The 72,089-nt window shown below is 44.1% G+C and overlaps 1 protein-coding gene across 4 annotated transcripts; it reads left to right on the forward strand.

Annotated features, from left to right (window-relative positions):
• The first annotated feature begins 8,265 nt into the window (after window positions 1–8,265).
• LOC103649701 (protein RST1) lies at window positions 8,266–46,182 on the forward strand. 4 transcript variants are annotated; one of them, XM_008675433.2, is made up of 24 exons: window positions 8,266–9,044; window positions 9,731–9,814; window positions 10,603–10,879; window positions 11,558–11,808; window positions 16,699–16,870; window positions 16,962–17,152; window positions 25,292–25,392; window positions 26,312–26,387; window positions 28,733–28,864; window positions 28,943–29,024; window positions 29,229–29,301; window positions 29,426–29,594; window positions 29,698–29,828; window positions 29,907–29,995; window positions 30,223–30,311; window positions 30,431–30,643; window positions 35,978–36,055; window positions 36,281–36,463; window positions 42,306–43,157; window positions 43,230–43,529; window positions 44,347–44,982; window positions 45,092–45,236; window positions 45,374–45,495; window positions 45,606–46,182. In XM_008675433.2, the coding sequence occupies exons 1-24, from the start codon at window positions 8,376–8,378 to the stop codon at window positions 45,966–45,968; spliced, it is 5,478 nt and encodes a 1,825-aa protein (XP_008673655.1). In that variant the 5' UTR covers window positions 8,266–8,375; the 3' UTR covers window positions 45,969–46,182. The 4 variants fall into 4 exon arrangements, with proteins under 4 accessions (XP_008673655.1, XP_008673653.1, XP_008673656.1 ...); XM_008675431.4 differs by having other exon boundaries at window positions 8,269–9,044; window positions 16,699–16,876; XM_008675434.4 differs by having other exon boundaries at window positions 8,269–9,044; window positions 16,965–17,152.
• The last annotated feature ends 25,907 nt before the right edge of the window (window positions 46,183–72,089 follow it).

Genomic DNA, 72,089 nt, shown 5'->3' on the forward strand with positions numbered 1-72,089 from the left:
GCACAAAAGCATTGTATCCAATACCACTCTTGTTATTTTTCATAACAGTGTTCATAAGCAGCTCATTTTGGAGGTATTGACCCTTGTTGAACTTTTGCACACTTGTTGCAAGATGTTCATTTTCACTTTTTAGTTTCTTGACCTCATTCTTAAGCCTTTGATTATCCACTGCCAACTCATTGTTGAAATCATTGTTCTCAATAGCAACTTTTCCTCTAGTAGTTGCATCAGTCAAATAATTCTTCAATTTTTGGTTGTCTAAAGTCAGGACTTCAACTTTTTCAGTCAATTCAGCATGTAGACTAGTTTGCTCTTCTTGAATCAAATCATCACATGAGGTTGCTACATCAAGCTTAACAACAGGGTTAATAGCCTCATGTGTTTTGCAAGATAAAAGTTCATTTTCAACAAGAAGATTGTCATGATCAAATTTAATTTGAGTATAGTCTTCCTTGATCTTAACTAGTCTATTTTGCAACTCCCTATTAGCTTCATTTAATTTGTCATATTTCTCCTTAGCATCTTTTAGGGAGTTTGTGAGCTCATTTACAGTTGATGACATAGTTTTATTTTCTTCTTTTATTTCATCACTAGCCTTTATAACTATGTCATACTTGGCATTTAAAGATTCATTTTCATTTTTCAACCTATCACATTTAGCTTTTGACTTTCTAATGATTTGAGTATATTCTTTAAGTAAGTCAGCTAACTCATCATATGAAGGTGAAGCAAATTCTTCATCACTATCACTATCACTATCATCATCAATATTAATATCATTTTGTACCTTTCGTTCACCCTTAGCCATAAGGCACAGGTGAGAAGTGGATGATGGCGATGGTGGTGGTGAAGAGAAGTCCCCGGCGATGGCCGCAACTTTTTCATCATCCTCTTCTTCACTTGAAGAAGATCCACTTGATGATTCGACGTCGGTGAGCCAGTCGCCAACAATATAGGCCTTTCCATTCTTCTTCTTGTGGAACCTCTTTTGCTTCCCATCCTTCCTCTTGAAGAATTTCTTTTCCTTCTTTTCATCATCGCTGTCATCTTCCTTCTTGCCCTTGAACTTGTTTTTCTTGGGCTTGTTGCATTGATGAGCAAGATGACCAAGCTCACCACAGTTGTAGCAGTCCATCTCAGAAATGGGCTTTCTTTTGTTGGAAAAGAACTTCTTCTTTCTTGAATCAAATTTGATGCCTTCTCTATTTAGCTTCTTCAACATCTTGGTGGTCTTCCTTACCATCAAGGCAATGTTTGCATCAAGGTCATCATCACTTGAGGATTCTTCCTCAACTTGCATTTTCGCTTTTCCCTTTCTTTCATGATTTGCTTTGAGAGCCAAATCCTTTCTTTTGGAAGATGATTCTTCTTTGTTGATGTGCATGTACATCTCATGGGCATTGATCTTTCCCAAAATTTGTGTAGGTGTGGTAACTGAAAGATCCATTTGATGTAGCACAGTGACAATGTGTCCATATTTGTCTATTGGGAGGACACTGAGAATCTTCCTCACAACATCCGGTTGTGAGATTTGAGTAAGCCCCAATCCATTGACTTCCTCTACAAGAATATTAAGTCGTGAGTACATAGCGTTTGCATTTTCATTAGTAAGCATTTCAAAAGAATTTAACTTTCGCATAGCTATGTGATATCTTTCCTCACGTTCACTTCTAGTTCCTTCGTGTAGAGCACAAATGTCCATCCACAAATCATGAGCATTTTTATGATTCCGAACTCTATTGAACACATCTTTGCAAAGGCCTCTAAAAAGGGTGTTTTTGGTCTTCGCATTCCATTTCTCATAATTGAACTCATCACCTACAAGATTTGTGGGATCTCTAGGTTGGGGAAACCCTTGAGTGGCGGCTTTATAGACACCAATGTCTATAGCCTCTAAGTATGCTTCCATACGAATTTTCCAATAAGGAAAATCGTCACCATCAAAAACGGGAGGAGGTCCATCCCCACCGGACATCGTAACTCTAGCGGTTAAGCTAATCTATGAGCAACAAGGCTCCGATACCAATTGAAAGGATCACGATGCCCAAGAGGGGGGGGGGTGAATTGGGATTTTCTAAAAATCAACACTAATTAAAACCTAAGCAAGAGCTAAACAAGAGCCCAACTTCATCCCAACAACTAGCACTAAGAATATAATACTAGAAATATAACAAAGCTAAGATAATACTTCAAATACTTGCTAAACAAATACACAATGTAAAGTGCTTGAATTAAGTGCGGAATGTAAAGCAAAGTTTAGAAGACTCCTCCAATTTTTCCCGAGGTATCGAAGAGTCGGCACTCTCCACTAGTCCTCGTTGGAGCACCCGCGCAAGGGTATCGCTCCCCCTTGGTCCTCGCAAGAACCAAGTGCTCACTATGAGATGATCCTTTGCCACTCCGGCGCGGTGGATCCCTCGAGACCGCTTACAAACTTGAGTCGGGTCACCAACAAGATCTTCACGGTGATCACCGAGCTCCCAACGCCACCAAGCCGTCTAGGTGATGCCGATCACCAAGAGTAACAAGCCATAGACTTTCGCTTGACCAAGAGAAGCCTAATGCAAGTGGTGTGTGCTCTAGGTGGCTCTCACTAGCGCTAATGAGGAACAAGCGCGGATTATGATTCTCTAATCTCCTCACTAGGCTTTTGGTGCTTGCAATACTCTACCAAGGTGCTGGAATAAATGTGGAGTGCAAGACATTGAATATGGTGGGTGGAGGGGGTATAAATAGCCCTCACCCACCAACTAGCCGTTACAGGCAATGTGCTGTGCGATGGCGCACCGGACAGTCCGGTGCGCCACCGGTGCGCCAACGGTGCGCCACCGGTGCGCCAACGGTCACTTCCAACGGCTAGTTCTGACAGCTAGCCGTTGGACTCATGGCGCACCGGACAGTGAACAGTTCACTGTCCGGTGCACACCGGACAGTCCGGTGCGGTGTCCGGTGTGCCACTAAAATTCAACTTCAAACTCTGCGCTCTCGGGTTTCTGGGAAGGTAAAGACACTGCCGAGGACCAGCCTGGCCCCACCTGGCAGAGGGTGCACCGGACAGTCCGGTGCACACCGGACAGTCCGGTGCCCCTAAGCCAGAAACACTAAATCTTGTTTTTCAGCTGATTTTCAAATCGGTTTTCGTTCTAACTTTTGTGTGAGTTCTAGAGTGACACCTAGCACTGTAGATGAGTGTGATTGTGCACCAACACTACACTAGAACTCTCTTGGTCAAACTACTCATCGACAACCCCTCTTTATAGTACGGCTAAAAGAGAATAAAAGGCCTAACTAAATCGCGAGTGTCCACATCTCCTTGACACTCGGACTCCGTAGACCTTCACCTTTTGTTTCGTCGTTTTAGCCGTCGCTTCGAGTTCTTATCTCCGGGATTGTTTTCACCGTTGTAGTACTTCTTCCTGTCATGCGACCTAACTTACCATTTGTCTCTGCAAAACACACGTTAGTCACATATAATAATATGTTGTCATTAATCACTAAAACCAACCAGGGGCCTAGATGCTTTCAGGTTGCTTCTCGGCGAAGACAGGGCCTCGGGTGAGCCGGAAATATGTTCGCCGCTGGAGGGGGGCCTCGGGCGAGACGGAGATCCTCCGGGGTCGACTGCCCTTGTCCGAGGCTAGGCTCGGGCGAGGCGTGATCGAGTCCCTCGAATGGACTGATCCCTGACTTAATCGTACCCATCAGGCCTTTGCAGCTTTATGCTGATGGGGGTTACCAGCTGAGAATTAGGAGCCTTGAGGGTACCCTAATTATGGTCCCCGACAAAAGAATTCAAAACAATAGGTCACCTTTTAAACCACAAATAGTGTTTTTATGATATTAAGGGCATTGTATTGACATGAGACGGTACAAGAGTACAACTAGTGGAATAAAACGTTATTGTGCTTGCTAATGACCTTCTGTGATACCAATTTTCCTATAACCCCCTCTATTCAAGCCATACCTAGACGGTGTTTATGTCCACTCAACTAAAACACCACACAACATTATGCTACATCGTTTCTCAAGATAAAATAAAGACCATGGAATATTTAGTCTAATTTCATGAGAGAGTTGTTCAAACATAGGTTAAGGTTGTAAGGCACCTTTTTTCCCATACAATTGCTAAAAACTTGGAATATAGAGAATTCAAAACAATAAAACACGTTTGAAACATAAAATGGTGTTTCTATGATATTGAGGGCATTGTATTCACACGAGAGGGTATTAGAGTATATCTACTAGATGAAAACGTTATTGGGCTAGGTAATGACCTTTTGTGATACCAAGTTTTCCATAATTCCCTCTATTCAAACCATACCTCGACAATGTTTATGTCCACTCAAGTAAAACACTACACATCATTATACCACATCGTTTCTGAAAATAAAATAAAGACCGTGGAATATTTAGCCAAATTTCATGATAGAACTGTCCAAACATATGTTACCGTTGTAAGACACCTTTTTCCAACATACAATTGCTAAAAAGTTGGAATATAAAGAATTCAAAACAATAGGTCACTTTTTAAATAACAAATGTTGTTTCTCTGATGTCGAGGGCATTCTATTTGCACGAGAGGGTATTAGAGTACAACTAGTGGATGAAAATGTTATTGGGCTTGCAAATGACCTTTTGTGATACCAAGTTTCTCATAATCCCCTCTATTCAAGCCATACGTAGATGTGTCATAATGACAGTGTTTATTTCCACTCAAGTAAAACACCAAACATCATTATGCTACATCGTTTCTCAAAATAAAATAAAGACGATGGAGTATTTAACCAAATTTCATGAGAGAGTTGTTCGAACATAGGTTATGGTTGTAAGACACATTTTCCACCATATAGTTGTTAAAAAGTTGGAATATAAAGAATTCAAAACAATAGATCACCTTTTAGACCAGGAATTGTGTTTCTCTGGTATTAAGGGCGTTGTATTCGCACGAGAGGATATTAGAGAACAACTAGTGGAGGCTAGCTAATAACCTTTTTGTGATACCGAGTTTTTCGTAATTCTCTCTATTCGAGGCATACCTAGACGATGTTTATGTCCACTCAAGTAAAACACCGCACATCATTATGCCACATAATTTCTCAAACTAAAATTAAGACCATGGAAAAAATAGCCAAATTTAATGAGAGAACTGTTCAAACATATGTTACCATTGTAAGGCACCTTTTTTCACCATACAGTACCTAAAAAGTTGGAATACAAAGAATTCAAAACAATAGATCACCATTTAAACCACAAATGATGTTTCTTTGATGTCGAGGGCATTCTATTCGCACGTGAGGTTATTAGAGTACAACTAGTGGATGAAAACTTTATTGGGCTATATAATGACCTTTTGTGATACCAAGTTTGCCATAATCCTCACTATTCAAGGCATACCTAGACGGTGTTTATGTCCACTCAAGTAAAACATCAAACATCATTATGCCACATCGTTTCTCAAAATAAAATAAAGGCCATGAAAAATTTAGCCAAATTACGTGAGAGAACTGTCCAAACACATGTTAAGATTGTAAGACACCCTTTTCCACCATACAATTGCTAAAAGTTGGAATATAAAGAATTCAAAACAATAGATCACCTTTTTAACCATAAATGATGTTTCTTTGATATTAAGGGCATTCTATTCGCACGAGAGGGTATTAGAGTACAACTAGTGGATGAAAACTTTATTGGGCTAGCTAATGACCCTTTGTGATACCAAGTTTCCCATAATCCCCTCTATTCAAGCCATACCTAGACAATGTTTATGTCTTCTCAAGTAAAACACCACACATCATTCTGTTACATCGTTTCTCAAAATAAAATAAAGACGTTGGAATATTTAGCCAAATTTCGTGAGAGAGCTATCCAAACATAGGTTACTGTTGGAAGGCACATTTTTTCACCATAGAGTTGCTAAAAAGTTGGAATATAAAGAATTCAAAACAATAGATCACCTTTTAGACCAGAAAATGTATTTTTATGTAATTAAGGGCATTGTATTCACACGAGAGGGTATTAAAGTACAACTAGTGGATGAAAACGTTATTGGGCTAGGTAATGACCTTTTGTGATACTAAGTTTCTCATAATCCCCTCTATTCAAGCCATACCTAGACAATGTTTATGTCCTCTCAAGTAAAACATCACATCATTATGCGACATCGTTTCTCAAACTAAAATAAAGACAATGTAATATTTAGCCAAAATTCATGAGAGAGCTGTCCAAACACAGGTTACGGTTGTAAGGCACCTTTTTCCACCATATTGTTGCTAAAAAGTTGGAATATAAAGAATTCAAAAACAATAGATCACCTTTTAAAGCACAAATGATGTTTCTTTGATGTCGAGGGCATCCAGGAGAGCTTTTTGGAGAAATCACCTGTGCGTGGACCGTTAGGTCCCTTCCGACGGACCATCCGCGACACCTCGATACATCATGGATAGGAACTATGTTGAAACCACATTTCTACTATGGACTGTCCGAATGAGAGAAGAGCACCGTCCGAGACCAAGCACGGACCGTCTGGCCCTCAGACGTGGATGGTACGCCGATTGAAAACCTGAAAAACCCAAAGATGCCGGGTTCAGTAAAATTCATTTTTAGCGTCGTCGCGGGCCGTCCGAGGTGCACGTCCGCGACTGCTTTATCTGATATCTCACGACACATTTAATGCACCTATAGCCGTTGTTATGGTCGTTATTGCTAACCGTTGCAATTTCTACCATTGATGTGCAGGGGCAGTCCGTCCAGGCCAGGAGCGTAGACCGTCCGCGGTTGGTAGAAAGTGGGCAACGACTGGGAAGTGCTTGGTGGTTATAAATTTAATCCCACCCCCTCCATTCAATCCATCCAAGCATTCCATTCATTCACATTCAATACAAGAGCAAGCACATCACTCCAAGACACATTCAAAGCTCCCAAGCTCCTCCAAGTGCCATAATCATGACTAGTGATCATTATTGATTAGTGCCTTGGAAAGTTTAGAGAGAGTGTGATATTGTGTTTTTCTTGTTGTTCTTGTTGCTTGACTTTGTTGATCATGCTTTCTTCCTCTCCTTCTAAACTCTTAGTGACTTGTAAAGCTAGCAAGGGACACCTAATTGTGTGTTGATCCTTATGGGGTCTTAGTGACCCTCGAGATTAAGGAGAAACAATCAACCGGTCTAAGACTCTAAGTTATCGCTTGAGAGAGTTAAAGGGTTAAAAAAGACCCGACCTATGTGGCCTCCTCAACGAGAGTAGGTTCTTTAGAACCGAACCTCGAGAAACAAATCACCCGTGTCTTTGTGTTAATCTTGCATTACGATTTGATTCTTCCTCTCCCCTTTTTCTCTCTACGTTCTCTTACTTATCGTTTCGAGTTAGCTCCCAAACGTTATCCGCATTAATTGAGCAACTCATGGTAAGAAGAACTATCTTTCGCACACCGATTTCATTATTACTTGTTCTAACGCTAACTTCGGTTAAAGTTCGTGTTCAAAAATGATAATATTCAGGTTTCGCTTATTCACCCTCCTCTAGACGAACATAAAGAAATTAATAATGCACAAATTGCCTCAGAAATTTATATTTTTTTACGGAGACGCAAGATATGTACACATATAATCTTAAAAAAAATGTTTGGACTCAAGGTGTGGTTAAATGATTACAACAACTGTGTGGCTAGGTGATCACAACAACCGTGATATGTGTGGAATGATGTCCTACACGGTATCCGACAAAAAAATTCGTTACCGATGGTATCCGTCCGACACGCGACTATCCATATTTGCAGTTGAGAACATTTGTATTTGTATTCGTATTCGAAGCTATTCGTATTTGATTTTGAATCCGAATAAAAAATGAAAATAAATATGATTTCAATAATACCTGTCTATATTAAATCCATTTACATCCAAACCTGATGCATTACTCTTAGGGGTGTTTGATTCCCTACACTAAAGTTTAATACATATCACATCAGATATTTTAATGGCTACTACGAGTATTAAACATAGTCTAAATATAAAATTAATTACACAGTTGAAGACTTAATGACAAGACAAATTTATTAAACATAATTACTGTATAATTAACAAATATTTACTATAGCATGATTCTTCTTATTGTTTAGTCTTCATTTATAAAATAGTTTTATAATAATTAAACTATATTTAATATTTTTAACTGGGCTTTAAACATCTTATGTCATAGAGACTATAATAAAGAGAAGCCATCTTATGTCATAGAGACTATAATAAAGAGAAGCCAACGGAGCCTTAGGCTAGAGGTGTTGGGCTGGGATGAAACGGACTCCCAAACAGGCCCAACGCTAAAAAAACCACCCCCAGCTCCGTTCTCTTCCAAGTGGCCAGTGCCGTCTCCGGCCACCGCCCATGGCTATGCCTTCCTCCACCACGGCGGCGCTCTCCCGCCTCGTCGACCGCACCCGGGTTCCGGACCCCACACTGCAACGCCATGCGGTTGGGGCCGTCTTCCGCCACCTCCTCTCCCTCCCCGCGCCCCTCCCAGCGGCCGCCCACGACGCCACCTCAGCCCTCCTCGCTTCGCCCCACCCTGCAGTCGCCGCGCACGCTGCGGCCTCCATCGCCCGTCTCACCGCCACCCGCCCCGATCTCCTCCCCTCGGATGTCGCCCTCCCGCTCCTCATCGCGCCCCTCGCGGCCTCACCGTCCCCCCTGCTCGCCTCCTGCCTCGTCAAGGCAGTCTCCGCGCTCGCAACCTGCGCCCTCCGCTCCGGCTCTCGCTTCCCGGCCCACGACCACCCCTTCATCCAGGCGCTCGCGTCGGGGGCTGACGGCGCTCGAGCGGAGCTGATGCGGCAGGCAGCCGGGATGGTTGCCGACCGGGTGGATTGGGTGGTCAAGTTTCTGAGGCCGTTCGTGATGTTCTCCGTGGTGAGGAAGGGGGACGCCGCATTTGCCAGGGATTTGATCGGTGCATTGGCCGCAGCAGCCGTGGCAGCAGGGAAGGCTAGTGTCGCGATCCCGGTTCTGAAGATGCTCCAAGACAGCATGCTGCATTTCGGCCGCGGGGACGATCAGGTATTTGTGTGGTCTCGAGGATTATATACTTTCTTACTCCCAGTGATGCTGTAGTTAGCAATTCTGCGAGCTGTTGTGCAAATAGGAGCTCACCAATGTGTACTGTGATGTTTTGGTCTAATGTGAAAGGGCCTCTAGTCGAGTTGGTTAGGTGGTCTGACTAGTGATCCTCAAGTCTTGGGTTTGACTCCCATATGAGCGAATTTCAGGCCGTGGTTAAAAAAAATCCCCTCCTCTGTCTCATACCAAAGCACAGATCTAAGACCTGGATCCGGTCGCATTCATTTTAATATGGGCTACGGTGCCGCTGTGTATGGGTGAGACAAAGGTTCGAGGGTTTTCTCGACCTGCGTGAGAAAAGTCTTCTTTTTAATATAATGCTATGGGGGCGGTCTTATCCGCAGGTCGAGTTTTTTTTGTTGTTGATGTTTTGGACTAATTCTGATAGCAGTTTTGGTGTGCATTCCATCATGGAAGTGATGACTTCATCAGTGATTCCACTGTTATTGTCTAGTCCGGATTGGTTCATAGATCACATTGTAACAAAAAAGGTAGGGAAAAATTGTAGGTTTGAGATGCTCGTACTATATATGTCATATCTGGAGATGTGCTACATTGCAGTATGCTGTTCGCAATAATTATCTTCATATGAGTTTTTTTAATTACTTATTCTTTCTTTTCTTCAGGAAGTGCGGCTATGGCTTAGTTCCGCAGAGTGTTTGGTTGATGCTTATGTCGTGCTACTGAGGAAGTTAGCTCATGGTCAAATGGTACCAGTCTTCCTTTTGCTTAATTTGTGCAATGAAATATTAGAGTTACTAATGGCTGCAAATTAACCAATGAGATGTTCGGATGGCCTCTACACTAGGTTATTCTACTTATTAAGATAAGACTAGAAAATTTGTTTATGCTCTTAATAGAGATGATATCTGCTGGTCTCTAGAACATTTTAAATGGATTGAGGATGGTCATTAGTGGAATCTTTATCACTTGATGAAAATTTGATAATGTCGTGGAATCCAGTTAATGGACTTATCCATTTGGGCAGAGTTTGTTACTTAGTTTATACTGGATGCATTCTGTCGACATATATACCTAATACCTATCAGTATACTTCCCCACTTGATTTATCATGATCCATGAAACAAAAGGGTACAATTTTTAAAAATTACATGCAATATTTTCTGAAATTTTGTAGATTTGCAGTGGTATACTCCTGCATGGTGTGATATTATGGTGTTATTACATCATTTCTTTGGTGCGTGGACTATTCAGTAATTGTTATGAGCAGATTCTTTGCTTTAGAAGTACCCCATCGTATAAGTGTTCCTGTGATGCATTAACTGTATACGTAGCTTTGTTTTACATATGAACTTCTATGTTTTATTACTTAATTAGGTTGACTTAACATTGAACTTCTCCCTTGTTTTATTACTCATTGATGAGGTGCAATTAATCGATGTTTGTTTTCGTGCAATTACTTGAATTCAAGTTCTTATATGATTGTTGTGCCTCATATCATATATATAACATCCTGGTGACTTTTTTTGTTTAACAGCCTACATATGATGCTCAAGCAAGTAGTGCGACATTGATGGAAACACTCCTATCACAATATTCATTTCATCAAAAATTTCTGGGAATTGATTCAACAATTTTTGGGTTATCAAAACATTTATTCTTGGTGCAAAAGGATCTTGGATTATGCTATATACCTGAGATTTCTGTTGTCCTTAGCTCTCTTTCTTACTCTCTCACTGGGCTAGAGTTTGAACATGAACAGCTAGCTGCCTTGAAACTTCTGAGCTTTTTGATTGATTGGAAATATGAAAATGGTACATTCCCAAATATTCATAATCACAAGCGCTCTGTAAATTTCCAAATCCAACTGCTGGAGGGGCTAGGAACTTGGTTCTCTTATTTTTCTAATCTTAAGCTACTGTGTTTTGTTTCATACCAATAATCTTAAGCATGGAATGGGTATCATCTTTCTCTTCACTAAATTTGATGAGAGTTTTGGTTTGCTTTGCATGTAATAGTCCACCTGGAGAAGGTTTGCAGCATACAAATCATTTGGGCTGAATAAAATCATAATTTTTAGAGGGATATCTATCTATATTTTCAATGCAAACCCTGACCATATCATTCATATATTTGTCACTTCATGTCTTCATGTATGTGTTTCTTGTGGGCTGGACAAAAATCAATGAAACTCAAATTAAACTGGGTGCACACTGATATGATAGATATGCTAGACAAAAATCTCTTCAGAGATTAAATAGCATACTTGTTAGCAGTAAATTTTTAGATTTTTATGACAAACGTTGAAACATACCATGACCATTAACATTTGGAACCAAAAGGCATATTTGAATACAGAGGAAGTGATGTTTAGTTCAATCCTTTTATAGGATGTGCAGTCAATCTAACCTTACTTTTGTTACCATTGACATGGCATACAATGCCTGTCAATTATTATCATTGTAAAGTTTCATATATGTGTATGGCTGCAGTGCTTGACAGTAAAGAACAAACACATCACGTCAGTGTGGAGCTTCTCTGTGTTCTGGCAGTTATCAACCTTACCATTTCACCATCCAAATCTGTGAAAGCAGTGGCATATCATGTTCTGTCAAGGTTCAGCTTGTTTGTTTTAGACTTGCCAGCTTCTCATTCATCAGAGGAACAAGATATTTCAACGAGTTACCACATAAGCAAACCTGCACTTCTTCTTCCTAAACTTTTGCATCATCTATGGTCCAAGGTGATTGTTTTGTCCTTAGTCCATTGTGTCTGTTTTCTCTTGCATTTGTTGTGGGTTGAGTTTTTTTGGCACCACATCAGATGATAGTGATTACATGCATGTTGACAGTCCAATACTTTGCAGCCATACTAATAATTGCAGATGGTGATGTTGTATGAATACCGTATATGGATGTGGTTAACCCTGTTATACTTGTGTTCCTTTGACTTCTAGTCCACCTCCTGAAATCCTGTTTTGGATTTCTTGTGTAGTATGAGTTGGAGAATGAAACCCTAACCCTAATCAGGGTTGGGACTGTATATATATAGAAGAGTGTTGTGGGCCAAGGCCCATTACAATAGAGGTATACACAGTAACATAAACAACACTCTAACACCCCTCGCAGTCGCAACTCTATCCTTTATAGATGTTAAGACTAGATCGAAATTCGGCGAAAACACTCGACGACAGCCCCTTGCTGAAGATGTCGGCGAACTGCAGCGTGGTGGGGACACTGAGAACCCGAACGTCACCGGTGGCGACACGCTCACGGACGAAGTGCAGGTCGATCTCCACGTGCTTCGTGTGTCGATGCTGCACGAGATTGGAGAGGTAGACCACGCTGGTGTTGTCGTAGTAGATGAGGACGACACACTAGAGGGGGTTGTGGAGCTCCTGGAGAAGTTGGCGCAACCAGGAGGCCTCTGCCACACCGTTGGCCACAGCGCGGTACTCGGCCTCCGCGCTGGAGCAGGAGACGACGAGTTGCCGCTTGGCGGCCCAGGAGACGAGTTTGGTGCTTAAGAACACGACATAACTGGAAGTGGACCAGTGTGTGTTGGGACAGCCAGCCCAGTCAGCGTCGGTGTAGACCATGAGCTCTGACGTTGGGGAGGGTCGGAGTAGAAGGCTGTAGTCGAGGGAGCCGCGGAGGTAGCGTAGGATCCGCTTGAGAGCGGTGAGATGGGGCTCCGCGGGGTGTGCATATGCAGGCACACTTGCTGGACGACGTAGGCGATGTCGGGCCTGGAGAAGGTCAGGTACTGGAGGGCTCCGGTCAGGCTCCGGTAGGACGTCGCGTCGGCGATCGAGGGCCCGTCGTCCTCAGAGAGCTTCGCCTAAGTGTCGACAGGCGTGGAGCAGGGCTTGCAGTCGGACATGCCAGCCCACTCTAGGATGTCGATGGTGTACTGACGCTGGTGGAGGAAGAGACCCTTAGGCCGGCACTCGGCGGTGATGCCAAGGAAGTGGTGAATGGGCCCTAGGTCCTTCTTCGCGAACTCCCGCTGAAGGGCGACGATCGTGCACTGTAAAAGGTCGGTAGTGGATGCCGTGAGCACAATGTCATCGACGTAGACCAGGAGGTAGACGGTGTCGTCGCCGTGCCGGTAGGTGAAGAGGGACATGTTCGACTTGGCCTCAACGAAGCCGATGGAGGCCAAGTAGGAGGCGAAGCGACTGTACCAGCCCCGCGGCGCCTGCTTGAGGCCGTACAGGGAGCGGTTCAACCGACAAACCAGATCCGGACGAGCGGCGTCAACGAAGTTGGTGGGCTGGCTGCAGTAGACAGTCTCCGTGAGAGTGCCGTGGAGGAAGGCATTCTTGACGTCGAACTGATGGATCGTCAAGTCCCTAGAGCGGGCGAGGGAGAGGACGACTCGAACGGTGACGAACTTGATGACGAGGCTGAAGGTCTCGTTGTAGTCCACTCCGGGCCGTTGGGTGAAACCCCGAAGGACCCAACGGGCTTTGTAGCAGTCGAGGGAGACGTCCGAGGTCAGCTTGTGGCAAAAGAGCCACTTGCCGGTGACCAGGTCCCAGGCGTGGTTAGTCATCAGGGCCGCGTACTCCTCCTCCATAGCGCGATGCCAGTGGGGGTCGGCAAGGGTAGCGCGAACGGAGGAGGGGACCGAGGAGGCGTCCGGAGGAGTGGCAGCCGTGTCAGCCGCCAGGATCAGTCGGTCGATGGGGCGGAGAACACTGACTGCGTGACGGGTCACCATCGGGTGGACGTGCCCGGGGGCGCGGTGGATGGCGACCGGGTGGTACACGGGAGGCTCGGTGCGGGCCGACGGTACGTTAGGAGCCAAGGGAGTGGCCCGCTCGCGTTGGTGGTAGATGGGGGCGGGGTCGGTGAAGCGAACCACGCTTGTCGACGGGGTCGGGTCAGCAGGAGCCGAGGGAGTGGCCCGCTCGCGGCGGTGGTAGACGAGGGCGGGGTCGGCGAAGCGGGCCACGCATGGCGCGGGAGGGGTCGACAAAGTCACGCGTGGTCGCGGGCGACCCAGGCGGGGTCGACGGGGCCGCGTATGGTGGGGTGCCTGGATCGCGCGCGGTGTGGGGAGAGGCGCGAGCGGAGGAATCATTGGTGGAGGATCAAGATCATACTCAAGGAGTGAGTCGAGATCAGGAGGCAGGGTGGAACCAGCAAGAGGAAAAACGTCTTTGTCGAGAATGACATGACGAGAGACGATGACACGATGAGAGAGGAGGTCAAGGCAGTGGTACCCCTTGTGGTCAGGAGAGTAACCAAGGAAAAGGCAACGAGTCGAGCGAGGAGATAGCTTGTGGGGAGCAGTGGTGGAGGTGTTGGGGTAGCAGGCACAACTGAAAACACGGAAGTGGTCGTAGGAGGGGGCTGTGCTATACAGGGCGAAGTGGGGAGTGTGGTGGCTCACCGCCTTCGAGGGGGGGGGGGGTTGAGGAGATGGGTAGTGGTGTTCAGGGCCTTTGCCCAATAGCTAGCAGGGAGAGACGCCTGAAAGAGGAGGCAGGCAACAAATCATGTTGGTAGTGGTGCGAATGATGCGTTTGGCCTGACCGTTCTGGGGAGAGGTGTAAGGGCACGAGAGACGCAACTAAACGCCGTGGGAGAGAAAGGAGCAAGAGTCGGAGTTGTCGAACTCGCGACCATTGTCACACTGAAGGGCACGAATTGGGCGACAGAACTGGGTGGAGACCCAGGCGAAGAAGTGTGTGAGGGTGGACAAGGTATCAGACTTCAACCGAAGCGGGAAAGTCCAAAGAAAGTGAGAGAAATAATCCAGAATGATAAGGTAGTATTTGTAACCAGAGAGGTTGATGACGAGAGAGGTCCAGAGATCATAGTGGACAAGGTCAAAGGCCTGAGCAGCCCTGGACGTGGAAGTGGAAAAAGGAAAATGAGAGCGACGGTCGAGCTGACAAGCATGATAGAGGCGCTTAGCGGAGCCCCAGCTACAGGAGATAACTGAGAGGCTGGAGAGGTGGGACATCACGTTAGGTCCAGGGTGCCCGAGACGACGATGTTAGACGACAGAGGTGGTGGTAGTAGCAAGAGCATGAGAGGAGGCTACGCTGGTGGGGTGAGTGGATGGCAAACAAATAGAGTAGAGGGGGCCAGAGCTGTCACAACGAGCGAGCTCGACACGATTGGTAAGGTGGCGAATGGTGAGCCCCCAGGGGTCGAACTCAATAGAGCAGTGGTTGTCACTAGTGAAGCGACGAACATAGAGGAGGGGATGAATCAGATGGGGTGCAACAAGGACGTCGTTAAGATAGAACGGTCCCGGAAGAACTGAGGCACCTATGGAGGTGACCGGGAGGTTGGAACCGTTTCCCACGACGATAGAGGAAGGAGGGGTGGGGTGAGGAGGGTGGAAGTGAGATAACGAGCTGGTGGTAGGAGTGGTGTGGAATGAGGCTCCGGAGTCGACCACCCAATCGGTGGAGATGGAGGACTGGGGGCGGGAGTGGCGAGCATAGTGACAGCGGGCCTGGGTGGAGGAGGCGACGAGGCCTCAATAAGCAGGAAGGTGATCGCAACACTAGGGAGAACAAGCGGTCCAGCAGCGTGGCGTCCCGCCTGGGGATGAAGCTCGACGCAGTCACAGAGAACTAGGTTCAGGACTGGATCAAAGGCCACGAGAGGGCCATGGAGAAGCGGGCCAATGTGAAGGAAGATGCACACATGACAGGGAAAAGGAGGCACAAGAGCCGAGGGGGTGGCGGGAACGACGAGGTGGGAGCGCCGTGTGTGCTGCTGCTGCGCAGTGAGGGCAGCGGGGAAGATTCCCGCGGCCGCGACGACGCGTGTAGCGGAGCCCGAGGAGAGCTGGCCGATGGCTTGGTTCATGTCCGGCATCGCATGGAGGAAGGGGCGCAGACTAGGGCGAGCGGAGGCGAGGTCCAGCAGTGCCTAGCTCCTGCACAGGCTAGAACGAGGAGGGAGTAGAGGCCGACAGCCTGGGGCCTTGGCGTGGCCGAGCAGAGAGGCCGCGACGAGGCGCAGACCACCGACGAGGTGGCTGGGCGCGGGTCACCGACGACAGCGAGGGAACGGGGAGGCCGGATCCGGTAGCTGGTCGCTGCTGCTGCTCCGGCGAGGCCACGTCAGTCGGCGACGAGGGCGTCGCGACTGGGGTGACTGGAGGTGCCGATTCCGGCGGGTGGCGTGCGGTCGTCGAGGGGCGCGGCTGTCCGGCGGGAAGCACACGCCGTCGGAGGGGGCGCACGGCCTATGGGGGGGGCGTTCGGCGGGAAGCACGCGCCATCGGACGGGGCATGACCGTCGGGGGGGGGGGTGGGGTCTGGCGGGAAGGGGACGCGTCCGACGAGGGGCGCGGCCAGCAGGGAGGCATCGTCGACGAGGAGGGGAGGGCGCGGCCGGTGGTGGACAGTACCGGTTGCGGGACTGTAGCAGCAGCTACAGTAGAGGCTGTGGGGTGGGAGGAAGGGGAGAAGAGAGAAAACTGGCTCTGGTACCAAGTTGGAGAATGAAACCCTAACCCTAATCAGGGTTGGGAGTGTATATATATAGAAGAGTGTTGTGGGCCAAGGCCCATTACAATAGAGGTATACACAGTAACATAAACAACACTCTAACAGTATGTACTCATATAAGTCTATCCAATTTCTGCTTCCTGTGCACAGCCATCTTCATCATGCTTCAGTTTTATGAAGTACATAGCTACCAAGGCCTCACCTGATTCTGGCCAGAGTGACTTGGAAGCAAATTATTGGACTCATCAAATAAATGCCTATCTGACAGCCCTTCACAGAGAAAAGCATACATTAGATGTCAGGTCTTCAAAAACGACTTCAGGTCGAGGTCTTTACTTGTGCTTTCTGCAAGCTGCCTATCCATTTATCTTTATATGACCCTCAAACTTATTGCTCCATCTAATTTCCTGCAGTAGCCATATCATCTCTGATAAGCTCTGTAGCATCTGTTTTGGTAATGCATCCAAAACTTGGTACTTCTGCAGCAGAATCTTTGGCCATGCTTGGCACATCGGACCCAAGATTGGGTATGCCACTTTTTGTAGTTATCCTCTTCTACAGCAAGATTCTATGCAGCAGCGGTAAATTTTCAGCGGAAATCTCGGTGAGCAAGTTCATGTTCCTTTCATATTTGAATGCAAATAATGAGGAACCAAAGCACACTAGGATGGGCTTCTAATAATCAAATCTAAACTGAAGGACACTGTTAAAAATTGATTTTTAATATCAATACTGTGGCCTTGCAAATTGAGAATCCATGTTTGTAAAGGAAATAGGATCTGGATGTAAGTTTGTAGAAGGGGTCATAAACTCATAATAACTTATTTCTATGAACGAGAAGTAGAAAAATTGAGGACTACTAGTGCATACATACTTGTGATGGAGGAGGCTCTGGTGACATGAAAGGGTACCTAGGTTCAGTCCCTTACCGCTGCTGGGTGGCACCACATTGTTGGCAGCCCTTACCTCCATTAGGCCCAGCCTCTTCCCCACAAGGCCATAACCACCTCCTCACATTGTATATTCTACCAGCCATTGTCTTTAAGATGCGCAATAGTTGTTCTTGCTTTCATTAACCACCAGTGGTACAAGTGGTTGAGCATGCTGAATTGTGGTTCCAGTTATCTGATATGTACCTAACTGCAAGTGCTAATGCTGTTTTGAATTTTGGAACATGCTACATTTAACTGCAAGTGCTAATGCTGTTTTGTTTTTTTGGAACATGCTACATTTCTGTTTTGCCTCAACTGCAAAAGCAACACAAACATCGTCATATATTGCAAAAAGATTAGAGTATATGTCATGTCTTTTGGAAGAAAACACGGCACCAGGTTTAAGCTGTTCTTCTTTGTTAGCGTATTTTGTATTCTATCACTGTAATGGGCCTTGGCCCATGTACTTGGATATATATTAATATATCTCCTACCCAATTACGGTTAGAGTTTCTGTTGTTATATCTCTAACATGGTATCAAAGCCAAAGGTCTCGAGTTCGAATCATGGCAGAAGCTTCATTTGTGCCTCCGCCCTTTATTTTCCACATTTACGCCTTCCTCTTTGGCTGCATGTGAGTGGGGGTGTTAAAGTGTATAAGTGGATTGCCTACCTTTTCCCAACAGCCTAAGCTTTTGGATTAAATTGGTTAGTGAGTCCACTCTAACACAGTATCAAAGCAAAGATCATGTCCAGTCGCTAGCACCATGGATTCAGCTGCCGGCGACCTGGATCTCTCTCCCGTCATCTGCCACCACCCAATCGGCGCCCTGGCCCCCCATGATGACCCCTCCCTCACTCGTAGCCCCTGCTCCCCGCCGTTCTTCCCTAGACACGGTCGTTGACAACTTCCCCCGTCTTCATTTGCCTTGATCTCTGCGGATCCCTCTCACCGTCGGCTTGATCGTCAACTAGGGCCTCACCGCGGTCAACGACAATCCGTGCCTGTGCGACTTTTCGCTCAAGGTCCAGTGTGCGGGTGCAACCAGGGAGGACGAGCCGAGGATCCCAAAATCCAACGATGGCCTCCCTCCCAGCGCCGACACCTCCTACGCGCCAGCACTTGTCCCCACCCCTGCGCCTCTTCCCGCGCAGCGACGACCATCCCCGCGGCCGTGGGCCTCCCTCCCTGCGCCGACGACTACCTCTGCGTGCTAGCTCTCGTCCTCGTGCCCTATAGCCGACCTCCAATCCTTCCTATCGTGGTTTTGCAAACCGGGGGACAATAAGATTTGTGTTCGACAGGGGATGCTAGCGTGGACTCACTTTGAATGGTGAATCACTGGGACTCAACGAGGAATCTGAGACAAGGGGTTATACTGGTTCGGGCTCGCACCCTACTCCAGTGTAGTGCTGATTGTAGTATTGCTTGTAGCGTGTTATAACAGGTGTGCTTGTGTCTCTAGAAAGAAAGTGGACTTGCCCTTTTATAGCTCAAGAGTCGGACTTTACAATGGTAACTTGTATTCTACTGGAGGGAGCTCGACTGGTTGCCCTTGGATGGCGTAGTCCTGACGACGTTGTCTGTAGGGTCGTACGCTGCCGTACTCTTGGTATGGCATACCGCCTTGCCCGCTTGTCATACGGATCCCTGTAGCAAGTTCGATGTTGATGTAGCGGCGTCTGACGGGTACAATAGGGTAGACTTATGGCAGAGCTTAGGGTCGTGCTTGCTGTGGCATTGTCTTCTATCATGAACCTCGCGTCACCTCCAGCATGCGTAGGCGTACACCCGGTATGGTGTATCGTCCTGTCCTTTCCTGTATGTGGGTCACTGTAGAGACTCCGATGCTGAGGTCCCTACGACCAGGGTTGACTGGCCCCACACGACAGTGGGGGTTCGCTTGAGACTGTATGCGGTGGCATACCATTGCCTTTGACAGGGACTTTTCGACATCGTACTCTTGGCCCGGACGTGGTTTGGTGGTGACGTGTCTTGTCCTGCTGACGTGGGTCAGCAGCGTTGGATCAGCCCTTCTCCTTTGTCGGATTGCTTGGCACGAGACCTAGTCGTTTGCTCCGCCTCGCGGTACTGCTCGGCAGAAGGTTGGTCGTTCGTTCCGCCTCGCGGGGTTGCTCGGCGGAGGACCTGGTTGTTCGCTCCGCCTCGCAGGGTTGCTCGACAGAGACTTGGTTGTCTGCTCTGCCTTGCGGGGTTGTTCGATAGAGGCTTGGTTGTCCGCTCCGCCTCGCGGGGTTGCTCGGCAGAGACTTAGGAGTGTCCACTCTGCCTCGCGGGTTTGCTCGACGGAGAGTCAGTTAGTGGGCCGTTTCAAGGAGTTTCTGGGCTTTATTTGGGCACCCCGTTCTCGGGTGCCCAACACTTCTCGTGCCCGGTGCAACCGTCTGCTCACCCACCTACGACTTGCTGCCTCTCTTCTCCTTCGAGCATGCTAGCGTGCTCCACCTTCCCTGTACCGCGCTCCTCGCTACGATGCCTCTCGCTCCACCTTCCCTCCACCCCGCCCCTCGCTGCAACGCCTCTCCTTGACGGCCCCTCCGTAGCCCTGCCTTCTCTCTTTTCCGATGCATACACCCTCGCCGCGGATGCGCTTTCCACCTCTATGGTGCCCACTATGGCGGCAACTACCGCGCCGACCGACCCCACCGCACGCGCTCCTTCATTGTCCGTCACTACCTTTTCGGTCTCCCTCTTTGTGCCTGCTACCTTGATGCTCGTCCTTGGCTCCGTCGGTTCCATGTGCCTCCCTATCATGTGTGTGTCTCCCTTCACGACAGACTGCTTCCCCGAGGCACATTCGTGGCATTTGATCGGACCATGAACCGGTTCTTTGTGACTGTATCAAGCTCTGCCACCATCCGATCTCCCCTTAGGAGGGGCGTCACGCTTCCGGGCCATTTGTGTTCCGGTGCCATCGTCTCCATGACGATAGAGGCATCACCGTCATCACCGATCATGCCCGTCGTTGGTCTGCTCGCCACTAGCGGTCCCAGCGGTCATCCTATCGGCTTTGTGGGGGTGCCTTTTTTGGCTCTCTCCTCGCGCCTCATGTCACCACTACTCTCTCCTACTGCTCCCACCGAATAGGTTGTTGATTTTGGCGCATCGTACCACACCACTCCTAATCCCGGTACTGTCACCTTCCACCGTAAGTGTGACACCTTCACCGATCTTTCTCACTTCTTTGCATGTGTGTTGACTCAGTTTGGTCGCATCATCTGGGTTGTTCAGTGCGATAACGGACGAGAGTTTGATAACTTCACGTCTCACACCTTTTTTCTCTCCCATGGCGTGTAGATGCGGATGTTGTGTCCTCACACCTCCCCTCAGAATGGTTGAATCGAGCGCATGATTCACACCACCACTAATATGTTTTGTTGCCTCCTTTTCCAGGCTTCTCTTCTCTCCTGCTACTGGGTTGAGGCGCTGAACACGGCCACCTACGAGGCCTATGATCGATGTAAACAGGTTTTGCTGTGTCTGATGATGAAGTGTCGACCTCTGAAGGTCCTGCTCCTTTCGAGACCGAGCCCCCTGGTGCTGGTGATTGCGATGGTCTTGCTGGAGATGGTGGAGCACGAACATGGGATCCTGCAGGTCCCGGAGATGCTTTTGACAAGTCATTACCCCCCCCCCCCCCCTTAGACCAGCATTGGTAATAGAGGGAGGAGTAACACACTTCTGTACAACTGGTCCGGGTGTTGATAATAGATGGTCATAGGGCAACTGACCCTGCACAAAAGGTGTTGCTGCATCAGTTGACACCGAACAAGAACTTCACCATCTTCGTCATGTCTGTCATTACCAGAATCTCCAAAAACTTTCTCAGCAACATTAGCATTAGTAGATAAATCATTAGACAACAAAGGATCAGTTGTATTACAATTGCCCCTGTTGTCATAGTTAGATGAAGGTAAAGAGTTGAAGGCAACAAATTGATTTTGGCCCTTAGTTTAGCATTAGCATTATGATGAAGTTCTACATGTATTAGGGTGCAGTTCTGTAGAAGGAAAACCTTCTTCATCAAAGTCAACATCACGAGAAATATAAATGTGCGCAATGGATACTTCTAGACACTTGTACCCATTATGCATGCTGTTACAACCTAAGAAAACACAACAAATGCACTAACAAGACAACTTGCGAGTATTATAAGAATATAAGGACACAAATTTGGCCAGCCTGCACATGCAAAGATCTTAAGGAAAGAATAATCAGGGGTTTGTTGACACAACTTTTTGAAAGGAGTTGAATAATCAAGCAACTTACTAGGTGCATGATTTATAAGATATGCAACAACATGTAACATCCCCTCCACTCCTGTATTTTGTCCTCACTCATGTAGTCATGTGCACTCGAGAAAACTTCCTGGTCGGTCACCCATCCCACATTGCTCCGAGCCAAGCACGCTTAACCCAGATGTTTTTTTGAGATATGCTTTCGAAAAAGAAGATGCACCTTGCTGGTATGAATATTCTATCAATCTATTAAGCCTTGGACCAGGATATCACCATCCTCCATGGCCAGGATATCACATAGCAACAAAAGCTTCATCCTAGAACTTCAGAGGCAAGATGCATGCACAAGCAAAATTAGGCCAACTTCAACTATATAACGATGTTTTCTCTCAGCAGGACCATTTTGCTGTTTTGGTGAAAAGCGAGTTCAAATGCTGATACTCGCCTCCCCAATTAGTTCGGACAACAATGATTTTGGTGTTGAAGCGACACTCAACCATATTATGAAACTCAACAAAATTTTCAAAGACTTCAGAGTTGAATTCAAGCATGTTAATCTAGATAAACTTGCTAAAATCATCAATAAAACTGACATATTTTTTTTCGACCAATTGAATCAGGAACAGGCCCCCATACATCAGAGAATACAAGTTCAAGAGGCTTAGATGAAACACTAGTTGATATAGGATATGGGAGCTGATGGCTCTTTGTCTATTGACATGCATTACAGACCGATTCTTCTGACTCACTAGAACAAGAATTTTTTTGATTGACTAATTTTTGAATAGTCTGAAAGGACGTGATGGATGATCGAGACAACTATGCCATCGGTGAGGGGACATCTCGATGGCGCCAAGAGCCTCTCGCTGGAGGCTTGGTAAGGGATAGAGACCATCTTCACATTTACCACCTTCCTCGTGTCCAGATCCTTAATCAGATAATGATAAGGAAAATATTCAAGTGAGACATAGTTGTGTTGGGAAAACCGATGGACAGAAACTAGATTCTTTGTAGCACGAGGAACATGTAAAACATTATTGAGATGCAATGTTTTCACAGGGGTATTAATAACAACATGACCAATATTGTTGTACTTGTTCTGGACGTCAGCTTGTCCAGAATTCCAGATCAGACGTGATGTGATCAGTTGCAGCCGTGTCGAGGTACCAATTAGTGTCGACATCATAGTCATGAGTGCCACGAGTGAGCACAACAATAGTCTTGGTGTTGGAGTAGCTTTTTTCAAAGCAGTACTAGCAATCTATGGCAACATGCCCTACTTTGCCACAGACTTGGCAGATCTTGTCAGTGCATCGGGCTTGATTCGATGAGGATAAAGACACACCTTGATGGCTAGTCCACCAGGAGGCACCACACCCTCTGCCTCGACCACGGTCACAACTGCGGTTGTTGCCTCCATCCTCGATCAGCAGCATTAGCAGAAGCTTGATAATTTCCATGAAGTAGATTCATCATGGCATCGAAGCCGAGAAGCTGGGAGGTGGCTTCAGCCACAGTGACCTACTCAACACGGGCCACCAGAGCAAAGACCACCGGGTCAAAGGCTTACTCTTCATCATCAAAAAAAAACTGCTCCTTCGAAGCCTTGGAGTGGCCTGGATCTTAAAATATCTTCCCAGGCCCGAGCTTTATTTCAGATAGCAGTGTCTACCACCATTGGTAATGGTATTTCAACTTTATTTTGGAAAGATAAGTGGATTCATGGGTATTCTATTGTGGATATAGCTCCCCTTATTGCGGCTGCAGTTCCGATGAAGTTTAAAAAAGTAAGGACTGTGCAGCAGGCCCTCACCTCTCATTTCTGGGTTCAAGATATCCAGAGGAATCTCTCTCTGGCTGAGATTGAGCAATATCTACAATTATGGGAGGTAATTGAATCTTTTCAGCTTCAAAATTCAAATGATCAGCATGTGTGGATATTTAGCAACGATGGTCTGTACACCTCCAAATCTGCCTATAAAGCTTTATTCATTGGAGCAGAATCCTTTGAGCCCTGGAAAAGAATTTGGAAGAGCTGGGCAGCGCCTAAGTGTAAGACCTTTGTTTGGCTGGCCATAAATAACAAATGTTGGACAGCGGACAGACTTAAAAAAAGGGGGCTTCAACATCCTGAAATTTGTGTTCTATGTGACCAAGAAGACGAAACTGTGCAGCATATTCTATCTAATTGCGTCTTCACAAGACAGTTTTGGCATAATATTTTAACTCCCATTGGTCTCTCTTCTGTGGGTCCTAAGAGAAGAGATTCAGTTTTTGCTGAATGGTGGAGAAAGGCTTCAACCAAGATTCCCAAGAGCAAAAAAAAGGGGTTTAATAGTATGATAATCCTTGGGGCTTGGAGTATTTGGAAGCAGCGAAACAGGTGTGTTTTTGAAGGAGCTCGACCCTGCCTTAATACCTTAGAGGATGGATTTAAAGACGAGATGAGATTGTGGGTTTCTGCTGGAGCCAAGAACTTGCGCTCTCTTTTTGACCCTGGATAGAGAAAGGAAAGTCTTACAGCCTATTAAAAGACGGGGGTGTTGGGGTGTCGTATGTGTCTGTGTGGTGTGTGTTTTGTAAGGGTGAGTGTGTGTTTGTGTTGTGTTTGTTCTGTTTGTCCCGGGCCACAGGCCCTTTTTCCCTCTACTTCAATTTAATGATACGCAGCCCTCCTGCGTATTCGATAAAAAAAGTCCCACCAGGATGTACGAGACGAGTTCTTTATCTATGTTCTTTGTAGACGCCATCTCATCTGTGCAAGAGATTTTATCTTGGTAACATATCCTAGCATAGTCATGTTACCTTTTCTGGTTGTTGTTAGGGTGATCCTTGTGTCCATAGTCCTTGCCCTAGACTGCAACACACAGGTCTTCTCGAGCTCAGACTACACCTCTCTAGGGGTCTTGTAGGTTGAAACTACTGTTGACTCGTGACTTCTTGAGTCATGGGGGTCATGAGGAAACCGATGACTTGCTGCACAAGCGCCGCCCACTGGGTGTACTCCAGATTGGGTTCCCCTGATGAATTGTCACATTTCCTGGTTTAATCTTCTCTTCTGGTGCAACAGCCGAGCCATCGAGGCAGCCCTGCAGCTGCGCACCCCTGAGAATAGGTAGAGCTTGCGCCTTCTAGAGCGCTAAGTTGTTCTTCATAAGCTTCACCGTGGATTGCCCTAGGTGGGGCGTTGGCACTATAGAGCTTGAGGTAGATGTCATGGAGACTTGCGTTTGCCTTTGGCTAGAGTTCTAGAGGTGGGTAGAGCTGGCTTTGACTACCATGTAAGAAAACACGACACCAGGTTTAAGCTATTCGCTCGGATCTATTGGGCCAAGGGGGTCTGATTATATATAGGACATAATTGATTACAACATGATAGAGTCATTGCACATTTCTATGACAGATCAAACCTGATTCTATCCTATCTTTAATCCGAGTTGGTTATGGTCTTCTTCTTTTATAGAACAACTATATTGACCTCTGATCTGAGATGACCGTAGCCTGATATACAAGCACATTCTATTCTAACATGTTTCACATATGATTTGCAGCTCAGTTTGCTAGAGTCATTGCCATCACTTGCTATACATGGTTTTGTTCTTCCACTAGCTCTGCAATGGATATCGCCAATGCTTAAAAGGGACTCAAATTCGTAAGTTAAATGCACTAATCACAAGCGGGCCCAACTTCAGTTTCTTTTTGGTTCTTATTTGCTTGGCCTACTGAGCTTTGTTGCCTTGTTCTGAGATATACTCCTATAGACCTGTCTTCGGTTCCATTTCTCCATTTATATGTGAACATGAATAAAATCCATCCTTTTATTTGGTATTGGAGAAAAAATAGAGTTAAGCATTCAGATAATATAAAAAACACATGAACTGGACAATTTCTGAAAATTTAAGAACAAACAAGAGCAAATGTAGATTGATGTTGGAGAAAAAAATAGACTTCAGCGTTCAGATCATATCAAAAACACATGGAGTGGACAATTTCTGAAAATTTAAGAACAAATAAGAGCCAATGTAGATTGGTGCAGGTTACATTTATTTTATGGAAAAATACAACATCTGTATTTCAATCATAGGTAGACGTTTTTTTTTTCTAAAAAAGTTTACAACATGGTTTTTAAAGCGGTATGGCGAGACAAGGTGTTGGACCGCCGTCTGGACGCCTAGACGGCGCCTAGGCGAGGTAGGCGTGCAAGGTGCCTAGGAGATGAATCGCCGCCTGGACGCCTAGGCGTTGCCTAGGCGACACCTTTAAAACAGTGGTTTACAGTGCTCTACTGTAGAACTGAAAGTTTTCAGGATTCACCGATTCAGACACTATCTACATTAAGATACAAAAATTTGTACAGAACTGTCAACATATAATAAAAATGAGAAAATTGCGAGTATCTGGCTGAATAGTATTTAGCTTATGGATGTTGCATTACAGCATTAGTCTGATCATCACGTTTAGAAATAAGTATCAGTTTATACGACTGTAAATGCTTTGTTTTATTGTAAATAAAGCAAGGGGAAAAATATTGTATTCCTTGCTTGCTATCTTATTACATGAGTTTCGTGCAGGGTTTTGTATGCTATGGCTGTTCGATTACTCTGCAAGATATGGGCTGTAACCGACTGGGCATTTCCAAACTTACAAGTAAGAAGTAAGAACACATTTTTTATTGGATGTTAAAACATTGTTTTTTCTAATTCTGAGTACGAAAACTAAAGTGAACAGTTAAAATATTTGTTTCAAAGCTATCTCTTAACTGTTATGTTGAAAAAATTGTTCATTTGTTTTCAAACATGATGTATTTTATAAGAAGTAATCATTCTATCTCACTAGAGTTTTCTATGTACTTCATTCCACAACATAAGTTGAAAGTTGACACCTTGGGTTAAGGCATTAGTTGAAACCCACTGTAGAGAGACCAATGAGGCACCAAAATCAATATGTAGGCCACAGACCTTGCATACCTTGAGTGACATGCTAGTATGCTACAACAGTACAACTGATCTCATTCACATAATTAAAATAGGAAAGCATGTTACGAGTGTGTTACGATTGTTATGAATTAGGGCACTAAGCTCGAATATATACACCAATACATGATAGAGACAGTATAGATCAAGAACTCTATATATGAAACCAAATACAACAAGGACACATGCATAGACATCTAACAATGACTCCATATATGAGATCAAATACAAACAAGAGCACATACATAGGCATCTAACACCCCCCTCAAACTCTAGGTGGATCAAACACACTGAGTTTAGAGAGATAAAACCTATGTTAAGCTCTAGTCTGCGCCTTCATGGAGAAATTAGCCAACTAAAACTCTAAAGAGTAAAGACGCATATCAAAGATCAATGATATCTACCTGAAACTGTGCACACATGTAATAGGCATCAACACCTACAGGCTTAGTAAGCTTATGCTTGACCAGATCATGAGCAATACTAATAGCACCTGTAATGTCAGACAAAAGAGGAGTCATGGTAGAAATAGAAACACCAAAATCATTAGCAACCACCGTAACCAAGTAACCTCTGTAATCACTAGAGCCATAGCACGCAACTCATTCTCATTGCCTTGGGGGCTTGGATCATTTGGAATCATCGAAACAAATGTATCTTTGAGGGTTGAACCCCCAATGTTTCTCTAGCTCTTAGTTTAGCACTTTAGCTAGGGAAGAGAGATTGATGTGGGAAATGGCTGGGGCAAAAAGCCTCTCCTACTTGGCAGCCTCCTCCCCTGATGCTTAGTTCCAAGGGGAAGGTTTTTTGGTCAGCAGCGTAGTGTAGTTTACTAGATGGATCTTTTTTTGGTTTCTGAGTTTTCAACCTCTGTAAGGAAGTCCTCGTATCTAGTCTTCTTTAGACCTTTTTTCCCTCTTAATATAATGACACACAGTTCTCCTGCGCTTTTCGAGAAAAAAATAGCACACAATTCATCCTCTACATTCGAACGAGAAACTGCTACATGCCTTTTAGTCTTCCAAGCAATGAGGGAGCCATGAAGAAAGAACATAATAGGCAGAAAGAGATTGATGATCAGAGGAATTACTAGCCTAGGTAGCATCATAGTAAGCCTAAAGCCGTAAAGAGCTAGAGCATAAAAAGAATAGATGTCTAGATATAGTCCCACAAAGATACTGTAGGATACGAGGTAAGTGACTACAGTGGAGTTGTGTGGGAGCAGAAGCAATCTGACTCATAATATGTAGAAAATACGAAATGTCAGGACGAGCGACATCAAGGTAAACAAGACCCCTACAATATGTCGATAACAAGTAGGATCCTCAAGGGGTTCACCATTTGTGGCACAAAGATGAACATTGAGTTCTATGGGAGTCTCAATCCGTTGATCAACAAGAGAAGCTCGATCAAGAAGATCCTAAATGTACTCTTGAGAGGGATAAAACTCTCAGATAAAGAGAAACTCTATCCTAAGAGAATAACGAAGACAACCAAGATCATACATGAGAAACTGCTCACTAAGACGTGCCTTAACAAATGCTATGTCTTAGGATCATCTCCGATGATGATCATATCAACATAGAGAAGGAGAAGAGTTCGACTACAAGATGAAGTATGTACAAAAAGCTCAGTATCATGAGCATTGGCAGAGAAACCAGCCGTAGTGATCACAGGAGCAAAGTGCTAAAACCAAGCATGCGGAGTTTGCTTGATCCCATAAAGGGAGCGTCGTAGGCAAGAAACCATGCCCATAGGGACAGAATACCCAGGCGGTGTCTGTATGTAGACCTCTTTACACAGCTCACTATTAAGAAAGACATTCTTGTCATGACTTCTAGTGATGTTTACTAACTGTTATTGATGGTGAAGCCACTGTCAAAATATTTTTAGTCAGGGTTTTCATGTAACTCTACTGAAAAGTTGGAAATCTTCAATATGATAGTTGATAATTTCAGACTTTTTAGTTTTCCTGGAAAATTGTTACAAAATTGCAACTAACTTTGCCTTCTAATATAGGTGGTTCTGGATCCTGAGAATTTTTCCAATTTCATCTCTGACAGAGAGATCTCTGCAAGTATTGCCACATCAATACGCGATGTTTGCAAGCAAAATCCAGATAGAGGCGTTGATATAATATTATCTGTCTCTGTGAGTGTTTTCTCTTTTTTTTTCTGATCTCTATTGTTTAATTATTCTGCTTTCTAACATGTAGTCAAATACCTTTAGTTTTGTATTGAGAGTCGTGATTCTGTGGTTCAAGCTCTTGGCCTCGAGAGCCTCTCGTACCTTTGTGAAGCAGATGTGGTCGGTAAGTTCAACTTTCTGACTTTCCACTAACCTAACTACATAGTTCCAAGCCTACGTTTCAACAAATTATTAGGTTACTGCAAGTATAAATTACAATGTTATAAGAAGCCATGTGTTCTGAAAATTAGTAAGGGAGTAATTTTTGTGTAAGAAGTCATATTTGCTGAACCTCACACCTGAAGTTAGCTCCTCTTTTGTATGTCAGATTTCTACACGGCGTGGAAAGTTATATCAAAGCAGGTGCTTGATTATTACGTTGAGCCTGCTGTTGCTCACAGGTAAGAATGCTGACAACACTTCACTGAACACATAGAATTTGTCTGGTCTGGTGGACTGGTACCAACACTTTACAGGCGTGTATTGATATTTGCTTCTCTATGTTTTCTTGTTGTTTTTTTGCAGTTTGTGTATTCTGTTGAGGTGCGGAGCGATGGATGCTGAGGCATATTCTGTAATATCTGGTAACCTTGTAAGAACATTGTGGAGAATTGGAACATCCAAGAAAAATAATCCCGATCCACTCTGGGATAAAGCAAGAGGAACTGCTTTTCACTCCTTGTCCAACTACAAGGTTATACTATGATTCTTTGTCTATGTTATGAGTTTAACTGCTATTTTTTTGGTTGAAAACCTATTTCCAAATTTCATGTTTTTTAACAAGGGGCGCTTTACAGGTATCACTTATTCAAGATGCTATTCCTGATTTCTGGAAACTAAACTATGAGTTCTTTACGAACGAACATAATCTGGCAGTTCTCAAGGCCATGGAGCACCTTCAAGATGAGATCATCAGATATGAGCACATGTTAGTATATTTTTGTTGTCTTTCTTCTGAATTCAGATGCTTAGTGTCACTCTTAACTGATGAACCCTGTTCACATAGAAATCGTCGTCGAGTGACTACTGACAAAAGAACTGCAGTGCATAAATTTGAGAAGCTACTGGAGGTTTTTCCTCGGGCGGTATTTAAAGGTAAGCTAGTGATCTAGTTAGACTCTTAGTTGATGACTGGAGTTGAATACTTGAATGCATTCTAGTTTGTTCATTCATATGTCAGAAAGCAAATACTTGAGCCTTTTCTATCCTATGTTCTATACTTCTATATGAGAAATGCGTAGTTTGTTCTGTTCTGTCTTTAAAAGAATATGGTGTCAGTTTCATCTTTTAGATTCCATTTGATTATAGCTTTCGAATTGCAGGGATGTTATCTCATCATCAGTTGCCTGGTGCTGCTCTTTTAACTCTCAATTTTACTCCAAAGGACATACTTAATGAAGGGAAACCTAAGGTTAGAAATCTTTACTGTCATTTTCTTTGGTGATGCTATTTTATCTAGTCACCGCTCATTGAAAAAGCTGAATCCTTCTGATATTGTATGTTATTTGTGTTTCCTGATCTCATTCACAGGATTTGCCTAGAGTTCATTCCGCTTTTGAGCAAGCTTTTGTGGAAATTGCTGAATCTATGTATGTGTCAAGAAACATAGTGGTAGCTCTTCTTGCCTTGCAGTCATGGAAGTCATTTGTTTCCAACTGGATGCAAGCAGTTGTGGCATTGCTTGACACTAAAGACTCGTCAAAGTTGAACAAAGCAATGAAAGCTGCTAATGATATATTTAAGGTTTATATTTGTATCTTTAGCGTATTCCCGATTTCCTTTCTATTTGTTTGTTCCACTCTAAGTGATGTTGCATAATCTAGCTCGGTTTATTTGTTTTCTTCTTAGTTGATTGATTAATTTCCTTTTTTAGCTAATTGATTAAAATTTTCTTTCTTAGCTAATTGATAGTTGATTGGATAGTTTCTTTTTGAGCCTTTGTAATTGTGTATATAGACATATCAATAGAATACACCTATAACAACAGAGAAATTGCCCGTTGTGAAGGGATACACGCACGCGTAGGGAGCCTCATGGACCGTTGCGGAGCAAAGGACAGGCGTCGAGGGAGCAGGCGTAGGGAGGTGTCGACACCCGCAGGGTACCCACACCCCCATGGGGCCGGAGTAAGGGGCTGACCCAGAGCGATCTATGGGGCCACAACGGAAGGGAGCGTGAGGTCGCTGGAGTGGGTGGGGGTGCCAGTGGCGGACAACGATGCTGCAGGTGCATCAGCACCAGGCGTGGCAGCGAGGGCCCACGCGGGCACAACTAAAGCAGGCTGGTTGGGCGCAGTGGTGTCGAGAGCGCGCAGAAGAGGCACGAGGAAGTGGACAGGGCCGCCTACTGTAGAGGGGTGGTCGCCGGTGGGCACACGTGCGCGAGCAAGGTCAGTAGCACCCATGCGTGGGGAACAGGAGACGTCCCATAACTGGCGGCGTAGGGGGACGGGAACCCACCATCAGCATCACAATGGAGGGAGGTGGGGCTGGTAGGTGCAGGGAGGACGCATGAAAGAGGCACGGGCGCGCGAACATGGTCGCCTGTGTTGGCTAATTGGGCGCCGAGAGCGCGCAGGAAACGCGACACAGTCTGATGCGCGAGGGAACATTCGGGGGCAACAACCGTGTTGTCCATGGGGCGAAGCTGAAGGAGGCAGGCCACGAGGCGCAACGATAGGGAGAAGACGGGCGGGCTGCATGACTGTGCCTCGAGCCGGGGCTGGACTTGCCTGCATGGCGGCGAGGACTAGCGAGAAGATGCGCAAAAGCAGAGTAAAGCATGCCGGGGTGAACAAAGGAGATGTGGGTGCCGACGATGGTGGCGGTTGCTGGCTTGGTGGTGTCTTCTCCATGCGGGCCGCGCTAGCATTGGCGCAGGCAGGGGATTCGATGGGGCGCGCAGATCAGGAGCGGAGGGAGGAAACCAAGGAGGAGGCACACGAGTTGGGACAATGGGAGCTGGGAGATGGACTATAGTGGGGATCGTCGCTGGTGGCGACTGGAAGGGTGTTGGCGGGGTGGGGGTGGTCGGTGGGGGAAGGAGCGCATGGGAGGTCCATGGTGCCGGGGCGGTCGACATGAGGGAGGCAACCGACGACTAGTAGAAGGGGAGGAGGGAGAATAGAGAGTGGCTTGATACCATGTTGGATAGAATATAAACCCTAACCCTCGATTATAGTAGGCTTATATATTTATACTAGGCAGTTGCCCGTGCTTTTGCTACGGTTTTTATATATCATATAAATAGTTATTGAGATATTTATTCAAATATAATTATTGTTTATTTCTAAACACTAAGGTATGTGTAGTCTGGTGGTTAGCCCCAAATTTCTAGAGTAGGGGGTGTGTGTTCAAATGCTCGCTTTGCACAAATTTTTATAAAATTATTGTTTATTTCTAAACACTGGGTGCGCGGGCGGTGGGTCCATAGGGCAGTAGCTGAGAGCGTGCTGCGCGTGGGGCCAACAGGGCACGACATCGAGGAGGGGGCCGCGTGGGGTGGGCCCAGTGTGTCAGCGCGGGGTGAAGCCGTGGTAGCACCAGGTGCCCACCTTCCGTTCTTAGTAGTAGTAGTGATAAGAGTATATGGGGTGGGCCCTTAGACCAATTAAAATAGAGGTACACACAATAAGCCAACACCTACAACTAAAGAAGGCATTATACGAACTTCGCCAAGCATCAAGGGCATGGAATGTGAAGTTGGACAACACCTGCGCAAACATGGCTTCACCATGTGCGTTAGCGAGCATGGGATGTACACTAAGGGCGCCACAATGTCACGTGTGATGGTCGGGGTCTATGCTAACGACCTGATCATCACTGGAGTAAGGCCGGTGGATATTGATGTGTTCAAGGAGTAGATGTGTCGTCTATTCTGGATGAGCGACATTGGTCTCTTGCCCTTCTATCTCTTGAGGTCAATGCAACGATGTACAAAAGTTTGGTGAGAAGTCTACACTATCTAGTTCATACCAGGCCTGCAGGCCAGACATTATGTTTGCGGTGGGTTTTGTGAGTCTCTTCATAGAGAGACCGCGACAAGAGCATCTAGCCGCCGTCGAGCACATCTTGTGCTACATCGTCGACACAGTTGGCTATGGACTTGTCTACCCCAAGCGTTGCAACACCGACAGTAGGTTGACAGGCTACACGTTGATCGGGTACACGAACATCGACTTAGGGGGAGACATCGATGAGAGAAGAAGCACCGACGACATTATCTTTTCTCTAGGAGACATGCCTATGTCTTGGCAGTCTTAGAAAGAAAAGACGGTGGCCCTCTCAACTTGTGAAGCAGAGTATATGGCGGACGCCGCTGGAGCATGCTAGGCTATGTGGCTCATGCGGCTGCTAGGGGACATCATCGATGTCAAACTCTAGCCGTCGCTGCCGAAGATGGACAATTAGTCTGCAACTGCACTCAGCAAGAACCCTGTTCTTTATGATAGAAGTAAGCACATTGACACTAAATTTTATTTCATTTGTGAATGTGTGGAGAACAGGAAGATCTACGATGATCATGTGAGTACTGAAGAACAACTTGTGGATATTCTGACAAAGTCACTTGGGCATGCACGGTTTGCTGAAATTTGTGGCAAGATTGGCATCGTCAAGGTCAAATAAACTGAGATAGGCTTAGGGGGGCTTATGGGGAGATTGTTGTATAATCTAGCTCGGTTTATTTGTTTTCTTCTTAGTTGATTGATTAGTTTTCTTAGCTAATTGATAGCTGATTGATTAGTTTTCTTTCTTAGCTAATTGGTAGCTGATTGATTAGTTTTTCTTTCTTAGCTAATTGATTGGTTTCCTTTTGAGCCTTTATAATTATGTATATATACAGATAAATAGAATACACCTATAACAACGGTGTAGTTTGGTAGTGCCAAAAAACCCATTGTGTCCTTTAAGTGTACGTGTTGAGTTTTGTGAGCGTTCGAGTGTTTCAGGGATCATCATCTTCATCTCCGGCAAGGCACGCCAGCGAGAAGGTTATAAATGATAATACCCTTATCGAAACTACAGTTTCTAGGTTTTTTTGTGTGTATCAACTGTTTTGTTACAGGAGCACAGTTTCAAGGTGCATACTGTGCCCCCCTCATAGTTGTCAAAAGAACTTACACTTTTTAATAATCTAATTTTTTGAGGTGCTAAACTAAAAGAACTATGGGCGCCTGCGTATTTTTTATTGTGACATGGGCAAATATATTGTTGTGTATGGTGATTTGGTTTTTTTAACGTCATGGCAGGAGCTCTGCATTTCAATTAAGAATGGAATTGACCCAGTTTTAAGGAAAACCGGGCCTGAATCCTACACAGAGCGCACAAACAACCCAGACAACGATAGCCCCACACAAAGCCCATCTAGATTTATCGTTGCCGAGCTCAACACAAGGGACGAGCAGCTCCGACTCCGTGAGACGAGCCGCACATGGCCAAAGGAACTCGACGACACCTACATCGAAACACCGGTACAGAAGGAGGAAGACCGCGGTGAATCGTCGTTTCCAAGCCTCAACACACCCCACGCGAGGCAGCTCTGATTCTTCACCAACGAGCTTGATCCCTTTGCCCCGCCCACAACATTTGCCCGACCTCCGAAACAATCTAGCCCATGAAGAGGGGGGGAGGGTTTCGCCTCATCGTTGCCGATCCACATCCCTTAACACAACAACTTCGACTTCACGTGGCAAAACCTCACCTCCACCCGCATACCAGACACTGAGAAGCGAAAGCAACAACAGAAGGCGATGCTGTGACCAAAACGAACTTCAATAGCGACACCTTCAGGAAGGGAGTGACGTCTGGGACACCACCGTCACTTGTCTGAAATGGATCGGGTTTTCACCCGTGGAAGACAGTGCTGGGGAATGCGACACCCTCAATAGGGGAAGTGGCGCCCATGGGCGTCACCGTCGACCAAGGCTTCCGTCTAAGAAGTCCCCCATCACATCGCCAGGCCAAGGCCCCGAGACAATGCATGCAGCCTCCACCGTTGCCGCCGCCCTGACATCACACTGTCGCGCGCCGACTGCCACAATAGCCGCAAAGCTGCATCGGCCGCCACCTCCTCTGGCTGGGCACGGAACCAGGCAACACCTTGCCTCGTGCATCACACTGTCGCGCGCTGGAGCCAATGCCGACTATCGCTGTTGGCCCTGGCACACGCGGCCACCGAAGCTAGCTGCCGCCGGACACTCTGCCACCGCCCACTGCCGCCACCACCCTGCGTCAGCCGGGCCATTGGCCGGCGCCATAGTAGACGGCCAGGCGGCTACGCCGAGCCCCCCGTGGCGCAGGATAGGCGATGCCCGCCGGCATGCGCCACCTCGCGCTGCCAAGCCACCAAAACGAGAGGAGGGCCTCGCTGCCACCATCTCAGCCAGCTGCGCAGCCTCGTCGGCGCGCCCTGCCGGGCCACTGGATGCCTCCTCCCGCTGCGGCCGACCCCTCCCCGAGCGTCAACGACCGCGCCCTGCTTGAGGCATGTCGAATGCACTGCCTCGCGGAACCGCACCTAGCCGAGCTCCACCCTGTGGAACTGCCCCTGCTCGGCTGAAACTAGCTAGCCACAAGCAACCTCGAGGCATCGATGCCAAGGGCCAGCTCCGCCCAACCACGCCCGACCTCGGTAGTCGCGCCAGCGCCGAGCACCTCCCTGGCCGTTGCGGTGAACTCCACCCCATGAATCCGCCCCCAGTCGAGCTTCCCCTGTGGAACCTCCTCTTCTCAGGCTGCGGCTCGACCAGCCGCGAGCCCCGCCGCCCGAACAGCCCTGGCCCTGCCAGCGACTTGCTCTGGCGGCGGCGCATCGGGAGAGGGGGGGGGGGGAGAGGGTGCACCGGCTAGGGTTGCCGCCCGAGTTGCCCGTGTAGGAGGGTGGCGCGGGGGCGTGTGACTGGATGATACTGCACTGACTGGTCTTGATAGCATATGATTTGGTTTATTTAACACATACCTCATCGTGTACCTTTATCCTCCCTTTTTACGCTCGTCCCCTGCAGTCCTGCACTAATTTCCTTAATCTTTATCATGCGAATGCTAAATTTTCATATGTTTTCCTAAATTGTGACTGCAGATTCTGTGCGACCAAGTTCCGGTGTCTACTCCTCAAGTTGTTGTTAACATAGCTCTTGTTATTGGGGCACTGGCCTTGGTAAGGAGTCTTTATTCACATTTTATTAATTTCTGAATATATACAGAAACTATGGTATGATATAATTGATTTCTCTGCCTAAATTCTCTCCTCCCACCTATGAAAACATTTCAAGTATCTTTTCCTTGTCACTAGCCCATAAGCTTTGATGTATTCTTATGATTTTACCAGTGGTTGAGGGATGTTTTACTAATTTTGATTTGTTTGATGTTATCTTATTTCTAGATTGTTCCGCCAACTGCTCATTTGGTAGTATCTTCGGTATCAGATTTTCTTTTAAAATGGTTGCTTCAATACGAGCATGAGCACAAGCAATGGTCAGCAGCTCTCTCTCTTGGATTAATATTCAATTGTTTTCATCCTACGGACAAAAAGAGCAGACTTCAGGTTATTAATGGGTTTCTTGAGGTATCAAATGTCGTCTCCGCTCGTATTGCATTTCTTCTTTTCTAGAAAGTGATGGGTTGCTAGATGCCTAGATGTTGGCAATTTGCTGTGTTATGTTTACTAGCGCCTTAACACACTTGCAATGACCTCATAGGCAATGACCTCATAGGCCGTGTGACACCATATCATAATTATAAACATTGGAGACCATGGAGATACCACTGCTATCTATATTGTAGGCTCGTAGTAACTACTTGCTCTCCTACTGTCGTGTACTCCTGTCATCCTGTGTCACTGTGTAATGATCGGTATACCTAACTAGATCAGAATTCAATGTGACTGGATCATTAGGATCTAATTATGCCTTTTTTCATGCCTCATCCCAGTGAAACAATGTTCATGATGCTGGAAGGTGGAGCAGGACCAGTCCATGTTGCAATTGGCTATGGCTGCTGGCAGCTTATTTTTAGATACAATTTCTCCTATTCTTTTTTTTCCCGAAAGCGCAGGAGAACTGCGCATCATTTAATTAGAGAAGAAAAGGTCCAAAATGGACCAAGTTACAAAGCCCTGAATAGGCCCAACAAAACAACCACTCACACACTCATCCTCCCCCAACAAATTAGGCCCTGTGTAAGTTACGCGTGATCTCAATGCCGAAACTCTAAAGATGTTTAGCTCCAGCCATAATCCAACACCCCATCTCATCAAGAAAGACGCATCTGATAGAGCTCAGCGAAGGGGTCTCCCCATTGAAGACTGCCTTGTTGCGGTGGATCCATAAACACCAGGCCCCCAGAATGATGATGCTGTTCATACCCTTTCTCTTGCTTTTATGAATCTTCTTACTTGCTTTTCGCCACCAATCGGCAAAGGAGGTCTCATCTCCAGACGGAGAGAGATTACCAACACCCAAGGCCAAAAGAATGGAATGCCAAAACTGCCTTGCAAAGACACAGGTACACAAAAGATGCTGGATGGTTTCCTGTGATTGATCACATAAAAGGCAAGACTCTGGGTGGTCCAGACCTCCCTTTCCAATCTATCAGATGTACAACATTTATTCCGAATAGCCAGCCACAAGAAAAACTTACACTTTGGAGGAGCCCAAGATTTCCACAGCCTCTTCCAAGGTTCAAAAGTAATGAATCCCATAAAAAAGGCCTTGTAACAAGATTTTGAGGAGAATTGACCAGAAGAAGTATGCAGCCAGATATGTGTATCAGCCTCCTATGTTAACACTACTCTTCTTACAGCATCCCATAACAACAAAAACTGTTGGATCCCAGCCCAGGAAAGAGGTGTCAAGATGTCACTGATCCAATGCCATCCTTGAAAGGGAAATGTGCCCTTGGGCCATTTCTAAGTATTTTGGTGATTGAGTGCCAACGCAAGTGCTTTTGTGTTGATCTATGCAATGTGGTGGACAAAGTGCAAATCATGTCAAAAGGTATGTTTCTCAGACTTAGTACATTGTTTTAGAGACTAATGTATTGTGTCTAAGTGCTGGAAACAGGAAAAGATCAATTGGAAATGTCTTGGCTCGAGCAGCCAAGACTCTGCTCAGTCTGGGAGCACCGGACTGTCCGGTGGTGCACCGGACAGTGTCCGGTGCGCCAGGCTGGCTCGTGCGAACTCGCTACTCTCGGGATTTCATCGGCGGCGTACGGCTATAATTCACCGGACTGTCCGATGCGCACCGGACTGTCCGGTGAGCCAACGGTCGGCCGGGCCAACGGTTGGCTGCGCGATCTGCGCAAGACACGTGGCCGAGCCAACGGTCGGGAGGGGGCACCAGACAGTGTCCGGTGCGCCAACGGCTCCCAGGCGCCAACGGTCGACTACATCACAGAAGGAAAGAAATCCGCACCGGACAGTGTCCGGTGTGCACCGGACTGTCCGGTGCGCCAGGCGACAGAAGGCAAGATTTGCCTTCTAGGAATGCTCTCAACGGCTCCTAGCTGCCTTGGGGCTATAAAAGGGACCCCTAGGCGCATGGAGGAGTACACCAAGTATTCTCAAAGCATTCCTAAGCACTAAGACATCGATTCCGCGCCTTTGATTCCTTGCGATAGCAATTAGAGCTCTAGTTGAGTTGTGAACTCATTGAGTTGTGTTGTGAGCTCTTGTTGCGACTTGTGTGCGTGGTGTTGCTGTGATTTCTTGTCTTGAGTGTGTTGCTTATCCCTCCCTTACTCCGTGCTTCTTTGTGAACTTTAAGTGTAAGGGCGAGAGGCTCCAAAGTGTGGAGATTCCTCGCAAACGGGATATAGTAAAGCAAGCAAAACACCGTGGTATTCAAGTGGGTCTTTGGACCGCTTGAGAGAGGTTGATTGCAACCCTCGTCCGTTGGGACGCCACAACGTGGAGTAGGCAAGCGTTGGTCTTGGCTGAACCACGAGATAAACCACTGTGCCATCTCTGTGATTGATCTCTTGTAGTTATTGTGTTTTGTTGAGACTCCTCTCTAGCCACTTGGCATTATTTGTGCTAACTCCTAATCAAGTTTTTGTGAGTTAAGTTTCAAGTTTTACAGGATCACCTATTCACCCCCCTCTAGGTGCTCTCAATCCTTCAAGAGCCTGGGCCATTGTTCTAGTGGAGACAGTATATTTACCAACTCTAGACACAACATCAGGAGCAAAGTCTTCGATGCAGCCGCCATCTATCCATCCGTCTGACCAGAATAAAGTCCTGTTCCCATTTCCAACCATAGTAATAACCGAAGATTGAAAGAACTTCCTTACTTGCATTGGCACATGCAGCTTTAAACCATGCCAGGGCTTGTTAGAATCTGTTTTCTCCATCCACAACCATTTAGCTTGCAGTGCCTAGCTCTGATAATACAGATTTGGGACCCCAAGCCCACCAAAGATGAGCGGCCTTGTAACGATATCCCAAGAGACTAAACAGTTACCTCCATTCACGTCCTTTCTGCCTTTCCATAAGAACCCTCTACGAATCTTGTCAATCGATTTGATCACCCATTTGGGAATATTCATGGCAATGAGGAGATAGATTGGGATGGCAGAGAGAACAAAACGCACCAACGTCGTCCTACCAGCAAGATTAAGAAGTCGAGCCTTCCAATTGGGGAGTCGATCCGCTATCTTCTCAACCTAGTCCATAAGGTCTGCCTTCCTGAGCCTTCTATCTGTTATTGGGAGACCCAAATAGGTGCAAGGAAAGGAAGCCGAGCTGCAAAGGAGAAGGTTGCATCCCTGCTGCACAACCTGCTCGCTACATCTTATTGGGATGGCACAACTCTTGTTCATATTACAGACCAGTCCAGAGGCTGAACCAAAGCAGTCCAAGATCATCTTAACACAATTCAGTTCCTCCACCATAGGTTGGATAAATAGTACCACATCGTCGGCATATATTGAAATTCTATTTCGAACATTCGCTCCCTGTAGGTTGTGAAGCAACCCTTCGGCTAGCAGAAACAGACTGCTGAGGACATCCATAATTAGAACAAATAGCATGGGAGAAAGGGGATAACCCTGGCGAAGCCCTCTCTGATGCCTAATAGGAAGACCAGGAGACCCATTTAACATCACTTGAGTGGAAGAAGCCAACAGATTCGAAATCAAATTCCGCCAAATATTTCCAAAACCAAGGTGAGAAAGCACCTCAATGAGAAAAGCCCAAGAAACGGAGTCAAAAGCTTTGGAGATGTCCAACTTTAAAAATAAACTTGAGACTCGTTTCTTGTGAAGAGATTTAATAGAATGTTGCACCATCATGTAATTGTCATGAATCGATCTTCCTTTCACAAAAGCACTTTGGTTAGCTGCAACCAACTTCTGAAGGTGGGGGCCGAGCCTATTAGCAAGCAGCTTGGTGACCAATTTAGCGAAACTGTGAATTAGGCTAATAGGCTGGAAATCCCTGGCTGACAAGGCATCCGCTTTCTTGGGGATAAGCACAAGATATGCTGAGTTCAGCAGCCCCAATCTGAGCATTTCCAAAACGAAGAGATTCCAGAGCAGCCATTATGTCTGTCTTAATGATGTGCCAACAAGATTTATAGAACCTCCCTGTGAATCCATTAGGACCAGGTGCTTTGTCATTGGGAAGGCTTGCAATCGTATCCTGAACATCCATTTCGGAGAAAGGAGACTCTAAAGCGCTTAGATCAACTGCACTTCTGTGGCAATTTGGCAAATTAAGAGTGAATGGTCTCTGAATTTCAGCCCCCAAAAGATTGGAGAAGAACCCATCCAACACCTCCTGCATCTGGTCATGGTTAGTAACAATCCTGCCCTCATCCTCCAAATGAGAAATAAAATTTCTCTTCTTTCTAAAACAGGCCTGCATATGGAAAAACCTTGTATTCACATCTCCTTCCTTCAAATAGTGGATCCGAGACCTCAAGCGAGCGATTGTCCTTTCCAAGGAAGTGAGGACAAGACAATGCTGTTTCAGTTTTTGCAGTAACCAAACCTCTTCTTCAAACAGAATCCTAATATCCTGAGCAATCTCCAATCTGTGTAACACCTCGCGAGCTAAGCCCAATTGGGTCCCAACATTGCCCACCATTTTGTGCCCCCAAGACTGCAGTCTTTTGGACAGTCTCTTAAGCTTCATGGACACTTTCTCAAGAGGACAGGAACAACGAGCTGGCTGATTCCAAGAGGCAGCAACCTCCTCCAGGAACCCAGGGAACTTAAGCCAAAAACCTTCGAAATGAAATCTGCGTCTCCCCCTTAGATCCACCTTGAGCTTGAGAGTCAAGGGACATTGGTCAGAGGTTTCGGTGGCATTACTATAGAGCATTCAATCCGGAAAAAAATTCTTCCCAGCCGTTAGTGCAGAAGACATGATCCAGCTTGACAAGGGTAGGGTCTTCTCTCTGGTTTGACCACGTGAATCTCCTCCCAACCAGCGGAATTTCTTTTAACTCCAAAAAGTTGATCCAGTTTCTGAAATTTCCCAACAAAGATCGATTAACATTTGAGTTATTCTTATCCTCTGCTCTATAAATCATGTTAAAATCCCCAGCAATGATCCATGGTCCTACACATTCATTCCTGACCTCACCGAGTTCCTGAAGAAAGGCATGCTTGAGGTTATCCTGATGAGGCCCATACACACCTGTGAACCACCAAAGTTGACCGGACATCAACTGAAATTGAACTGACACAGAGAACTCCTTGATGACAGAAACACCAGTGGAAAGGGATCTATCGCGCCATGCTACAAGAATACCCCCTGGTTCCAAGGGCAGGGTTAAAAACAAAATTACCATATGCCGACCCAAGTATTGAAAGGATATCGAAATCAGAGATGGATGACAGCTTGGTTTCTTGCAGACAGACAATAGAAGGCATTGTGTCAAGAACCATAGATTTAATAGAGTCTCTTAGTACGATCGTTGAGGCCCCTCACATTCCATATCAGAATACCATTTGAATCTATGAAAATTCAGTCAGCTCCACCAACACACTGCTCAAAACTGCCCAGGGGGAGGCACCTCCCATCCGAACAGGGCTGCCAACACAGTAATGTGCTCTCTAGAAAGAGGTGAATCAAACAGTTTAGCATATCTTCTTGCATCCGTGAAGGAGATAATTTCCTGCTCATCACAGGAACCCAAGTGCCTGCACACTTTTGCAGCAGAGGATCTGCAAAAGTGTGCAGGCACTTGGGTTTCTGTGACGAGCAATTTCTCCTATTCAATGAATGCTACAAGTTTAGCCACACCCATTCATGAAATTTTTCGTCTTCTACATTTTTTACTTGTTGGGTATGATATGTACACTAATGTATAGTTGTTTGGATGATACATTCAGGATACTTTGAAGTTTAAACTTGTGTCGTGTATACTTTCTCATTATGTCTTATGTCTTTGCGCATTTAGGTTATCTCAAAAACTGAAAGCTGTCTTGTAAAAGGAGCTTGTGGACTGGCATTAGGCTATGTTTGCCACGGTCTTTTGACAAGAGCACATAATGCTGTTGATTCAGAAGTAGAGGCTATTACACAACTCAATGAGCGTGCATCAGTTGAGGATATTCTTCATGCTTTGGTTACCTTGTTAATTCAACTATGTCCATCCTCATGCTATTCTCTGAAGAAGCTTAGTATATACGGAATATCCTCCATGGGAGGGATGGAAGAAAATATTCATAGCTTCAGTGATGATCCTTGGGCTGTCGCTGGACTTGTCATTGGTCTGGGAAACTCTGTTGTTGCTCTGTATAGACTTGGAGCTTATGAAGCAGTTACTGAAGTCAAGGATGTATTGATATCATGGATACCAAATGTTGATTCGAACTCTGCATTATTTGATGAAATAGATTCAGTATCACTATGTATGGGTTCATGTCTTGCTCTTCCATCTGTTGTGGCTTTTTGCCAAAGAGTGGAGCTGTTGAATGACGACTTGGATGCATTGTTCAATCGCTACACTTCTTTAGCTTCTGAGCTCCTGAACCTCAATAAATCTGGGATTATCTTTCAGAATTTGTTAATGGCAATCTGTATTGGTGCTGGATCTTTTCTCTCTTCTATATTGAATGATGGCGTGCATGCTATGGAATTTAATGGTGTTAAAGGCTTTCTGGACACTCTCAGACATATATATACCCACCCTTTTCCTCCCCTTGTTCATTTGGGAGGCATGTTTGGTGTGGTCAACGCTTTTGGTGCAGGTGCAGGAGATCTTACTGGGGTGTTTTCAAAGCCTATGACTTCTCAAATCAAACATGAGGTTTCCTTCATACATCTTAACACTTAATGTTCTGTAAAATTGTTAGAATAATCTATTTAGTTGTGTGCACAGGAGTCATCTTTTGTGAGTGGTTCATTACTGACAAGTCCTGTTGGTGAGACTCTGTCAACATCAATGATTCAGGAAATATTTCTTCTTGCTAAGGATGCTAAGGATAAGCACATACAAGATTATGCTGCATGGGCTATTTCATTTCTCAGAAGCAGGTGGTCGAAGAATCAGAATCAGATTCTTTATGAGGACAATGGTTCTAATAGAAGTCCTGATGATCATGATCAAGCTTCAAGTTTTTCTGAACAAAGCTTAGTTTGGAACTTAAGTCTCTGGTTGAGTGATCTAAAATTTGAAAAGGTCTGACCTGAATCCTTAAAAGAATGACTACATTGCTCTCATCTATTAAAGTATGTCCATGCGGTTTGGAGGAAATATATAACTTAACTTTTGTATATCAAATGTACATCTTTGTTTCAAGGAAAATATATATTTTTAAAAAGATTTCTTTTTATTCGCCATGTATGAAAACTACGCATAATTATACGTTGAATTATATATTTAAGAACCTAAGTTAGTATATGAATATAAGACAAATTCAGGACTGATGGCTCCCACATGAATAGGGTTAGGAGAAGAAATAACCGAGGCAAATCTTACACCTGTATTTTGTAGAGAGGCTGCGTAGAACCTAGGACCTTTTGTTTAGTAGAAATGCTTGTCACCACTGTGCCATGCATGTCCTATGTTAGTATATGAATGTGTATCATTATTTTCTGACCTAGGAATAAATGCCAAACTTGAAATACGAAGCAACTATGAGCTGTACTTCTAAGCATTTTAGCAATCTTCTAATGCTTCTCCCTGACACTTAATGTGGTTGCATTTTACTGCTGCAGTGGGTAAACTGATGCTTTACTTGCAAAGAATCTCTACTAACGCATACTCATTTATCTATTTACATTAGTTCATTGGATTTGATGCAAAGGTTATTGTATATACCCTGAAAAATGTTATCACAACTGCATAAGACAGTTGTAGACATTAGTTTGTGTGGCTATTAAGTTGACTAGTTACATTTTTTTTAAATATGGTCAGTATCACTTTTGATTTTGTTGGGCTAGAGAAGAAATTCATATATTTTTTCTATTGACCTTTGTCATTTTGTTATCTACAGTCTGGTGATGTGGTGCCAATAAGTACAGTTGGAACAGTTTTAAAATGCCTTTCCAAAGCTCCCCGATTGCCAACTACAGACTGGGGAGCTATTGTACGGAGGTGCATTAAAGCTGAGGCGCAGATTTCTCATAAGTTAACCAATCAGGAAGATCCTAAGATACTAAAGGAGGCATGCTTATATTTGACTCTAGCTCATGCTGCTCACATAAGTCCCCTTCTGCAGTTTTTGGATGATCTGACTGACATACTCAGATTCCAGAGATTAGATATAAATGTTCAGTCTATTTTGCTCAAACATTTGTTACACCTAATGAAGCTATTCTCTGATTCAAGATTGGATAAATTGCATGAGGATTTTACCGAATACTTGTATTCCCCCACTTCTTCATACTTGAATTACTCATCTGAACAGAAAAGCATGCTAAGAATGTCGTTCTGGGAAGGCATTTATACGTGCCTGGTGGATGTTTCTGAAGAATCTGGTGTTTTTTCATTCATTGAAAAATGCATTCAGTGCTTGTTGCCTCTTTTGACGCTCCATAGTGATGGTCAACCTGAATTCATGAAAGAGTGGTCTGTTGCTATCTTATGTCTTACAAACGCCCAGAAAAAATGGCTGGATGATATTTTGCAGGTTCTCAACATCATAGATCTGTTCTTTATGAACCATTCTCCGTGAATAATTTATTTCAGTATTTTTTTCATTGTACGTTTCACAGTTCTATGTTAACCTTTCCTTTCAGATTCGCAGTACTGCCTTAGTCAATGAAGGACATGTTGATGTTGCAAAAAAGATTATCCTCAGAGCAAGATTGTGTGCAACTGGTTGTGGTTCAACACATGAGCTGGGAAATATAAAGACAGCAATATTGTGTACAAAAGCTGATGGTAACTGCATTCCTTTTGCTGTGGTTTATGGATGCCTTCGATTTTCATTGAATTCTGTTGTCTTTTCTCACCCATCCTACGATAATTTTAGGCGATCTATATATTATTTTGAAAAGCTAATGAATATGGTATCTCAGGTGTTTGGTGGAGTGTCCTTGTTGAGATCACTTCAGCCTTAAACTCAGCCGAAAACATCATCAAAAGACAGTGGCTTCTGGATGCATTAGACATTGGCTGTGTTACAGCTCACCCCTCAACGGTAATTATTGAAGATGATATGTTGGAATGTGTGGATGGATGTTTTTTTTATCAAAAGTTGCTTCCCTGCAAACTCAAACATTCTTAAAATTTCTCGTTCTAATATTTCAGGTGCTGTGTTTTGTTGGCTTGCTTTGTGGTAGCTGCTGCATCTATATGCCGCTTCTTCTTGTTAATTCGATAAATGTACTGAGCGACTTGCCGGTCACCCTGCCTGCCTTTCTCTCCACCATCGTTTCTGATGATTTCAGGAACTCTGTGGCAGACAGGCTATGGCTGTTGACTACTGACATCTATACTTGGGCTGAACAATTAGCTCACGGACACGATCAACCTGGACATGATCGTATTCATAGAAGTGAAACTGAGATTGCGACTTTTTTGGCCAATATTCTGCTCTCTACATGCATTACAGTCGAGGACTACCTGTCTGTTGATAAGCGGCTAAAGCTTGCAAATCTTGAAGCACTCTAATCAAAGGGAGATGTGTTTCTTTTCTATTTTATGTATGTATTTATGTACGGTATCAGTCATGTTTTAATAGTTGATGTCCCTGCTGATGATCCAGCAATGTTTTTTTCATGTACATAATTAATTTAACTAACTCATCTTATGCACTGAAAACAATCTATTGTTCAAAGATAGATAGACCTATGAAATAATATTGTTGTGTACACTCACTTTGTCATACCGCCACTGAACAATTTAAGAGCAGTCACCTTACAATTTGATGGGAGTAAACTTCTGAGGTATTAACAGAGATTATCTGAGACCATAGCTGAGATGTAAAAGCTCCCATGCAAGTTTACTTGGATTATGCCATAACTGTAAATGAGTCTAATCGCAATTACATTTGCCTTGAGCTCAGACATCCTGTTTTCTACATCTTTCCAGGACAACATTTCTCTAATTGTGTTCCATTAGTACGATACAGGGTGTCTCAGCGTTCAGAGTCAAGATCGGAATTGAACTTGCTTACGCTTCTGTTGAAGAAAATTGTCATTGTGAAGTGCAGCGCGGATCCCAATTTGTGGTACTCCAGCTCTTTTATAATCCAGCTGCTGTAGAGGTCAAATTTCAAACGAAACCACCTGCACTCGAAAGGTTGGTTAGGGTAATATCTTTAATCTTCATAATTGGCGAATACATCACCAGTTGCACGCTCTAACCAATTCTTGCTTAAGTTACATTCCCATTAATTATAAAAATGTTTCACACAAAAAGCCATCACTAATGATGATTCTCATTCTCCCAGAAAGAAGTTCATAAGCATCGCATTTGATTCTTCAATTCCTATATACTGTTTCCTTAACGCTTTTTTCATTGACTTTTTTGGGTGGGACCTTATCATAAGAACTTATCGGTATTTCTAAAAATAGAAAAGAAACTAAATGCAGAATGTGTAGACGACTTCTTTTAAGGGTGCGTTGGTTCCGCTAACTGCTATGGAAAAAAAAGCTGTTGTCACTTGTCCACTATGAAAAGACTATTATGAGCTATTTACTGTGAAAAGTCATTTGATTTAAACTGCCCTGAAGCTATAGATTTTATATGATTTGTCTGTGAACTTTATATGTAAATTGAACGTGATATAATGTTTTTTGTGATGACTTATATAATTTTTACTATTATAATATTCCATATAAATATATAACTAGGAAATAACTAAAAATAATAAAATAACTAAGTAATATATTAGATACATAAAGAAGTCCATAGTTCATCTTAGAGTGCAACCAATCACATACAACATGATTGGTTGCTTGTGTATCCGCATCCAGCGTCTCCAGGTGCGTTGACCGAGCGACATGCTTTGTTTGATTACCTGTGTTAGCAGGGCCAAAGCTGCACCCCCAGCTGCAATATTGGCTAAAATTATCTCTCGTGTCTGCATGTATAGGTACATAGCAAATATCCTGTTTCCAGCAGGCCAAGCTCGCACGAGCTTAGCCACGCTCGTTCACCTAACCAATCAGAATGATAGTTATCTTATGTAGCTTTCGCACTAGCCAATGTCATAGCTATCATGTCGCAAAGTGTTTATGCACTATCGGAATTTGGCTCTTTGCCGAGTACCAAATATTTTGCCGAGTGTTTTTTTCCGGCACTCGGCAAAGAAGCTCTTTGCCGAGTGCCACACAAAAAACCCTCGGTAAAAGAAAACACTCGACGAATAAGCTCTTTAGGGCTAGTTTGGCACCCCTATTTTCCTATGGGATTTTCAATTTTCCAAGGGAAAATAAACTATTTTCCCTTGGAAAATGAAAAACCCTTGGGAAAATAGGGTTTCCAAACTAGCCCTTACCGAGTGTTTTATTTTTGACACTCGATAAAGAGTTTCTTTGCCGAGTGTTTTATTTTTGACACTCGGTAAAAAACTTTTTTGCCGAGTGTTTTCTTTTCAACACTAGGCAACAATAATTTAAAAATCACATTTTAAAGCAGTAAATTAATTCAAATGAAAAAACTTTTCAACTACAAATTTGTATAACTTATCTTGATGTACAATTTATGTTTTGAACATTTCTTCATATGACAAAATAAAAATAAATTTGTTCATAAAAACCTATATCTCTCTCGTAGTTTATGAAACTACGAGAGAGATGTAAAGATTTGTGTATATTGTTAGAACCATTATGTGAGATGAACAAATGACCAAACAACCAAAATAAACATTGTAGATCTTGAGAAGTTATAGAATTTTGTAGTTGGCAACCTTTTCATTTGAAGTCATCTTGTCAACGAAAACTACGTCTGAATTTTAAAAATTTAAAATTTGAATTTTGAAAACGACCTCGAAAGAAAAACCACCAATATGAAAGTTGTATCAATTGAAGAGTTATGAAACTTTGTAGTTGACAATGTTTTGGTTTGAAATTATCTTGTCATGCAAAACTATGTTTCAATTTTAAAATTTGAATTTTTGAAACTACCTCGGATGGAAAAATGACCAAAATAAAAGTTGTAGGTCTTGAAATATAATGAAACTTTGTAATTGACAATTTTTTGATTTGAAATCATCTTATCATTGAAAAATTCGTGTGAAGTTTTCAAATTTGAAATTCAAATTTTGTAAACGGCCTCGGGTGTAGAAACTCTCAAAATAGAAGTTGTAGATCTCGAAAAGTTATGCAACTTTATAGTTGGTCACATTATCAAATGAATTCATTTAGTGCCTTAAATAATCAAATTACTTTCGATTTGTTATAGTATATGAGGAATGAAAACATAATATAGACATAATTGATGTAGTAGTGTAGTGGTAGAGGAGGGTATGCATGAGAGAGAGGTTGCGAGTTTGAATCTCACCATTCAAAAACATGTAAATTTGATTCAAAATAATATTGAAAAATGATAGGGTGATGGGTATGGTAATTAGGTAGTGGTTGGAGAGTTGTTCCTATAATTTAAAAAAATGTTTTACTGTTTTTTTGGGTTCTTTTTCGATTCTTAATTTACCTAGTACTTTTCGACACTCGGCAAAGTCTTTGCCGAGTGTCCAAAAAAAAGAACTCGACAAAGAACCATTTGCCGATAAAATATTTGCCGAGTATTCTTTGCTTTGCCGAGTGTACAATGACCTTTGTCGAGTGTCTTAGACACTCGGCAAAGAACACGATTCCGGTAGTGATGGTACCTTGTCCTCTCCTTTCACCTTGTCACCGCCTTGAGTTTGTGTAGATGATGCTCTAGACATGTACTTCTCATCTATGTCACACCTCTCAAACTCTTTGTCTCCCGAGTTTGTATCACAAATGAAGTTGTGCAATGCAAATACATGCCATAATGATTTATTTTTCTCGTCAAGGTGAGAAACTTGACATATCTTTCAATATGCACCAATTTTTCTTGAGGATTCTAAATGCTCATTCAATGACACTTTGGAGAGATGAATGCAAGAAGTTGAATATCTCATACTTTCTTTATGGTCGATGGCCTCGATGATGATGAAATTCTAGTAAATGGTACATGCTCCCCTTATAAGGTACTAGGTATCCAATTGGATTTGGATAATCGAAGTCCACAATGTAGTATGCGTATAAAAAAGTAACTTACAAATTTAGGTATATGAAAGGAAGGAATTTTTTACCTTCAGATTATTTCTTATTCTATTGCCTCTAGGTACAGGAAATGAGGGAAAAATGGCCAGTGCATGGTTAGTGATCCTTGCATCATGTGCAGAACTTAGCCAACCAGCAACCACAAATGTGAACCTCATATAAAAGTCATATATGGAAAGTACACCCTAAGATGTATATCTATGGCGACAAGGGTAATTTGATCACCTCCTCAGTAGACACTACAACCTTCACATGTGATCCATCTATAGCACCAATATCACCTTTGAAATGAGGCTGAAGTCAATCCTTCTTCACCTATCATGTTTAGTGCTAAATGTTGGATCCCTTGGCTTGATGTTATTTTCCCTAACTGAATAAAACAATTCAATACTTGAACTCCATATGAATTGTCGATGTTGAGAGGACAAACCAGTTCTTAGCTTGGGAAAATGATTGGGGGTCCTCCAATAATCCATAAGAACAATGCAAAAGACTCAAATGATGCAACATTATGTCTGGATGTTAATCCATATGAGGATACCAACAAACCATGAAGTGTCATAAAACTTGTGGGCTCATGTGGAACATTTTGTAAATTGTCTTGGATGATTCATCAACCTCACATCCATTAAAAAGCATTTTCTAGGACATCTAGTGATCTATATTCACCTTTGTGAAAGCAGCACTCATTATAGAGATTACCCAACTTTCCAAGAATGATAACATGCTATGACAATTCATTCAATAATAGTAATGCATGTTGCCCTTTTTCCAACATCTACCAGACCTGGATCTAGCTACACAACATAAACAAATAGTGGATGATCGAACAAAAACAAATAATAGATAATTCAACACAAGCATATAATGGTTCAACATAAGAAAATAATGGATGGTCCAACGCACCGACAAATAACAGACAATTCAACACAAGCACATAATGGTTCCACATAAGCAAATACTGGTTGGTCCAACACAAACAAATAATAGATAATTCAACACAAGCATAAGCAAATAATGGATGATCCAACACAAACAAATACTAGATAATTCAATACAAGCATAGAATGGTCCAATATAAGCAAATAATGGTTACAAGATAAGTAAATATTGGTTCAACACAATTAAATGATGATTCAACATAAAGAAGAAAATAGTTCAACATAAGATTAATGGTCTATGAAGCCTTTCTTGCTCTCTCTCAATTAAATCAAATCTCCCTTCATTTGTTTCACGCACACTCAAGAACTCCCAGGCTTCATAACATTAAGGAGGTTGTGTGCATCAAAGCTAGTTTTCTTTGACACCACACCCCTTCACCATCTTCATGGCCTATGCAATGGTTTCTTTGACATCTGTTTCCCGCTGCTTCCTCATTTGTTTGGGCTTCTTGAAAGAAGTCAACTTCATTTTATCCATGTCATCATTTACTTGTGGTAGCTCCAATGTATCTTCATCACTCACTAAAACGAAGTAAGGTAGGGGAGGGCGACCAGGGAGGGGCAGAGACCGGCATGGAGAGGACCGCACCGGGTCCGAATCTCTGTTGATGTGGGTGTCGATGGTGTGCGGGAGTCGATGGTGGGTGGGGGGGGGGGAGAAAGGGGGTCGATGGCTTGGAGAAAGAAAGAAAAATCGTTTTGATGCCCCGTGACCAATGGTAGAGATGGGTAATTTTTGAGACTTTTTGCTTTCATCGCTCGAAAATGTAGGTCTAGAGCTGTTATGTGATTTCTACCGCGGAAAAGCTGGTGTGGTAGGAAAAGGAGGTGCCGTAATAAGAAACTATTTAATTAAGCTTCTGCAGTGAGAAAAGTAAAAGCATGTGTCGTAGTATCAGAACCAAACGGCGGACCCTAAATATATATCAATTGTCTGATTTACAAGTTGCATGGGGAAGCTAGCCATATTCTCCCTAGAGCTAAAAAGACTTCATAAAGAAAAGGTACTCTGTCACGCATTACATTGGAAGATAAAAACGTAAAGCGGAAAGTTTTCTATCTCGTCCTGCATGGAAAGTAAAAAATAAATCGAATAGACAGTGTGAAATACAAGAAAGGCATAGATAGATGTGGCTGGAGACGTCACTTTTTGGACATAGGTAGCTTCCATCTTGCCCTACTGCTTGTACGGACGAACGGGAATATATATAGACGATGCAAAGCTAACGGAATCAATATCTAGTATTCTAGCTCCATATATAGCTTACACTGATATAGTAGTGGTGTGCCCTTCCAGTCACCCAAGGGGCTTTAGCAAACCTCAGCATGCTTTCTCCTAGATTCTCCTATCGTGATCAACCCCTCCCCCGCCGTTTAATATATTGCGATAAGATATGCTGGCGACTGCAGCAGCCCCCGCGCGCGGCTACGTACCTGCACTGCACACATCTCTCTCTCTCTCTCTCTCTCTCTCTGTCTCTGAAGCTGAAGCTGTCCCGATGAAAGAACCAACTGGATGTGTCCAGAAGCTAGCTAGCCTTGCTTGGTTACACTTTCGAGTATATATGATATTTCTGGATGTACGTCTAATATAATTAGACGGATTCTCTGCGCGCCAAACATTCTAACAATCAAAGCCATGTCCTTTCACTTTCATTTGAGTTTATCCTCCAAGTATTAAAGGCGCAACCAATCACATGGCTATAGCTGCAAGAAGTCGCTAGCTCTTGCTGCTAGATCACTTATTAAAGGCGCGGCTCAATAGTTGTTTGCTACCCTTGCGTTGTGTGGCTGCGAAGGTTCTGGGAGGGATTTATACAACTGTAGTGTGCTAATTATATATATATATATATATATATATATATATATATATATATATATATATATATATATATATATATATATATATATATATATATATATATATATATATATATATATATATATATATATAATGGCGTGGCGGTCATGAGTTGCAGAAATTATTTAGTAGCTAGAGGATAAATAAAAATAGAGACAGGGCTCTTACACATGAACCACTTTTGCTTAGGCACTCTTGAAGATTCCTTGGGCTCCGCCATGCATATATGTCAGCAGAAAAAAAAAAACAACAACTGCAATAATCTTGATTGTTTCCCATGCATGCACCCCCCACACCCACACACACAGAAGAGGCCCTTTTAAGCTCTAGTGTTGCTTGCTGTATTACTGGACCCTTTGAACTGACTTGTGAATTCTGCCTCTAGCTAAAACTGCGGTCTGGTCTGACAATGAACGTGCAGCTCAGCAGGCGAGTAGTACGTACGCGCGTGATGCTGCTATATTTGGCAACACTATTATCTGCATAATGCACCACACTAACAGAACAAGACCACCTGCAGCATGTCTTGTGATCGATCGATCGATCGAGAAGGGTTTTGAAAGCTAGCTAGCAAGCTAGCATGCGCGTGCATGCATGGGCAGGGCCAGACAGACAGGATTCTCTTGCTAAAGGTACGGTTCCATGTGTTGAGAACTACGTTACCACGGATCACCAGATCCGCTCCCTTCCCTCCCGTCAGCAGTAGAGGCGCAAGAAGATGTAGAGAACCCGTCTCCCTTCCCATAAGCACGACAGAGGAAACACACGAGACACTGGATATAGGGTTGGGCCTCTGGCCTCTTTCTGATCTCTATTCCATATGAGGGGTACAGGTTCTATATATAGAGACGCGATAGCCCTCAGGGCTATATTCGGTATTTGCCCACATAACCCTTCATTAGGGTTTCTCAACACTCCCCCTTGGGCGAATACCGCGACCAACACATGCCTCGTTAAAACTCCAAAAAAACCCAGTGGGAAAAATATGGAGAAAGAGTGCATGGTGATACAAATTGCATTTGCACTTTGTTGCCTCGTTAAAAACCTCATGTGAGAAACTTCAAGAAAACTCACCAAGGGAAAAAGAGTACAACAGCTGTCATCGGGACAGATTTCGATCCTCTGGGATCTAGATTCTACCGAATCTTCTACAAAGGCTAACTTTAGAAATGTGCTCCCCCTGATCCTTGCAAAACTGTATCAATATGGCAAAATATTTTCTTCTAGAAGTATATGCACATATAGATTTAGCAAATAGATTGCATATCCTTGCAAAGATTATTTCAGGAACTTCACCTCAACTCACTTCTAGGATACATGAGGTAAGTGCACGTATCAACATAAATAAGCCACTTCAACTAGTGGTGTTCGATCGACCAGATCTACATATTTGATAGAAACTTCCATAAAGGTTCACATATTGATCATCAAGCTGACGCCTTCAGGGCATAGAATATGACATTTATTGTCACACGATTGTGATCAATATAAGCATTCGCTCCCCCTGACGATGACATATGTCAAAGTCGTTATCCCTCATAACTCAAGCATATTCTTCAAGATATATATCTCATTGTTCATCTAGAATAACGAGAATGGATGAGGTTGGGGTGCTATCATTTTCTATCTTACACCACAATTTATACATAGTTGTGCAAAGCAAATAATATGTCCTTCAATAGGACTTAGGGGATAATATAGTTGCAAACTTGCAATAGTACATATTCTAAATATGACACATCGCTCGAGGCGTTCATCCATTGCAACATCTATGATGGTGTCACAAAAGTCCATCTAAGATTGTAATCCATCAGGGATTTTTCATCGATCAGATATATCGTTATAGTCTGTCATTCTGGCACAATGGGGATATTTTGCCAGTAACACCTAAACCTTATAGGTTTCTGCCATCAGGGCTTTAGAGGATACCGTAATTCCACATCTAGTGGAAATTACCATGAGTAAAACTCATGGAATGCACATGTGCTTATTCGGTGAACTTCAAGTCCTTTGGTACCTCATCTTATTCCTTTTCGGGTCTGTATGGGTCTTTATCTCTTTATAGGGATTATCAAACTTTGGTGTTCAACACAAACTTTGTTTCTTCTGGATAGGTTCCATCTGGGAACGATAGTCTCAACTATGAGATATTCTCCCTACATAGGAGAGTGATCATTCATCAGGAATGTATTATTCGGTATGAGATTTATATGTTGCATATTTATAATTCAAATATATGAGTCCTCCTAGGATCTCATGACGGATCTTCAGAATCCTATTAACTGCATATTTTAATTCATGCCATTTGCCAGATATATTACATAGCGGAACAGTGTTTATTCAACACATACGTGGGATGGGTCTCTCACAAGACCGCTTGAACCATCGCATTCACCACACATTATTTCAATAGTGCCCATAAATGTCCGAACTTCAAGCTCATGACTTTCATTTTGCGATTATCGGTTCAGCCTCGATTGCATTTATCAATGACCCGATAAGAGAGCTTAAAGCACTCATGCCTAGGACTTTGTTTTGGATCCATTTGCAATCTAGAGGGGTAAGATAGGTATCGACATATTTGTCTCCCACATTTAATAATGATCTCCGTCATTTCCCAAAACGAAAGATTCATTATTCCGTATTCCCAGCACAATGATATTGCGCGCATTGCTAGGAACTTCATCATGAAGATGAACCTCTTCGTGAGGCAAATCACCAGCAGGGCGAGTTCATCGGAGGAGAGTTATTTACAGACCACGTGAATCTGCAATCAGAACATATGCTTTGACTAAGGCCAATGGATCATATTCGCAGGCGTCCCCGAGAATAGATCAAATACCGATAAGTCAAATGTGGATATGATATTAATCCCGGGTATATCCACATCTACATCAGGTAGAAGCATTCAGACCAATATGGTTACTCCTCAACGATTTCTGGCAAACTCCATATACACAGGAGTACACACCAAACGACAGGTTCAGTTTAGCTTTTGTGCGTTTTATAGAATATTGAGGCATTACACTATATGGGCATTCCTCCCCCTAATGCCGAGATGTTTTAAAAGCATACAGATAAAATCCCCAACCACAATCATCCAGTTGTGGGCAATGTATGCTATTGTGGTGATTTATTTGGGAAATCTTACGCACATTACAGAGAGAGGTTTTATGCAGTGAGCTTTGGACTTAGATTAATGTAGTGGCATGAATACTACATATTTGTCCTTCAACATGAAGGGTTAGTCTCAACATCCAGCGAGACACGCAACAACAAGTTGCTTCATGGTTACAATTCTGCAAACTTATTGTTATTACTACCAAATGCATAGTCAATCATTAAGATTTAGACTGATATGCGCAACACTATTTTATCCATAAGGGTCCTTCAGGGGCTCATGCATACCATTCGTCGTTTGGAGCCATTAGTTGACTTCAGATCAACAAGTAAAATGACCATCAGGGTCTAACGCTCACAAAGACATTCACTGGTTGCATTGTGCTTTGAGGCACATAGGAAAAAATGTGTGTGCTTATATTGGTAGTAAAGTGCACGGCATCAGGCCAATGCTGCCAAGCAAAGATTTTTATATGTAGAGATGTATAGTCCAGCTCATTTTATTATTGCCCATGGTTTACCCAATTACTCATACCGTTCTGAAATTGGGTATCGATTTATGCAACATTTTTAGGTATTATAATTTTGAGAGAGAATTTATAACAATAGTTAATAAATTGTGATGCTTTCAGCAGGGCAAACATTTCTCCTCATATTATATACCAATTTGTTCTATATAGCATTATTTCGATCTCTTCATTGTTCAGCAAAAAGAGAAGCTTTGGAATAGAACAGACAAGGCCAAGAATTCATTTTATCTGAGAAAATCACCATATAACTAGCTTTTGATGAAGCAAATGATGATAACTGCTTGGCAAGAATGAAAATAGGACTGGTGTCCGCCAGGATCCATCTTCAACAACAGATATTACTGCTCTCATACGAAGAAATCATCAGGAGTAGAGAGGATACAACAGGTCTCTACAAGATCTTCATATTTCTATCACAAATTATCATCACTAGCAGTCTAGTGGTCAAGACATATGACTCTTCTGGTGCCAAGGACCAAGGACATATTAATGCCTAATTTAGCTTCAAGCTCTGTGTTGATGTGGGATTTCATGGCTATTTTTCTACTCTTCTTACTTCTGGTAGATCATATATAGATTATGGTAAGCATGTCAAGGGGTGAAATCCAATGTAGTTCTGCTACATAAACCCCAATTTTATTTCCATTCAGTATTGACCTTTACCATTTGGCTTACTGTATACCATACCAGTCAAAGGACTATCCCAAGTCAATTCAACGACTATAAGTATTTACAATTCTGAGAGATGTATGCAACACAAGCATAGAGGTCCTAGATAGGACGAGTAAAGTGGTTCGACGGGAACACACAATAGTTTTTCACACAAACATTGTGAAAAAAAATCTCAGAATTACCTTTCCATGTACTCGCAACTTCGTGTTGCTATGGTACTAGCCATTTATCTCAAAGTTCGCTTCATGCCGTTCAGCGACAAATAGCAATGTGCTAACATCTGATTGAGCAATGTATGACTGAGATTCTAGCATTTATTCATCTGATAAGGTCTTATTGCTTACTAATAAAATCCCAATTTGTGATATTTTCTGTGCCAAAAAGGCTTTCATGTATTAATATTGAATTTCTTCAGGTTACTTCGGGTAAAACTTTATACACGAGGAGAGAGCAGAGATTTAACTTATCTGTGTTCCATTGTATTTCGATTTAATTTTCCCAGATTTAATATAGTTGTTATGGCCACTTGGCGATATATATAAATATACGATGCCACACAACATAATCAAACAGAATGTAAAGTGAAAACAAAATTGTTTACGAAGGTTGCACATAATGTGACTTCAGGACCTTGAACAACCCACCGCAATCCACGCGAGTACAAGCTCTAGCGTATCTGGCGTCAACGCGTGTGCGGCCATCAGGGCTACGACAGTATAGCAAGCCTTCGTAATAAGCGCAACAGGCACAATATTGGCTCAATAGTCGGGTACACGATAAGTCCACACAACGTGCGCAACAGGCGCATTTGTGGCTCGATGATCATGACAGACGAATAGTGCCTACAGGGCATGCGAAAAATACGCAACTCGGCGATGGCGGTCCGACTCAACGGGAGCGGTAATCACATGACACAGCCAAATTCGTACGACACAAATATTTAGAGCGATTTTATTATGCATAGTATAACCTTCACATGTATTTCAAATAATTTTCTGCTATTTACTACAGGAAATAAAGCAGAAAAATAATACTGAAATTAATATACTAACATAAACACATCGAGTGCAAAAGGTATTTACTCATTTTAAAGCATGTATTTTTCTACTAATTATTTACTGCAGGAAATAATTAATTAATGTATAAACTGCAACTTTAAACATGCTTTATTTTTATTGCTATTTGCAATAGCAAATAAATAGTATAAATAACATAGATCATGTAAAAAATACTAAAGTTGATTAATTCAACATGAATTTATGGGAAAAAATTATCCCATTAGTTACAACTATATTTTTTTTGGTTAATGGACGAGATGATGCATGCAGGTCATGCATGGGTATAAGCCATCACGTCCATGTGTCATCTGCCAAACATATCTCAATTTGCATGCGAGGCACATGACTCAAAACCGTTTTGACCGGGTACAAGAGCCCATGCACGGTGATAGATTGGAAAAAGATGGCAGATTTGGTAATATATTGCATGCACAAGTGCGCCACCATGCACCAATACGTGTAGAGATTGGGCTCGTGGGCCCCGCCATTGCAGCCTGTCACTACTACGAGAGGGCTCACCCGCCTGTTGATTCGCCAGACGGAGGACTCGCCAACTGCCAGCCGTCTTGACCGAGTTCTTTTCCTCACGTCCTTATCTTCTGGACACGAAAAAACAGGGGCGAACTGGTCCTCAGCTCCGTCATATCGCCGTCACGTTAGCGGGACTGGACTGGGGCAGCAGCCACCCCTACCCGGGTATTGCTTGCAGCGGCAGCGAATTTCGGGCACAGAGGCGGGGGAGCAGCTAGCGAGTTTAATACTACTCCCCGTCATCCCTCCTCCATCTGCTGCGAATTTTGGCCATGCCCCGGAACGCCCGCGAAAAAGTACGACGGGGAAAGCCTGCGACCGCGGGTACTGCGTCTCAACTCTCAACGAGCACCCACGGCGTGGCTCCGGCGGCGCAGCCGGTGTGACGTGGCCCCGGCGTGGCACGGCTCTGGCGCTTCCGGCGCGGCACGGATCAGGCGTGGCGTGGCTCCAGCGAGTGGCGTGACACGGCCCCAACACGGGCGACGCGCGGCTACTGGCGCGCGGCGTGGGTACGTTGGACGCCACCTCCAACGATGGTGACGCGATGCAGACTGCGGGCACGACCGCTGGTGCGCGACGTGGCCCGGCGCAGGCACATGTCCGATGTTGGCTAGCTGCCACGTGCGTAGAAGTACATCGGCGATGGCAGTTCATCCCACACGGATTACACTTCGTGCATAACAACATATCAAGAACAGTAAACATACCGTTCGATTACGTAGAGGAAAAAACGAAGCCTGTCGCATAAGACAGTTCGGCTAGGCCGGAGGACCTGCCGGCTTGACGAAGAGTTGATGCAGATCTGATCTCGCAGCAACGTTGAGGTAGAGCGTGCTGATAACGTGTTGAGAACTACGTTACCACGGATCACCAGATCCGCTCCCTTCCCTCCCGTCAGCAGTAGAGGCGCAAGAAGATGTAGAGAACCCGTCTCCCTTCCCATAAGCACGACAGAGGAAACACACGAGACACTGGATATAGGGTTGGGCCTCTGGCCTCTTTCTGATCTCTATTCCATATGAGGGGTACAGGTTCTATATATAGAGACGCGATAGCCCTCAGGGCTATATTCGGTATTTGCCCACATAACCCTTCATTAGGGTTTCTCAACACCATGCACGCCCGTGCACAACCACTCCGCCCCCACCCCCTGTGACCAGAATTCAAAGGGACTGTTCCCTCCTACAGTGCAAGTGTAACCTTGAATCTGTACCGCGAGGACCCATCAGCTCAGCTCTCAGCACAATATTTTTCCCTCCTCTCTCTGGCCTCAGTCCCATGCATCCCACACAGATCAGACACAGCCATAGTGCATGCATCTCAGTTTTCACAAATCTTCACACGCCAGCTAGAGCTAGCTATAGCTTATTAGCTACCTGGTACTTTCCCATGGAAATAACCTACCTACCTGTTCTAACTCTCTCTCTCTCTTCTCTTCTCTTTTCCTTTTATTTCCTTTTTCTTTTCTTGTTTTAAAGAAAAATAATCTACTTATTTGTTCTAAAAGAAAAGAAAAGAAAAGCAGAGCCGCACATTTGAAAAAAAAACCAAAACAAAACAAAAAGAAAGAAAGAAAGAAAAACCAGGCCAGCCATGCATCCAAAACATTATGCCTATGGGCTATGGCGGCATGGGCTACGGTCTGGGAAGCTACAGACAACTCTACTAGCTAGCTAGCTAGCTGCTGTTTCCACTGAAAGATTTGCGATTTTGTTGGCGACGACGACGACTGACGGGCGTGAGTTTTCAGCACTTGGATGCAAGTTGGCTCGATCTAGAGGAGAGGACACAGTCACACAGGCACAGCCACGCTAGGTCGTGAACCTGGGGAAAAGGCTGCCGCCATGCCATGCATATGCAGACACCAAGCGTCGTAGGCCGGGACTAGCTAGCCCTAGTAGCTAGCTTAGCTCAGCACCCGGCCTCTCCTCTCTTCTCCATCGGCCCCCCTCCCGCGCCCCGGCCCTTAGTAGCTGCAGCAGCTGCTGCTACTAGCTAGCTAGGTCCAACGATTTGATGCCTGTGGATTTCAGGATCGAATTAATGTTGGTGTACTAGGATAGTGGCTTGCACGCACCATATCTATATCTTGTGTTCTTCTTATTGGGGATATCTTAGGGAGATCTGTTGGCCTTTTTGTAAGTTGCATTTTTTTCCTTAATAATTATTATCTTTACTGCCGCAAAGGACGATCGATTTTAGTCGGTGCTCATGGGTGCGCTGTCACCTCCCTTTCTTCAACCAAACTTCCCTAAATAATTATTTTGTCGCAAAAAAAAAGAAAGGCAAAGAAATAATCATGCATATCCCTAAATAAAATGATTCGGTATGCCTCTCTTCTTAGACATGTTTTCCCTACGTTCATTTCGTTTTAATTCTACTCTAGGGTCCTCTGGAATGCGTAAACGTATCTAGGTTCCAATTTTGAATTTGACATTTTAAGGATTGATGAACACTGTCATTGTTAGTCACTTGTTCACAAATGTTGTGAATCAAGAACAAGACAACACAATTGTTAAAGATTAAATACCTTCGTCCTTCGAAGCATTATCTCCTTTCGGATATAACGATCTTTGGACGAAGGTGATGAAGGACACACCTTCATCATTTATGAGAATGAGAGTTCATAGAGATAATATATGTTATTCATTCATTCATCCATATATCTATTTCATGATAAACATATGGTCATTAATAGAATTTATATTACATTTATAACTTCGGTTTTTTTGAAGGTGTTAACGCGAGAGCGATTACAATCCAGCGTGCCTATTTATAGACACGGGACACAGTCCAAGTAAAAACATATTTATGACCTTAACATGTACACATAATCGTAACATAAATCATCAGGGATTAACTAGTCTTTTCCTCTTCAACTCGACATCATGTTTGACCTTCGTCGCCACCTTAAGTCGAAGCTGTCGTTCTTCGGTTGTAGCTTAGGCATTCGACGTTGTTGCTTTCAGACAACGTCTTCGTCTCGAGGGCCTTCGGCGGAGAAGAAGACCCCCAACATCGCTTACAAACGATATCTTCGTCTTGAGGACCTTCGGCGGAGAAGAAGACCTCCAACAGTAGCGCCTTCGCGGTGTTAGGTCGAGGTCGTTTTTTCATAACGAGCTCGATCTGCGAAAAACACGAAGGCCTTTGGATGTCGAAGGTCCGAAAAACACCTTCCCTGAGCTTGTTATTAAAAAACGAATATAAAATTTACGGCGCTTACCAGTCCACTGATCAGCCGGTACGCGCGTCTCGGCGGTTCGCCTTCTTCACCAGTGGGGCTATATAAACAGACGAGCCGGTGAGAAGTTACCACAACATTCATTGCTACTGCGCCGTTGTGCTGCTAAAAAAATTTACTGAAGCCGAAACTTCCTGCTTTCTATGAATTTGTTGTATAAGCTTCGGACAAACGTCTAATTAGTTGAGTGCGGCTTCGTCTCATAAAAACTGAAATGACTAGAGTGAGGTCTACTGCCAGAGTAGCACACGAAGGGGAAGAAGTTGGAGCTTCTGAGACGGCCCCTGTCTCATAAATGATGAAATGTTCTGGGTTGGATGTACAAGAAGAAAAAGAGTTCGTTCCAACAGAAGATGTTGCTGTTGTCGAAGCCGAGCCAACTACTGCCGAAGATGACAGTGACAACGAAGATGATGATGGCATTTTAAGCCCGAGCAGACCCATCCATATTGAGTTTGGCAAATCCATGGTTAAAGCGGAAGATTTGGTTTTAATGAAGAAATCAGGATATTTTGGAGAGAATGATGACAAACTAGTTCGGTTTGCTGGGGAAGAAGTGATTCCGGAACCAAGAGATGACGAAGTCGTAGTTTTCAAAAGCTTCTTCAGAGCAGGACTTCGGTTTCCCCTATACGAGATGATCGGTGAGGTTTTGAAGAAGTTCGAGATCTACCTTCATCAACTCACCCCAAATGCCATAGTCAGACTCATCGTATATATATGGGCTCTCCGAAGCCAAGGGAAGAGTGCTAACGCTGAAGGATTTTGCCGGGTGCATGAACTCCACTACCAAACTAAGGCTAGAGCTAATGGGCTGCACAAGAACTTCGGATGTTACAACTTCGCATACCGAAAGGATACTAAAACACTTATGATTGGTCATCGCACCAAGTGGCCGACTGGCTGGACAAATAAATGGTTTTACGTGAAAGCTGACGAGAAGAAGAGGGAGAAGCTTATGACTATGGTGATGAGTCCCTTGAGACTGAGCTTCGGCATGACACGACCCTTGTGCAACATGCAACTCGGGTCCCCCTGCCAGTTGGCCAAAGTGGAATTTAGAGTTGTTGCAGAGCATATTAGTACTCGGGACTTGGTGCAAGAATAACTGGCCAACAAAACGTTTCTGAAAGGGAAATGGACTTAATCATTTCCCATAATCGATTTTGGTGGTTGACGTCCATCACAAACCACATGGACTAACTAGTTTCTCTAGATGTCATTTATCTCAGGTGCATAAGGTTCAACTCAAACCAAGAAAGAAATTCAGTTGGGGACACAAACAAAATTGGAGCAAAGGACACGAGAGTGTGCTGCCTTTGGCACACCGGACAGTGTACGGTGGACAGTGTCCGGTGCGCCAGGCCAGGCACCCAACAAACAGGCCACTCTCGGGAATTCTCTGGGTGCACTCCGCTATAATTCACTGGACTGTCCGGTGTGCACCGGACATGTCCAGTGAGCCAGCGGAGCAACAGCTAATTGGCGCAACGGTCATCTGCAAAAGCAAACAGTAACACGAACATGAGTGGCCTCCGAAGTTCTAAGTCTGTCAAAGAATTTCTAAGACATGTCCAGTGTACTTTGTCTCCGAAGTTCTAAGTCTGTCAAAGAAAAATTATACAGAATTGAAGAAGGTTTTGTATGCTGTCTTAATGGCCTCCAGAAAGCTTCAGCATTACTTTCAAGCATACCACATAATTGTTCCTTCGTCACTACCTTTAAATGACATCATGAGGAACAGGGAGGCTACTGGAAGAATTGGAAAATGGGCTGCAGAGCTTAATGAATTCACCATTGACTATGTACATAGATCTTCAATTCAGTCCCAGGCATTAGCAGATTTCATTGCCGATTGGACGCCAGGGGCTCAGGAAGAAGAGACAAACAAAAATGCCGAAGCCTGGACAGTGTTCTGCGATGGTTCTTGGGGAACCTTCGGCGCAGGAGCAGCTGCTGTTCTAATAGCACCTTCGAAGCTCAGAACATGTTATGCAGCCAAACTAGATTTCAATTGTACAAATAATATTACCGAATACGAAGCACTCTTGTTGGGGCTTCGGAAGTTAAGGGCAATAGGAATAAGAAGGGCTATTCTAAAAACTGATTCTCAAGTCATTTCTGGCCACATAGATAAAAGTAGCAAGGCAAGAGATCTGAAACTTGAAAAATATCTGGATACAGTTCGAACGTTGGAGGCTTCTTTCAAAGGTTTCTCTGTCAAGAACATTCCAAGAGGCGAAAATGAGCATGCAGATTTATTAGCCAAATCAGTGGCTCAGGGGCTCCCTTTACCTTCGGAAGTATTTTTTGAAACAATAAAGGCACCTTCGGTTGAACTCATGGAGAGAGCAGTGCTCACCATTTCTCCAGTATATAGTGAAGATTGGAGGACTGAAATCATATCTTTTCTCCAGGGTAACTGTCTCTCGGATGACGAAGTTTATAATAAAAGAATGGAAGCAAGAACAAGACCATATATCATAATAGAAGGGGAATTGTACAAGTATGGAGTTTGCTCCCCTCTTCTCAAGTGTTTATCCAGAACCAAAGGTATAGAACTAATGAAGGAGATACATGCAGGATTGTGTGGATCTCATATTGGGTCTAGGCCTTTGCTGGAAAAGGTTTTCAGACAAGGATTTTATTGGCCGAAGGCAGCTTCAGATGCAGCAGATCTGGTCCAAAAGTGCAAAAATTGTCAAAAATGTGCAAGGGACCAAAAACAACCTTCGTCATTAACCCAGTTAATACAACCAACTTGTCCATTGCAAAGATGGGGCTTAGATTTGTTAGGCTCACTTCCACCAGCACAAGGTAATTTGAAATATGTCGTGGTGGTGGTGGAATATTTTTCTAAGTGGATTGAAGCAAAGCCTTTGGCTACAATAACTTCGGTTACAGTCCAAAAATTCTTCTGGCAAAATATTGTTTGTCGCTTCGGCGTGCCGAAGGCTATAACTGTGGACAATGGAACACAGTTTGATGCCGAAGCTTTCAAAAATTTCTGCGACCAGATTGGCATGAAGATTCATTTTGCATCAGTCAGGCACCCGGAGTCAAACGGGCTGGCCGAAAGAGCAAATGGTATTATAATGACAGGAATAATGAAGTTAATCTTCAATCAACCCAGAGGAAAGTGGCCAGAAGAGTTGATCAAAGTGGTGTGGAGCCACAATACAACTGTATCAAGATCAACATGTTTTACGCTATTCAAGTTATTATTTGGTGATGAAGCTATAACCCCAGAAGAAGCTAAAACAGGGTCAATAAGAACAATAGCTTCGATAGAAGACGAAGTTGATTATCACATGGCAAAAGACACTATAGAAGGAACCAGACTTCAGGCTGTGGAAAATATCAATAAATATCAAGCCGAAACAATAAAATGGCGTGACAGAAAAGTCCGACTGAAAAATATCAAGCCTGGGCATTTGGTGCTTTGGAGAGTGGCTAATCCGGACACAGTGGGCAAACTACAGCTGAAGTGGGAAGGACCTTTTCTGGTGGTATCTTCGTCAAGGCCTGGTTCTTACAGATTAAAGGATATGGATGACAATGACATTCCCAGATCTTGGAATGCAGATGAGCTTCGACGATATTATGTATAAATGGATGTAATCTTTTTCATTTTTCTATGGCACCCTTTTCCTTTCCAAAGGGGGAGAAAGGTTTTTAATGGGGCCATAGTTTGTAATTTTTCCATTCTTATTTAGCTCTACAAGAGCAAAATCCCTCAAAATATGTAAATGTAAAATCTGAGCATGCACCATCGAGTGCAGGAAAAAGGAAAAAAATAGGGAGAAGCTCAGAAGTCATCCCTAAGGGGATGCAGAGCACGACGAAGCTACAAAAAGTCGTTCCTAAGGGAACGCAGCGTAAGTTTTCTGCTCAAAAGTCGTTCCTAAGGGAATGCAGAGCCAAATACCACCGAAATATAAGGCAAAGCGTGAAAAGTAAATGCGACTACCGCCGAAATAGAAGGCGAAGAAGTTCAAAAGACGTTCCTAAGGGGATGCAGAACTTACACCGAAAAATAAGCGGTGCAGCCGAAAAATAAACAGCAAAGAGACTTCAGTCATTCCCAAGGGAATGAAGGTTATGGATGAAGCTTTGTATGTGTGTGTTTGGGCATTCATTGGCACGATACATTACGTCATACATTGCATTCATAAACATTCATCTAGACACACATAGGATCATCATCATATCATACAAACACAGACAGTCGCTTCGGCTATAAGAAGACAACTTCGGAAGCAGATTTATGCTTCGTTGTGTACGAAAAGAAGGAAAGGTGTTTTTCGCCTTCAGCTCAAAAACTACGAGTTTCGTCCATATCAAAGCAGTTCATACATTGACAGAAAGGTAAAAATATATTGCAAGGTATGGACAAATTTACAGAATAGTATCTGATTTACAAATTACAATATTCTTTACAAAGGATAACACAAGAGTTTTTTCACAGCTAGGTTTTTGGCTTTATCATCATCTGCTAAGCTTCGGATCTTCTACTAAGCTTCGGCTCAATGCTCTTCAGCTTCGTCATCCTGTAGACATCACATCGTTATAAGGTAAACTCAAGTTTCAAGGAGAAGGTAAGTATCAGGTATGACTTTATTACCAGCTTGAGGTGACTTCGAGCTTCGTCACCAGCTAAGCTTCGCCCACCCTTCGTCCAGATTTGCGTTATAAATCTGTTTCCTATACTTCGAGCGAGGCTGGGGATGTCAATTAAGTTTGCTGGTGATAAACTGAAGTTTGGTCTATTAACAATCTTCCCATGCGTACAACCAGATTTCATGAAGGCAACATCTGTGCCCCGAGAAGCTAGTAGGGCATAGAAATCGTCGTGTCCAGCTATAACTTCGTCAAGAGCATCAACTTCGCCTTCAATATGTTCGAAGGTCCCTGGCAGGTCTTCAACCGAAGGATTGAATTTCTCAGAGCTGGCTCCAACCGAGTTGAAGACTTGCTTTAGCCGCTGCACGCATCAGTTGCCGAACTCTAGACATCTATCTTGAAGCTCTTTTAATGATTTCTACAAATTTGAACTCTTTTCGACTTCATCTTCAAACCTCGTATCAAATTTCTGCTTTTCTTGTTCGAAGCTTTCTGACTTTGAGAGGAGTTCACTATTCAATCTTGCAATTTTGGCTTCAGCTTCTTCCAGTAAACCCTCCATTGTTTGAAGTTCGAAATCTTTCTTTTCAAGAGCGGCTGCATGATCTTTTATTTTACTCTCTAAACCTTCAATTATAACCTCATGTTTTTTATCTTCAAGGTCCTGTTGCATCCTCAAAGCCTTACTTAATAGCATACTCTGTGCAAAGACAACCTTCGTCAGAAATCACCTTCGTTGTTAAAACATTGAAAAGCCGAAGAAAAGTTTTTCCTTTGAAATTAGAATAGAATAAACTACCGACGATATGCTGTCGTCGGTAGCGGCTGATATCGACCTCCAGCTTCGGGAAACCAATACTCTTCGATAGAGTACTGATAACCTTCGCTCCAATTCGGTCTCGAAGGCAACCTAAGCTTTCATCATCAATACCGTCGAAGAGCAGCGCCCCTGGCTGGTACCCGCAAGATATGGCATAGTCCCTCAGCTCTTGTTTTTTCAGCCTTTGACAATTCTTGTCCAATTAAGTTTTGAAATTTGAAATTTTCTTCTTCTGAAGTATCTTCGGCCGCCTCCTTCTCTTTTCCAGGCACTATGGCCAGGGTCTCTTCGGTGGCTGTAGCAGCTTCTTCCGCGGCCATATCTAGAAGCATTTTATCAATATCAGAAAATGTGCTCTCTAGATTTGTATCTTCGACCGTTGTAGCTTCGGTAGGTGCAGCTTCGGTAGCTGTAGCGCTCTCGACAGCTGGTGCCTTTGACGCCGAGGCCGACGGCGGTGTTTCTTCAATGGCTTCAGTCACAATAATAATCCTCCCTTTTTTCGGCCCAGCAGACTTCTTCGCTGCCGAGGGCTCCTTCTTCTTCTGAAAAAGCTTCGTCAGATGTGGTCCCAGTGGACTTAGCTTGATAGGCAAGGATTCAGTCATTACCTTTAGGATTTCTTCCACGTCGGCAGCAGAAGGTGTTGACGGAATCTCTTCCTCTATATCAGTTGTTTTCTGCTTCGGAGCCGCAACTTTCCTTTTCTTCGGAGCAACTACCTTCGGCTCAGGGCTCGATTTTTTCTTCTTCAGAATTTCTTCATCTTCTTTCACCATTCTAGCAGCTTGTCTACCCATAACGCTAACAATTCTTTTTCTTTTTTGCCCTTTGACGCCCTTCTTCAATCGCTCATAGTCAGGGTATTCAAAATTCAGGGCATCCATTACCCGATTCAACCTTCGCTTCGGTCGGGAGCCGAAGGCTGCAGTCATCAATTGATCTTATTTTTTCGTATAATTGCCCAAGATCTCATTGCACATAACCTCAATTGTATCCAACCATTCTTGGCAGGGTTCTTTGAAATGTTTCTTGAACTTAAAATGGTAGGGCAGCCGAACGAGTTCATTCTTCTTCTTCTCTCCTTTAAGCTTCGGCATACCCCATTCCTTTAAAGTTGGGAATACCCTATTGGCCAATTACTCCTGAACCAAATCCCTAGTACCAATTTGTTTAGACACAATTCTAAATTCGCCCACTGCATCTGGGCATGATGTTCCCGGCGTCATGTTGCACTGAGGCCTAGTCAACCCGAAGGTTAGTTCCAGCGGGCTCTGAACTAGCTTCTCCTTTTTCTCATCAATTTTAACATAAAACCATTCAGTCTTCCAACCGGTTGGCCACTTAGTGCGGTAGCTAACCACCGGTGTCTTCATGTCTTTGCGATAAGCAAAGTTATAGCAGCCGAAGTTCTCGTGCAGTCCATCTTCTCTAGCCTTCGTTTGATAGTGGAGTTCGTGTACACGGCAGAAGGCTTCGACGAGTGGCTCCATTCCTTGGCTTCGAAGAGCCCAGATAAAGACGCTGAGCCTAACGATAGCGTTAGGAGTCAGCTGATGAACATAAATCTCAAAATTTTCCAAAACATCTGCAATCAACCCGTGCAGAGGAAATCTCAACCCTGCTTTGAAGAAGCTCTTAAAAACTACCACTTCATCATTTTCTGGTTTCGGGATGGTCTCTTCCCCGCCAAAGTGAACCAACTTCTTCTAGGCTTCCCCGAAGTAGCCTAGCTTCGTCATCATGGGCATATCAGCTTCGGACACAGTCGACTTCCCAAAATCCAAATGGCTGGGCTTGGATGGCATAGCGGTATTATAATCAATCTCTTCTTCACCAGTATCACCCTCTTCAATATCTGCCTGCTCGGCTTCGGCAGCAGGTGCACCTTCGTCAGCAGCACCCTCTGGCACAACCAGTCCCGACTGCCTCATAACTTCGGAGATTGGAGCAGTCTTAGTAGTTTCGGTCTCCTCTCCGTCGCGTGTAATTCTAGCCGTTGAACGTACCCTGGCCATTTGTTGCTGAATTTCTTGTGTTTTGAGGAAGTTGATTACTTTTATCTTTGCTGAAGCTCCCTCTTATGACGAAGCTAAAGCAAAACGATGCTTTGATTAAGAATACGATGAATAAGCTTTGGCTGTGGTCAAATTTTTTGGCAGCACAACAGCGTAATAGCAGTAAATGATGTGGTAACTTCACACCTACCCGTCTGTTTATATAGTGCTGCAGGTGGGAAGGTGAATCGTCAAGCCGCTTGCACCCGCTGAACAGTCGCCCGCACCCACTGAGCGGTGGACCGTAATGCCTAAGAAGGCGAATCACCAGATTGCGCGTACCCGTCCTATGGTGGGACCTCCTCACGCTGGGAATATTTAAATCGTTTCTCGACAATGAGCTCAGGGAAGGTGTTTTTTGGACCTTCGGCATTCCAAAGCCTAAAAGAATTTTTCACGGGTAGAGCTCGTTACGAAAAATGATCTGGCACCGTGAAGGGGCTACTGTTGGGGGGATGCTTCGTTGCCGAAGGTCCTGTGAGAAGAAACACCTTCGGAAGGCCAAAAACACAATGCCGAAGCTACCAATCAGGAAGTTTCGTAGTGTATCTTCAGATGCACCGACTTAAAGATGAAATGACCAATCGGCCCATAACTACCTGTGTTATGATTGTAACCATTTGTAAAGGACATGAATGTAATTTCTCACAGGCTGCGTCCTGTGCCTATAAATAGATGAACAGTACCCTTGTACTGTTCACGCTTTCACACATTACTTTTGCCCTTACATGCTGTCGCAATCAAGGTACAAATGTAATTTGATACTATTTTCACATATTCTTAATTATTCAATAATAAATGTTTACAATGTCATATGATTATCCATGTTATTTCTCATGTTTCATATGCTTCGTCTTTCATTAACATATGCTGTGATTATGAAGGTATGTCCTTCATAACCTTCGTCCGAAGATCATTATATCCTTAGGGAAATAATGCTCCGAAGGACGAAGGGCATTAACCATTAACCTATTTCCGTGTTGCCTTGTTCTTAACTCATAGCATTTGAGAACAAGTCTCCAATATACTCGACATCATGTTTGACTTTCGTCGCCACCTTAAGCTGAAGTTGTCGTTCTTCGGCTGTCGCCACCTTAGGACCCCCAACATCGCTTACAAACGATATCTTCGTCTTGAGAACCTTCGACGGAGAAGAAGACCCCCAACAGTCACAATATGGTTATTGTTGGGTACCAACTAGTGGACCCAAGCACATAGAGACAGAAAGACTGAGAGACAAAAAGGGAGACGATGGGCACAACAAAACGTTAGGTGGGGAACTATAGCGTCATGTTATGTGTGTCCCATCCAGCTATAGGATAGGGCATTTGTAGGGATGGATTCAGATGTCTGGAGATCCGAATCATCTGTATTTGTATTTGAAAGGGAAATAGGGTCAAACCTTTTCCTAAATGATTTTGGTGGTTGAAATGCCCAACACAAATAATTGGACTAACTAGTTTGCTCTAGTTGATCATTTCACAGGTGCATAAGTTCATCTACAACTATTCTAAATCAATTGTCCGAAATACCGTAGATTATTCAGGACAGGAGAAGCTTTTTGGAAAAAGAGACCAAGCACGGACCGTCCGGGCCCTTGCGGGGGACCGTCCGCGACACCAAAGTGAGCCTCAGATAGGAACACTGCATAAACGCAAGTCAACACTGCAGACCGTTCGATGGAAAAGCAAGCACCGTCCGAGACCAGGCAAGGACCGTCCGGCCTCAGGCGCAGACCGTCCGGTCGACACAGAACCGAAAAACCCGAAGGTGACGGGTTCGGTAAAATGAATTATAGCATCCTCGCGGACCATACGGGGTGCATGACCGAACCGTCCGCGACTGCCTTTATCTGACATCTCACGACGCATTTAATGCATTATAGCCGTTGATATAGCCGTTACTGCTGACTGATGGGATTTCAGCCGTTGATGTACAGGGACGGACCGTCCGGACCAGGAGCGCGGACCGTCCACGGTTGGCAAAAATGAAGCAACGGCTAGAAAGTGGTTGGGGGCTATAAATACAACCCCAACCACCTCCATTCACTTCACCCAAGCATTCCAATCCTCTACATTCAATACAAGAGCTAGCCATCCATTCAAAGACACAATCAAAGCTTCAAATCTCTCCAAGTTCCACAATTAAGACAAGTGATCATTAGTGATTAGTGACTTGAGAGAGAGAGTGATCCGTGTGTTATTTGTCGCTCTTGTCGCTTGGTGTTTGCGATCGTGCTTTCTTCTTCTCCCATTCTTATTCTCAAGTGACTTATAATCAAAGTAAGAGACACCAATTGTGTGGTGGTCCTTGTGAGGTCTAAGTGACCGGTTTGATTAAGGAGAAAACTCACTCGGTCTAAGTGACCGTTTGAGAGAGGGAAAGGGTTGAAAGAGACCCGGTCTTTGTGACCGCCTCAACGGGGACTAGGTTTGCAAGAACCGAACCTCGGTAAAACAAATCACCGTACCACGCTCTATTTCTTTGGTTGATTTGTTTTCACCCTCTGTTTCGGACTCGACTTTATTTCTAACGCTAACCCCTGCTTGTAGTTGTGCTTAAAATTCATAAATTTCAGATTTGCCTAGTCACCCCCCTCTAGGCGACTTTCAATTGGTATCAGAGCCCGATACTTCATTAGAGTCTAACCACTCGAAGTGATGTTGGGAGCATCCGCCAAGAGGAAGATCAGGACCGGCGGCGACAAGTCCGCAAGCTCGGGGAGAACCCACTCAAGGGAGTCCGGCTACAAGCACAAGGAGGAATCCTCTTCCTCCATCAAGTCACAATGGAGAGGTGACAAGAAGAAGAAGATGAAGAAAGTGGTCTACTACGAGACCGACTCTTCGTCACCCTCCACCTCCGGCTCCAAATCGGCATCCGCCACTTCTAAGCGCCATGAGCGCAAGAAGTATAGTAAGATGCCCCTCCGCTATCCTCACATTTTCAAACACACTCCATTACTTTCTGTCCCATTAGGAAAACACACCAGTTTTTGACGGTGAAGATTATTCTATGTGGAGTGATAAAATGAGGCATCACCTAACCTCACTCCACAAAAGCATATGGGATAT

The sequence above is a fragment of the Zea mays genome, chromosome 3 (genome assembly GCF_902167145.1).
Source record: "Zea mays cultivar B73 chromosome 3, Zm-B73-REFERENCE-NAM-5.0, whole genome shotgun sequence".
Lineage (NCBI taxonomy): Eukaryota > Viridiplantae > Streptophyta > Magnoliopsida > Poales > Poaceae > Zea > Zea mays.

Coding starts and splice junctions, on each gene's coding strand:
- LOC103649701 (XM_008675431.4), top strand. CDS start 8,376: ATGGCTATGCCTTCCTCCACCACGGCGGCGCTCTCCCGCCTCGTCGAC. Junction 36,056..36,280: donor TTATTGGGGCACTGGCCTTG/GTAAGGAGTCTT, acceptor TCTTATTTCTAG/ATTGTTCCGCCAACTGCTCA. Junction 44,983..45,091: donor GGCTGGATGATATTTTGCAG/GTTCTCAACATC, acceptor CTTTCCTTTCAG/ATTCGCAGTACTGCCTTAGT.